The sequence below is a fragment of the Adiantum capillus-veneris genome, chromosome 15, assembly GCF_014529385.1.
Source record: "Adiantum capillus-veneris isolate H3 chromosome 15, ASM1452938v2, whole genome shotgun sequence".
NCBI lineage: Eukaryota > Viridiplantae > Streptophyta > Polypodiopsida > Polypodiales > Pteridaceae > Adiantum > Adiantum capillus-veneris.
In genome coordinates, this window is record NC_140945.1 from 7,910,385 (window position 1) to 7,982,473 (window position 72,089).

Sequence of the window (72,089 nt, forward strand, 5' to 3'; positions counted from 1 at the left end):
ACATAATCTAGAACTGCTATAGTAAATTAGTAGTATAGTTAATATGTTGATATTTGTATTATATTTAAGTATATGCTAAATATAATTTATGTTCAAAATTTCACTAATGAAAAATGTTCCCATTTAGCACTCCAGATGCAGGGTCTTAGGGCAATGCCACAATGAGGTGACAAGGCAGCGCTTCCACGTGAGGTTTCGGGGTAGCTCTCTTGATGGGGATGTGGAATATAGCGCTCTCGATGGCGGGGCTTGGGAGGCTGATTTTGGGATATTGTTCCGGGCGGGGTCTTGGGGAAGCGCCCCAGGCGGGGTCCGGGGCAGCGCCCAAAGATTTTTTTTAAAAAAAAAGTGAATTCATAGTATAGAGTTACGCATGTTTTGCATATTTTCAACCATGATTTCTTTAATTTTGGCTGTGTGAATTGGTTAATGTTTTATATTGCTTTTGTTTTTTTTAATCCTATGATAAAACATGGACTTGTAGCATACGTGGCATTCCAATAAACCCTATCAAGATTAGGCACAGAGAGAGCGCACGAGCAACGCACACAGAGAAAGCAGGCGAGCAGCAAACACACAGAAAGTGCACACGGATCAAACACAGTTGGAGTATACGCGCACGTAGAGGAGCAAGCTCGGCATCGTACACAACACACAGGTGGAGCGCATAGATTGAAAGTTCGCGCACAAGATAAAGAAACAGCAGCGTACGCAACGCTTTCCAGAAGGGCAGGATCGGGCATAGCTTCTTCTTAGGAGACATTGCACACCTCACGAATAGAGAAAAAACAGGTATTTCTCTCTCTCTCACTCTCTATCTTTGTTCATATAGAGAAGATGGTTCTCTGTAACTCTTCTTGCACACACACTCTCTCGTCAAAAGACAGAGATACGTAGTTTAAAAATATCCCCGCACACATACACATATTTCTACACATTGTCTTCCTCTCTTCCACATACATAACCACAGGGAAATCTGTTATCTTGTTGTCTCTCTCTTGAAAATACATGCACATATTCCCACACATTGCTTTCCTCACTTCCACATACATAACCACAGTGAAATCTGTTATCTTGTTGTCTCTCTCTTGAAAATACGTGCACATATTTCCATACATCGTCTTCCTCTCTTCCACATACATAAACACAGTGAAATCTGTTATCTTTCTCTCTCTCCTCTCTCTAAAAAACAGGTATTTCTCTCTCTCTCTCTCTCTATCTATCTATCTCTGTATCTTGCTATCTCTCTCTTGAAAATACATGCTCATGTATGTGTGCGTCTGTGTTATCTATGTGTATGTATGTATATTTGTGTTATTTCATTGTAATACTCATACATAATGCAGATACACAATTACACTTAATTACGATATGCACACATAGTATATATACATACATAAATATCACAAATAACTAATACATTGTAATACTAGTAAACTTGAATGGAAGACTTACTTGCGTGATCTGTTAAAGTCGATTCTTGTAGCGAGTTCTGGATGTATGCTGAGCTGATTTTCCTCTAATCCATTTGTAGATATGATTGTAACTTCTGTTTCTCAAAAATAGTAGTGTTGTTTAGTGATACACCTAATGGACATAAATGGTTGAAACTAGGACATGTAGACCAAAAATAAGTATATTTCTTTGGATGAATATATACACTTTTTGGTGACCCTTACCACAAGTGGTGGACCTTGAGACCAGTGGACTATAAGGACCTCCAAATAATACCTTGTACACTCAATCCTTCTTGGTATCTAGGTTGGACAAGTGGTGGACCTTGTTCAAATTCTCTAACCACTCTCTCTAACATGGTGACATAATTTAGGTGTGATAAATTCATATCTATGCAAACTAATATCGTTTAGGCTTGTTAATTTGAATTTGTTTGAATTTATGTACAATATAATGATTTGAGATTTGCATATTTGAATTTAGGTGGTATAATGATATCTTTTTGTGGTAAACTTGAATTTAAAATCAATTTCGCGTGGAATATTTTAAATTTAAGTGGTAAAATTTAAATTTTTATAAAAAAAGTTGAATTTTAAAATTTCGGCGGGATATTTTAAAATTTAGGCGGGATATTTAAAATTTGGGAGGGATATTTTAAATTTAGGCAATTAGATTTTGAATTTTAAATTTAGGCGGGAAGGTTTTGAATTTATAGCGAGATCTCCCTTACATAAGAGAGTATAGGTTGGACAAGTGGTGGACCTTAAAGCTACAACATCCATGCTACTGGACATGATAGGTAGGGAATCTAGTTGAATATTGTATGTATAATATATATGTAATAGATCTAGCTTGGACAAGTGGTGGACCTTGGAGCAAAACCCCATGTAAAACATATCATGCACATTCCAAGTGGTGAGAAAAAATATCATTTAAGATATAGCCTTATAGGTTGGACAAGTGGTGGACCTTAACACCAAGATATTCTTAATGTAATGACATAGAGTGGAAAATTGCATGGTGAATCTTGAGACCAAACCATGCTACTAGCGATAATAGCTTGGACAAGTGGTGGACCTTGAAAGTAATCCCCTCATCTACAAAATATCGTGGGTTTAAGGTATTTTGATGGAGTCTAGCATCTTGGAGACATGGTGCAGCTTGCTTCTCTTCATGTTTCAATGGAGCTTATCTTGAACAAATGGTGGAGCATCCTTCTCTCCATGTTTCAATGGAGCCTAGCTTGGACAAGTGGTGGACCTTTGCTTCTCTTTATGATTCAAGTGGTGGACCTTGGAACCAAACCCCCATGTAAAACCTATCATGATCACTCCAAGTGGTGAGAAAGAATAACCTTTAAGATATAGCCTTATAGGTTGGACAAGTGGTGGACCTTAACACCCAAATATTCTTAATATAATGACATAGAGTGATAAAGTGGTGAATCTTGAGACAAAACCACTCATGCTACTATCGATAATAGCTTGGACAACTAGTGGACCTTGAACGTAAACCCCCCATGTTTCAATAGACTTAGCTTCGACAAATGGTGGAGCATTGTTCTCTCCATGTTTCAATGGAGCCTAGCTTGGACAAGTGGTGGACGTTTGTTTCTCTCTATGTTTCAATAGAGTTAGCTTGGACAAGTGGTGGACCTTGGAACCAAAACCCCATGTAAAACCTATCATGGTCACTCCAAGTGGTGAGAAAGAATAACCTTAATGATATATCCTTATAGGTTGGACAAGTGGTGGACCTTAACACCCAGATATTCTTAATATAATGGCATAGAGTGGAAAAGTGGTGAATCTTGAGACCAAACCACTCAGGCTACTACCAATAATAGCTTGGACAAGTGTTGGACCTTGAATGTAAACCCCTCATCTACGACATATCGTGGGTTTAATGTTTTTCGATGGAGCCTAGCATCTTGGAGACATGGTGCAGCTTGCTTCTCGTCATGTTTCAATGGAGCCTATATTGGACAAATGGTGGAGCATTCTTCTCTCCATGTTTCAATGGAGCCTAGCTTGGACAAGTGGTGGACCTTTGCTTCTCTCTCTGTTTCAATAGAGTTAGCTTGGACAAGTGGTGGACCTTGGAACCAAATCCCCATGTAAAACCTATCATGGTCACTCCAAGTGGTAAGAGAGAATAACCTTTAAGATATAGACTTATAGGTTGGACAAGTGGTGTACCTTAACACCTACATATTCTTAATATAATGACATAGAGTGGAAAAGTGGTGAATCTTGAGACAAAACCACTCATGCTACTAGCGATAATAGCTTGGACAAGTGGTGGTACTTGAATGTAAACCCCCCATGTACAAAATATCGTGGGTTTAAGGTATTTCGATGAAACCTAGCATCTTGGAGACATGGTGCAGCTTGCTTCTCTTCATGTTTCAATGGAGTCTATCTTGGACAAATAGTGGAGCATCCTTCTCTCCATGTTTCAATGGACCCTAGCTTGGACAAGTGGTAGACCTTTGCTGATCTCTATGATTCAATAGAGTTAGCTTGGACAAGTGGTGGACCTTGGAACCAAACCCCCATGTAAAACCTATCATGGTCACTCCAAGTGGTGAGAAAGAATAACCTTTAAGATATAGCCTTATAGGTTGGACAAGTGGTGGACCTTAATACCCAAATATTCTTATTATAATGACATAGAGTGAAAAAGTGGTGAATCTTGAGATAAAACCACTCATGCTACTAGCGATAATAGCTTGGATAAGTGGTGGACCTTGAACGTAAACCCCCCATGTTTCAATAGACTTAGCTTCGACAAATGGTGGAGCATCGTTCTCTCCATGTTTCAATGGAGCCTAGCTTGGACAAGTGGTGGACCTTTGTTTCTCTCTATGTTTCAATAGAGTTAGCTTGGACAAGTGGTGAAACTTGGAACCAAACCCCCATGTAAAACCTATCATGGTCACTCCAAGTGGGAAGAAAGAATAACCTTTAAGATGTAGCCAATAGGTTGGAAAAGTGGTGGCCTTTAACACCCACATATTCTTAATAAAAGTGGTGAATCTTGAGACTAAACCACTCAGGCTACTAGCAATAATAGCTTAGACAAGTGGTGGACGTTGAATGTAAACCCCTCATCTATGAAATATCGTGGGTTTAATGTATTTCGATGGAGCGTAGCATCTTGGAGACATGGTGCAGCTTGCTTCGCGTCCTGTTTCAATGGAGCCTATCTTGGACAAATGGTGGAGCATCCTTCTCTCCATGTTTCAATGGACCCTAGCTTGGACAAGTGGTGGACCTTTGTTTCTCTATATGTTTCAATAGAGTTAGCTTGGACAAGTGGTGGACCTTGGAACCAAACCCCCATGTAAAACCTATCATGGTCACTCCAAGTGGTAAGAAAGAATAACGTTTAAGGTTAGCCTTATAGGTTGGACAAGTGGTGGACCTTAGCAACCACATATTCTTAATAAAAGTGGTGAATCTTGAGACCAAACCACTCAGGCTACTACCAATAATAGTTTGGAAAAGTTGTGGACCTTGAATGTAAACCCCTCATCTACGAAATATCGTGGGCTTAATGTATGTCGATGGAGCATAGCATCTTGGAGACATGGTGCAGCTTGCTTCTCATCATGTTTCAATGGAGCCTATCTTGAACAAATGGTGGACCATCCTTCTCTCCATGTTTGAATGGAGCCTAGCTTGGACAAGTGGTGGACCTTTGTTTCTCTCTATGTTTCAATAGAGTTAGCTTGGACAAGTGGTGGACCTTGGAACCAAACCCCCATGTAAAACCTATCATGGTCACTCCAAGTGGTAAGAAAGAATAACCTTTAAGATGTAGCCTTATAGGTTGGACAAGTGGTTGACCTTAACACCCACATATTTTTAATATAATGACATAGTGGAAAAGTGGTGAATCTTGAGACCAAACCACTCAGGCTACTACCAATAATAGCTTGGACAAGTGTTGGACCTTGAATGTAAACCACTCAACTATGACATATCGTGAGTTTAATGTTTTTCGATGGAGCCTAGCATCTTGGAGACATGGTGCAGCTTGCTTCTCGTCATGTTTCAATGGAGCCTATCTTGGACAAATGGTGGAGCATCCTTCTCTCCATGTTTCAATGGAGCCTAGCTTGGACAAGTGGTGGACCTTTGCTTCTCTCTCTCTTTCAATAGAGTTAGCTTGGACAAGTGGTGGACCTTGGAACCAAAACCCCATGTAAAACCTATCATGGTTACTCCAAGTGGTAAGAACGAATAACCTTTAAGATATAGACTTATAGGGTGGACAAGTGGTGGACCTTAACACCCACATATTCTTCATATAATGACATAAAGTGGAAAAGTGGTCAATCTTGAGACAAAACCACTCATGCTACTATCGATAATAGCTTGGACAAATATCGGCCCTTGAATGTAAATCGCCCATGTACAAAATATCCTGCGTTTAAGGTATTTTGATGAAGCTTAGCATCTTGGAGACATGGTGCAGCTTGCTTCTCTTCATTTTTCGATGGAGCCTATCTTGGACAAATGGTGGAGTATCTTTCTCTCCATGTTTCAATGGACCCTAGCTTGGACAAGTGGTGGACCTTTGCTTCTCTCTATGATTCAATAGAGTTTTCTTGGACAAGTGGTGGACCTTGGAACTCAAACCCCCATGTAAAACCTATCATGGTCACTGCAAGTGGTGAGAAAGAATAACCTTTAAAATATAGGGTTATAGGTTGGACAAGTGGTGGACCTTAATACCCAAATATTCTTAATATAATGACATAGAGTGAAAAAGTTGTGAATCTTGAGACAAAACCACTCATGCTACTAGCGATAATAGCTTGGACAAGTCGTGGAACTTGAACATAAACCCCCCATGTTTCAAGTCAATAGACTTAGCTTCGACAAATGGTGGAGCATCGTTCTCTCCATCTTTCAATGGAGCCTAGCTTGGACAAGTAGTGGACCTTTGTTTCTCTCTAGGTTTCAATAGAGTTAGCTTGGACAAGTCGTGGACCTTGGAACCAAACCCCCATGTAAAACCTATCATGTTCACTCCAAGTGGTGAGAAAGAATAACCTTTAAGATATAGACTTATAGGTTGGACAAGTTGTGGACCTTAACACCCACATATTCTTAATATAATGACATAGAGTGGAAAAGTGGTGAATCTTGAGACAAATCGACTCATGCTACTAGCGATAATAGCTTGGACAAGTATCGGCCCTTGAATGTAAATCGCCCATGTACAAAATATCCTGCGTTTAAGGTATTTCGATGAAGCCTAGCATCTTGGAGACATGGTGCAGCTTGCTTCTCTTCATTTTTCGATGGAGCCTATCTTGGACAAATGGTGGAGCATCCTTCTCTCCATGTTTCAATGGACCCTAGCTTGGACAAGTGGTGGACCTTTGCTTCTCTCTATGTTTCAATAGAGTTATCTTGGACAAGTGGTGGACCTTGGAACCAAACCCCCATGTAAAACCTATCATGGTCACTCCAAGTGGTGAGAAAGAATAACCTTAAGATATAGCCTTATAGGTTGGACAAGTGGTGGACCTTAACACCCAGATATTCTTAATATAATGACATTGAGTGAAAAAGTGGTGAATCTTGAGACCAAACCACTCATGCTACTAGCGTTAATAGGTTGGACAAGTGGTGGACCTTGAATGTAAACCCCCCATGTTTTCAATAGAGTTACTTTCGACAAATGAAGAGGCATCCTTCTCTCCATGTTTTCAATGGAGCCTAGCTGGACAAGTGGCGTTGACCTTTGTTTCCTCTCATGTTTCAATAGAGTTTAGCTTGGACAAGTGGTGGACCTTGAACCAACACCCCAATGTAAAACCTATCATGGTCACTCCAAGTCGTGAGAAAGAATAACCCTTTAGATATAGCCTTATAGGTTGGACAAGTGGGTGGACCTTAACACCCAGATATCCTTAATATAATGACATAGAGTGATAAAGTGGTGAATCTTGACACAAAACCACTCATGCTACTAGCGATAATAGCTTGGACAAGTGGTGGACCTTGAACGTAAACCCCCCATGTTTCAATAGAGTTAGCTTCGAGAAATGATGGAGCATACTTCTCTCCATGTTTCAATGGAGCCTAGCTTAGACAAGTGGTGGACCTTTGCTTCTCTCTATAAATCAATAGAGTTAGCTTGGACAAGTGGTGGAACTTGAAACCAAACCGCCATGTAAAACCTATCATGGTCACTCCAAGTGGTAAGAAAGAATAACCTTTAAGATGTAGCCTTATAGGTTGTACAAGTGGTGGACCTTAACACCCACATATTCTTAATATAATGTCATAGAGTGGAAAAGTGGTGAATCTTGAGACCAAACCACTCAGGCTACTACCAATAATAGCTTGGACAAGTGTTGAACCTTGAATGTCAACCCCTCATCTACGATATATCATGGGTTTAATGTTTTTAGATGGAGCCTAGCATGTTGGAGACATGGTGCAGCTTGCTTCTCGTCATGTTTCAATGGAGCCTATCTTGGACAAATGGTGGAGCATCCTTCTCTCCATCTTTCAATGGAGCCTAGCTTGGACAAGTGGTGGACCTTTGCTTCTCTCTCTGTTTCAATAGAGTTAGCTTGGACAAGTGATGCAGCTTGGAACAAAACCCCCATATAAAACCTATCATGGTCACTCCAAGTGGTAAGAAAGAATAACCTTTAAGATATAGACTTATAGGTTGGACAAGTGGTGGACCTTGAATGTAAACCCCCCATCTACGAAGTATGGTGGGTTTAAGGTATTTAGATGGAGCCTAGCATCTTGGAGACATGGTGCACATTGCTTCTCTTCATGTTTCAATGGAGCCTATCTTGGACAAATGGTGGAGCATCCTTCTCTCCATGTTTCAATGGACCCTAGCTTGGACAAGTGGTGGACCTTTGCTTCTCTCTCTGTTTCAATAGAGTTAGCTTGGACAAGTGGTGGACCTTGGAACCAAACCCCCATGTAAAACCTATCGCGGTTACTCCAAGTGGTAAGAAAGAATAACCTTTAAGATATAGACTTATAGGTTGGACAAGTGGTGGACCTTAGCACCCACATATTCTTAATATAATGACATAGAGTCGAAAAGTGGTGAATCTTGAGACAAAGCCACTCATGCTAATAGCGATAATAGCTTGGATAAGTATCGGTCCTTGACTGTAAACCCCCCATGTACAAAATATCCTGGATTTAAGGTATTTTGATAATGCTTAGCATCTTGGAGACATGGTGCAGCTTGCTTCTCTTCATTTTTCAATGGAGCCTATCTTGGACAAATGGTGGAGCATCCTTCTCTCCATGTTTCAATGGACCCTAGCTTGGACAAGTGGTGGACCTTTGCTTCTCTCTATGTTTCAATAGAGTTATCTTGGACAAGTGGTGGACCTTGGAACCAAACCCCCATGTAAAACCTATCATGGTCACTCCAAGTGGTGAGAAAGAATAACCCTTAAGATATAGCCTTATAGGTTGGACAAGTGGTGGACCTTAACACCCAGATATTCTTAATATAATGACATTGAGTGAAAAAGTGGTGAATCTTGAGACCAAACCACTCATGCTACTAGCGTTAATAGGTTGGACAAGTGGTGGACCTTGAATGTAAACCCCCCATGTTTCAATAGAGTTAGCTTCGACAAATGATAGAGCATCCTTCTCTCCATGTTTCAATGGAGCCTAGCTTGGACAAGTGGTGGACCTTTGTTTCTCTCTATGTTTCAATAGAGTTAGCTTGGACAAGTGGTGGACTTTGGAACCAAACCCCCATGTAAAACATATCATGGACATTTCAAGTGGTGAGAAATAATACCCTTTAAGATATACCCTTATAGGTTGGACAAGTGGGCGACCTTAACACACAGATCTTCTTAACGTAATGACATAGAGTGGAAAAGTGGTGAATCTTGAGACCAAACCACTCATGCTACTAGAGATAATAGGTTGGACAAGTGGTGGACCTTGAATGTAAACTCCCCATGTACAAAATATCGTGGGTGTAAGGTATTTCAATGGATCTTAACATCTTGGAGACATGGTGCAGCTTGCTTCTCTTCATGTTTCAATGGAGCCTATCTTGAACAAATGGTGGCTCATCCTTCTCTCCATGTTTCAATGGACCCTAGCTTGGACAAGTGGTGGACCTTTGCTTCTCTCTATGTTTCAATAGAGTTATTTTGGACAAGTGGTGGACCTTGAAACCAAACCCCCATGTAAAACCTATCATGGTCATTCCAAGTGGTCAGAAAGAATACCCTTTAAGATATAGCCTTATAGGTTGGACAAGTGGTGGACCTTAACACCCAGATCTTCTTAATATAATGACATAGAGTGAAAAAGTGGTGAATCTTGAGACCAAACCACTCGTGCTACTAGTGATAATAGGTTGGACAAGTGGTGGACCTTGAATGTAAACCCCCCATGTACGAAATATCATGGGTTTAAGATATTTCAATAGAGCCTAGCATTTTGGAGACATGGTGCAGCTTGCTTCTCTTCATGTTTCAATTGAACCTGGCTTGGACAAATGGTGGAGCATCCTTCTCTCCATGTTTCAATGGATCCTAGCTTGGACAAGTGGTGGACCTTGGAACCAGACCCCTATGTAAAACCTATCATGTGCATTCCAAGTGGTGGTAAATAATATCATTTTAGATATATCCTTATAGGTTGGACAAGTGGTGGACCTTAACACCCAGAGTGGAAAAGTGGTGAATCTTGAGACCAAACCACTCATGCTACTAGGGAGAATAGGTTGGACAAGTGGTGGACTTTGAATTTAAACCCCACATATACAAAATATCGTGGGTTTAAGGTATTTCAATGGAGCCTAGCATCTCGAAGACATGGTGCATATTGCTTCTCTTCATGTTTCAATGGAGCCTATTTTGGACAAATGGTGGAGCATCCTTCTCTCCATGTTTCAATGGACCCTAGATTGGACAAGTGGTGGACCTTTGCTTCTCTCTATGTTTCAATATAGTTAGCCTATATTAGACAATTAGTAGACCTCGAATCTCTCCATGTTGTCTAGAGCTGAGCTTGGACAAGTGGTGGACCTTACTTCTCCCTTCCCTTAGTTTACTAGCTTAAAAGATTACTATGTATACTTGCTTAGATCTAACTTGAACAAGTGGTGGACCTTGTATTCACACAAACTTAATTCATTACAAAAAAGTATATGCTAAAATAACATTTGGTTTTTTTTGTTTCAGGAAAGATGGCTCCAAAAAAATAGGTTGCAAGGGTTGCTATCTCAGTTGACTATACTTGCAATGATGTTAGGAAATGGTATTTGGACATACATGGTATAGAGGGTGCACAATTTCATAAGGTGCATCTATTTATTGCCAAAAAGGAGAATGACAGCTTGTTTGAAGATGTTGGACAAGTTGTGGAAGCATGTGTCTCTGTAGTTGATAGTCATCCGGAGGTGGAATGCATTGACATTCTAGTTCCAATGAATAGCTTGACATAGCTTGACAAAAGGTGGACCTTACATGGATCCTAATCTCAAGAGGTGTGGTAGACCTTCAAACCAAGATCATATAGCTTGGACATGTGGTGGACCTTGCATGGAGACTAGTTTAGACAAGTGTGGTACACCTTGTAACCAACACCCATCATTGTTATATTAGCTTGGACAAGTGGTGAACCTTGCTTTTATGTTTCAATGGAGCATATTTCGGACAAGTGGTAGACATTGTTTCTCTCCATGGTTCAATGGAACCCACCTTAGACAAGTGAAGTACCTTGAAACCAAACCCCCATAATACAACCTACTAAATAGGTTGGAAAATTGGTGGTATATGAAACCATCCATGATAGAGCATAGTATAGGTGAAAACGTAGTGGTCCTTATATCAATTACCCATGCATAGCTTGGACAAGTGGTGGACCTTGATTCTCTCTATGCTTCAATGGATCCTATCTTGGACTATAGATATATCTTACTTATTTCCATGCTTCAATGGATTGTAGCTTGGATAAGGAGTGGACCTTCAAACAAAACTCCATAGCATAGCATATATTAACAATTCATGGGTTTTATAGAGATTTTCTTGTCTATTTTGGAGAGTTGGTACACCTTTATTCTCCATTCTTCAATGGATCTGAGGCTGGACAAGCGGAGCTGGAGAAGTGGTCAACCTTAAAATGAAACCTCCCATGCTACAACCCATCATAGATCGTATATGTAGTGGACCTTGAAACTCTTTTATGTCCCTAGCTTAGAGAAGAATTGCACTCTTTATTATCTCCATACATGAAGGCAAGGTTGGACAAGTGGTGGACCTTCAAACCAGAATCTCTATGCAATAATAGGCAAGTGGTGGAGCTTGTTTTCTCCATGTTCCAATGGAGCCTAGATTAGACAAACAATGGAGCTTGCTTCTCTCCATGTTTCAATGGATCCTAGCTTAGAAAAGTGGTGAAGCTTTGATTCTCTCCATGTTCCAATGGACCATAGCTTAGACAAGTGGTAGACCGTGAAAAAACCCCCCGTATACAACATATTATGGGGTTTTCATGTTTCAATGGTACCTAGCTTGGAAAAATGGTAGAGCTTTCTCCTCTTTATGTTTCAATGGATCCAATCTTAGCCAAGTGGTGGACCTTCAAACAAGAATCCCCCCCCCCCCGCATGTACAACGTATTATGGGTTTTGAAAGCACTGGGAGAAAATAATAGCTTTGATAAGTGGTGGACCTTGCTTCTCTCCATGCTTCAATGGAGCCGAGGTTGGACACATGTTGGAGAGAAGATGGTTGCCCATGAAATAAGACCATGCATGCTATAATCAATCATATGTTGTACACATGGTGGACCTTGCAATTGTTATATATGCCTAACTTGGACAAGTGGAGGACCCTTGATTACCTCCAGATATCAACAACAAGCCAAGTTTGGACAAGTGTAGTACCACCAAACCAGAATCTCTATGCTACAATAAAGTATAGGTAGGACATGCAGTGAACCTTGATATCAAACCATCCATGCTACTAGAGATGATAGGTTTCACATGTGGTGGAACCTTGTATCAATGTTCTATGTGTAGTTTTTGACTAGTTATAGACCTTGAAACTAATCCCTCTAGGCTACAAGAAAAAAGAGATGGATGAGGAGGCTAGACTACTTTTGTTGCATCAATGCATCCCATGTTACCACGTATACTATAGGGTTCTTGGATAAGTGTTGGATCTTGTGTCAATGCTCCATGTCTAGCTTGGACAAGTGGTGGACCTTGGTTCTCTCTATGCTTCAAATGGGCAATAGATTGGAGACACAGTGGCCTTTTTTTTCCAATGATTTTATTTTTTGGAAACCTTGGAGGCACCATGTAAGAGGCACTCTAAGTCTTCCATACAATAGACCTATTGGACTATGAAATAATGATATCTTTCTTTGATATTGTCATTATTTTATGTATAATATTTTCTTCTTTTTGCAGACACAAAGGAGTTAAGTGATATAAAAACTAGATGTATTTCACACTATGATTGGCATGAAGATCCTTTTGGGACACCAACTTTTCCTATTCCCAAAGATGTAATTTTCCATATTAACGGTGTGGATTTTGAAGTGCGACTTTCATGTATTGAAGGAGCTGGTTATGGGCTATTTGTGCATACTACCCTGGAAAGTGGTTTGACTATTCTAAACTATGGAGGGCATAAGTATAGATTTCAAGACTGGAAAAAGATATGCAAAATTTTTCAAGAGCTTATAAATATTCTCTTCTAGAGGATCCAAACATAGAAGAAGAGGAAGATCAATCATACATTATTGGTTGTGTAGAAGAAGGAAACGTGTCGGGCTATATAAATAGTTCTCACAGTACAAATGTCTGTCCCAACGTACGCTATACATTTGATCCAAATTTTCCACCTTGGCATAAATGCACCTCTTCACACATCAAGTCAGAAGAATATGGCCATGTATGCATTGAGACTATTTGTCAAGTTGAAGCAGGAGAAGAGTTGTTTGCTGACTATAACTTTACTTGACATTGTAAAGTATTGTACATGGATGGAAATCTCAAGTACATGCATCATTTTTATTTTTCATGGATGAAATATCAAGTGAATATAACATTTGATTATTGTTTAGTTTATGCTCAACGAGAATCTAAAGTGCTCTTATGCTTTGTGTGTTGTCTAACTTATTTGACTACCTTGGCCATAGAATCTTGATTCTACTCTAGATTTGTGATAAATCTTACCAAAATTTAATCAATGTCTAGGTTGGACAAGTGGTGGGGCTTCAAACATTATTGTCTTAAACAAGTGGAGTTATCTTACTTGAATAAGTGGTGGCCTTTGAATCCAAATCTAAGCCAAATCTCTAATTGTTTGCTTGTAGTTTAGGTTGGACATTTGGTGGACCTTGTATCCATGTTTCCTCAACGAGGGTGGCTTTTAGTTTTCACTTTAAGTACTCATCTTTAATAAAGTGTAGGATGGAAAATGTTGAGTTAGTAGATTGTATTTTAGACAAGTAGTGTTTGGTGTACGAATGCTGAAAATGGTTGCAAGGATTCTAACAACGACTTTACCTTAAATAAATTTCTTACTAGGAGTTCTACATATAAATATGGTGAATAAAATTCTAGTGGTTTTGAGATACCATTTGTGTGTGTGTTTTCTTAGATTCACAAACTAGGATGGATAATGCTCCTATGGTTCAGTCAACAACTATAGAATCCATAGATTCTATGGTTTTTAAAGTGCCCAAGATGGATGATATTTCTATACTAGAGTCTAGTGTTGTGCAACTTGAGCAAGCTTCCAATAATGAGAACCAAGAAATCGATGCTCAAAAATGCAACATACATCAAAAGAGACTGAAAAGTCCACTCACGAGCTATTGCCAATTGGTACTACGTCATGTAGCGTAGATGTTGAGAAATCCATGCTTACAATTATATTGGATTTAAATGGTCTATTGTTGAAACGTTCCCCTCAACCATCCTCACACCACAACTCAGTGCAAATGGATTCAAAAAGATATATTATACTCAGGCCAGGTTGCATCCAATTCTTGAAGACTATTTTACAGAGGTTTAATGTTGCAATTTGGTCGACAGCTACTAGGAATAATGTGTATCAAATCCTTGTAGCACTAAACAACTTAGCTGAGGATACATTGCCTTTCTTTGCAATTTGGTCGCAAGATGTTTGCTACACCGCTCAAACTCAAAAATTATTTAGATCCAACAATCCAACCGTTGAGGCAATGTTCAAGCCTCTAGCCAAAATTGCCATGGGGTTTGAATGTGATCCACAAAGAACAGTGCTTATTGATGACTCTCCTTACAAGGGATGTATTTCACCAGAAAACAATTGCATTTTTCCACCACAATTTGATGCTGAGAAGATGGTTGACAATATGCTCTTGGAGGAGCTACTGCCATACTTGATTCAGCTTGATGAGAGAAGGGATGTGCGTGATTTAATTGCTTCTAATCGTTATGGACAACCTATAGTGACAAATGATAGTGAATACAAACAAATCATGGAGTATTGGAAGCATAAAAATGATGTTTGGTCAGCTAAGGTGTTCTTTACAAGAAGAATACCACCTGCAAAAGGTGACAGGGATGAAACTATCATTGAAAATGCAAGTGACACAAGCCACCGCAATGAAATGAGAAGAGCCCAAATACAAGAGATCTTAGCAAAGGAGCGTACACCCATTGAAAACATGAAGGCGTCACAATTGACCACTTTAGCTAGGCAATTGGGTTGTAACACAAAAGGAGTTTTGAAGGCAACCACAGCAAAGGCTTATATAAATAAGGTGAAAGCTAAGAACAATCTTCTAAGGCTGGATAGAAAGCAACCCTAAGGTACTAGTGACATGTCATATATTCTTGATACACATACTTGAACACTCATGTGCATGGTATCTAACAAATCTTTCTTTTTATTCCTTTTTGCAGGATCTTACAAAGGATACTACTAGATGGAGCTCAATCAATAGAGATTTTGATATGTTTGCTCAAAATAATGAAGCAGTCACCTACATTTTTGGTTTTTCAATTTCTTGAGAGACTTTCTTTTAGTTTGTAATCATCAAATGAAATGAAAAGTATCCTTCTTATAAGATTGCTGATCTTTTTCTCGTTCAAAACTTTCAATTGTGATTTATAGTTTTGTTAGCATGAGATTGTGCTTTTTTAGTTTGAAAAAAACTGTCAAAGATCCAAGTCTTTTTGGCTTTACTTAAGTTATTAATTGTGAAAGATCCAAGTCTTTTTGCTTTACTTAAGTTATTGATTATCTATGTAATAGTCCTTAAAACAATATCGGATGGCTTTCTTGCTCCCATGTCTTACATTGGTCTTTAGGTAAGACAAGTGGTGACCTTGAAAGTATGGTTTCATATCTCGATCAAGTGAAGAGACATGAAGCTTAAATATCACTACTATGTATCTAGTGTTAAACTCCATCAAGACAAAGATACTAGAGTGCCAAATTGCAGTCTAGTTTAAGTGAAAATCCATTTGAGCTAAGGTAAAACTTATAGTGCCTCATTTTTCTAGGATTCTACCCCATCAAGGAAGTTAGAATCTAGCACAAACCAATTAAGACTCTTTTGGAGCCTAGATAGGACAATTTGTGGAACTTAAGAGACTTATTAGTGAATTAGAGTTTAGTTTAGATAAGCAAAAGATCTTCAAACCAGCACTTGACTTTCTTACTATTCAATATTTAAAGTCCCTTGAGGCTAACAAATTACATACCTACTTGTAACCTAACTAATGAGTAATTATATAGATATAAGCAAGTATATATAATGAGTCTTCAAACTAATGAACCAAGGGAAGAGAGTAGCAAGGTCCACTACTTGTCCAAGCTCAGCTCTAGACAACATAGAAAGATGCTAGTTCTACTAATTGTCTAATTATAGGCATGGAGAAATGATAGAAGGTTGAACACTTGTCCAACCTATCATCTCTAGTAAGATGGAAGGTTTGGCCTTAAGATTCACCATGTAACCAACCTATACATCATTGTATTATGAAGAGTAGAAAAGCAAAGCTCCACCACTTGTCCAAGCTAGTTCTAAAATCCACATGGAGATAAGCAAGCTCCACCATTTGTCAAATCTCTCTTCCATTAAAACATGAAAAAACTCGGCTATGTTGTACAGGGGGGACTTTTTTCCAAGGTCCACCACTTGTCCAAGTTAGGATCTATTAAAACATAGAAATAAACAAAGCTCCACCACTCGTCCAACCTTTAGAGTTGCAAAGTGTATGGGTTGTCTAAACTAGGTATGGGAAAATAATTGAAGGTCCACCACTTGAAACATGGAGCGAAGCAAGCTCCACCATGTCTCCAATATGCTAGACTCCATTGAAACACCCTAAACCCATGATATTTTGTACATAGGGGATGTACATTCAAGATCCACCATTTGTCCAACCTAGTATCCCTAGTAGCTTGATAGCTTTGGTCTCAAGATTCACCACTTGTCCACTCTATGTCATTGTATTAAAAAGGATTGGGTGTTAAGGTCCACCACTTGTCCAACCTATTAGGTTATATTTTAAATGGTTTTTTTTCTCACAACTTGAACTATCCATGATATGTTTTACATGGGAGTTTTGTTTCAATGTCCACCACTTGTCCAAGCTAACTCTATTGAAACATAGAGAGAACCAAAGATCCACCACTTGTCCAAGCTAAGCTATATTGAAACATGGAGAGAAGGATGCTCCACCATTTCTCCAAGATAGACTTCATTGAAACATGGAGAGAAGAAAGCTCCACCATGTCTCCAAGCTAGGATCCATTTAAATGCCCTAAACCCATTTTCTTTTGTACATGGGGGGTTTTATTTCAAGGCCCACCACTTGTCTAACCTATTATCCCTAGTAGCACGAGTGGTTTGGTCTCAAGATACACCACTTGTACACTCTATGTCATTATATTAGGAAGAACTATGTATTAAGGTCCACCACTTGTCCAACCTATAAGGTTATATCTTAAATGGTATCCTTTCTCACCACTTGAAATGCCCATGATATGTTTTACATGGGGGTTTCATTCCAAGGTCCACCACTTGTCCAAGCTAACTCTATTCAAACATAGAGAGAAGCAAAGGTCCACCACTTGTCCAAGCTAACTCTATTCAAACATAGAGAGAAGCAAAGCTTCACCACTTGTCAAAGCTAGGCTCCATTGAAGCATGGAGAGAAGTAATCTCCATCATTTTTCCAAGATAGGTACCATTCAAACATGGAAAGAATCAAGATCTACCATGTCTCCAAGATTCTAAGCTCCATTGAAACACCCTAAAACCATGATATTTTGTACATGGGGTGTTTACATTCAAGGTCTACCACTTCTCTAACGTATTATACCTAGTAGCATGAGTGGTTTGGTCTTAAGATTCACCACTTATCCACTCTCTGTCATTATATTAAGAATAACTGGGTGTTAAGGTCCACCACTTGTCCAATCTATAAGGGTATATCTTAAATGGTATCCTTCACCACTTGTCAAGGTCTATCACCACTTTTCCAACCTGTAAGGTTATATCTTGAATGATATTTTTTCTTATCACTTGTAATTTCCATGCTATGTTTTACAAAGGGGTTTTGTTCCAACACCCACCACTTGTCCAAGCTAACTCTATTGAAACATAGAGAGAAGCAAAGGTCCACCACTTGTCCAAGGTAGGTTCCATTGAAACATGGAGAGAAGGATGATCCACCATTTCTCCAAGATAGGTTCCATTGAAACATTGAGAGAAGCAATCTCCACCATGTCTCCAAGCTAGGCTCCATTGAAATACTCTAAATCCATAATTTTGTACATGAGGGGTTTACATTAAAGGTCCACCACTTGTCCAACCTATTATCCCTAGTAGCACGAGTGGTTTGGTCTCAAGATTCACCACTTGTACACTCTATGTCATTATATTAAGAAGAACTATGTGTTAAGGTCCACCACTTGTCCAACCTATAAGGTTATATTTTAAATGGTATCCTTTCTCACCACTTGAAATGCCCATGATATGTTTTACATGGGGGTTTCATTCCAAGGTCCACCACTTGTCCAAGCTAACTCTATTAAAACATATAGAGAAAGAAAGGCCCACCACTTGTCCAAGCTAGGCTCATTGAAACATGGAGAGAAGGAACCTCCATTGTTTCTCCTAGATAGGCTCCATTGAAACATGGAGAGAAATAAGCTCCACCATGTCTCCAAGTTGCTAGGCTCCATTGAAATACCCAATACCCATAATATTTTGTACATGGGGGGTTTACATTCAAGGTTCACCACTTGTCCAACCTATTATCCCTAGTAGGTTTGGTCTCATGATTCACCACTTGTCCACTCTATGTCATTATATTAAGAGGAATTGGATGTTAAGGTCCACCACTTGTCCAACCTATAATGTTATAGCTTGAATGGTATTTTTTCTCACCACTTGTAATGCCCATGACATGATTTACATGGGGGTTTTGTTCCAAGGTCCACCACTTGTCCAAGCTAAATCTATTGAAACATAGAGAGAAACAAAGGTCCACCACTTTTCCAAGCTAGGCTGCATTGAAACATGGACCTTAATACCAAATTATTTCTAGTAGCATGAGTGATATTTTGTACATGGGGGGTTTACATTCAAAGTCCACCACTTGTCGAACCTATTTTCCCAGTAGGTTTGGTCCTAAGTTCACCACTTATCCACTCTATGTCATTATATTAAGAATAATTGGGTGTTAAGGTCCACCACTTGTCCAACCTATAAGGTTATATATTAAATGGTATTTTTTCTCACCATTTGTAATGCCCGTGATATGTTTTACATGAGGGTTTTGTTCCAAGGTCCACCACTTTTCCAAGATAACTCTATTCAAACATAGAGAGAAATAAAGGTCCACCACTTGTCCAAGCTAGGCTCCATTGAAACATGGAGAGAATGATGCTCCACCATTTATCCAAGATAGGCTGCATTGAAACATGGAGAGAAGCAAGCTTTACCATGTTTCTAAGCTAGGCTCCATTGAAACACTCTAGGGGGTTTTATTTCAAGGCCCACCACTTGTTTAACCTATTATCCCTAGTAGCATGAGTGGTTTGGTTTCAAGATTCACCACTTGTACACTCTATGTCATTATATTGTGTTAAGGTCCACCACTTGTCCAACCTATAAGGTTATATCTTAAATGGTATCCTTTCTCGCCACTTGAAATGCCCATGATATGTTTTACATGGGAGTTTCATTCCAAGATCCACCACTTGTCCAAGCTAACCATATTTAAACATAGAGAGAAACAAAGGTCCACGACTTGTCCAAGCTAGGCTCCATTGAAACATGGAGAGAAGGAACCTCCACCATTTCTCTTAGATAGGCTCCATTAAAACATGGACATAAGTAAGTTCCACCATGTCTCCTAGATGCTAGGCTCCATTGAAATACGCAAAACCCATGATATTTTGTACATGGGTGATTTACATTCAAGGTCAACCATTTGTCCACCCTATTATCCCTAGTAGGTTTGGTCTCACAATTCACCACTTTTCCACTCTATGTCATTATAATAAGAGGAATTGGGTGCTAAGGTCCACCACTTGTCCAGCCTATAAGGTTATACCTTGAATGGTATTTTTTCTCACCACTTGTAATGCCCATGACATGCTTTACATGGGGGTTTTGTTCCAAGGTTCACCACTTGTCCAAGCTAATTCTATTGAAACATAGAGAGAAACAAAGGTCCACCACTTTTCCAAGCTACGCTTCATTGAAACATAGACCTAAATACCAAATTATTCCTAGTAGCATGAGTGATATTTTGTACATGGGGGGTTTGCATTCAAGGTCCACCACTTGTCCAACCTACTTTTCCTAGTAGGTTTGGTCGCAAGATTCACCACTTGTCCACTCTATGTCATTATATTAATAATAATTGGGTGTTAAGGTCCACCACTTGTCCAACCTATAAGGTTATATATTGAATGGTATTTTTTCTCACCACTTATAATGTCCATGATATGTTTTACATGGGGATTTTGTTCCAAGGTCCACCACTTGTCCAAGCTAAATCTATTCAAACATAGAGAGAAACAAACGTCCACCACTTGTCCAAGCTAGGCTCCATTGAAACATGAAGAGAATGATGCTCCACCATTTATCCAAGATAGACTCCATTGAAACATGGAGAGAAGTAAGCTCCACCATGTTTCGAAGATGCTAGAGTCAATTGAAATACCCAAAACCCCTGATACTTTGTACATGGGGGGTTTACATTCAAGGTCCACCACTTGTCCAACCTATTATCCCTAGTAGCATGAGTGGTTTGGTCTCAGGATTCACCACTTGTCCACTCTATATCATTATATTAAGAAAATTTGGGTTTCCATATCTAAATGGATCTTTGCTTGGATAAGTGGTAGACCTTGAGACCTAAATACCCATTCTACACTAGAGCATTGGTTAAGCCTTATGCACTTCAAGCATACCTTTAACAACAAGTAGTAGTTATTAGTTGACTTAAGTCTAGTTGACTTCCATGGTATTGAGACTAAGAGAGAGTGTAGCATAAAAAAGAGTTAAGATTTTAATTTGACTTTCTTTCTATTAATGAGTAGATCATAGATGGATTTTGGTATCTAATAAAACCTTAGGGTAGACAATGTAAAACTCATGTCTATTGTTGTGTTTGCATTAAGTGTTCTTGTTCTTTAATTTCAGAACCATTACAGAAAAATGGATTGGCTATATGCTGGCATAAATTGAAGTAAACTATTGAATTACCCATATCCAACCTCCTCCAAGGAATGAATCACCTCCTTATCACCTACCACTTGCTTTCAAGGACATCAAAAGAGTACTTATCTTGGATCTAGAGGGGTTACTTCTCAAGACAATTGAAATGAAACATGGAGATTCTATGCCATCTTGGGCTCAACACATGCGACTTGTGGAGGATAAAGATGAAGTTTATCATGTGGTGCGACCAGACGCACAAAGTTTTTTGGATTTTTGTGCTGAATACTTTGAGCTATGGATATGGAGTTGCTATAACTTAACAAGGGTGCAACGCATCACACAAAAATGTTTTCCTGAGCAGTATACCAAGTTCAAGGTGTTTATGAGTAACAAAAATTGCCAAAATCCAAATATTATGTTAGGATTTACAAGGGTTTATCACAAAAATTTGAGTGATATTTGGAAGATATTTGGAAGATATTTGAAGATTTTGATGCAAACAATACCTTAATTTTTGATGACACTCCATATAGGGTGATGTGGAACATGCCAGGGACATATCTTATATTTCCAAAGATGTGGAGGCAAACTTCCGAGCAACTTCAAAACTTCTTGCAGAGAACCATTATTATTGTTGGTAGGATGGTTGCATGCAAGAGATAAGAGAGTCTATACATACAACACAATTGTAAATCAGTATAGTGATTCTGAGACAAATTATGTCCTTGGTGTGTACTTGTCAACACGAAAGAATTGAATAAATATGGCCATAAGATGCTTTTTTTATTCTAGTGTGTATCTTTCAACATTTGTATAATTTCATATAGTCTTTTTTATAAAACAACAAAGGTGTGTCAATTTTATGAACACTTGAATGGAGTGCTCCCTACTCTAAGGGGACTTCAATGTACTATTGGAGTGCATCCTATTGTAAGGGGACTCTGATGTATTGCTAGAGTGCACCCAAATTTTTGGAGACTCATTTTTTATTTGATTGGGGCCTATGTTGGGTCATATAGTAAAAGAAATTCATTTTTTGTCAATTCATATCGAGGTTGCATTTATTTGTAACTATGAGAGAATTGATGTTTGATGTCAAAATAAAACTTGTAAGTATGGATCAGAGAATTCATGGACTTTAAAGATGTGAGAGGGATCTTTTTCTTGGGCACAAATGTTTGCTTCAAGAATTTTGTCATTACATACTTTACGTGAAAGAGTTTTAGAACCTAAAAGACTTTAAAAACAAAACTATGGAATCTAAGTGCAACCTTCTATTATTTCTCCATGACTATATTGGACAATTAGTAGACCTAACATCTCTCTATGTTGTCTAGAGATAAGCTTGGACAAGTGATGGACCCTGCTTCTCTTTTCCCTTGGTTTACTAGTTTGAAGACTCAGTATATATATACTTTCTTAGATCTAGCTTGAACAAGTGGTGGACCTTGTATCCACAATCTTAATTCATTACAAAAAAGTATATGAAAAAATAACATAGGAATCTTGGTTTGAAGGTCAAGCAATTAGGTTCCAAATGCACATAATAATATATTTTCCACCCATAATAAAAGAAAGTTAAATATGTTATTACCAAATTGACAAAGGTAACGTCCAAGAATTCTAGCTTTGCATCTTGTCATATCTAAATCTTCATCAAGGCGACATGTATGTATACATCAACTTTCAAGCCATTCAAGAATACATGTCCAACCTATCATCTCTAGTAAAATGAGAGGTTTGGCCTTAAGATTCACCATGTAACCAACCTATACTTCATTGTATTATGAAGAGTAGAAAAGCAAAGCTCCTCCACTTGTCTAAGGTAGTTCCAAAATCAACATGGAGAGAAGCAAGCTTCACCATTTGTCCAAGATAGGTTCCATTAAAACATGGAAAACCTCATATATGTTGTACATGGAAGCTTTTTTCCAAGGTCCACCACTTGTCCAAGCTAGGATCCATTAAAACATGGATAGAAACAAGGCTCCACAACTCGTCCAACCTTTATAGCTGCAAAGTGTACCGGTAGTCTAAACTAGGCATAGGAAAATAATAGAAGGTCCACCACTTATCCAATATATTATCTCTAATAGCATGGGAGGTTTGGTCTCAAGATTTAGGAATTGGCTAACCTGTATTTCATTGTATTATGATGAATTTGGTTTTAAAGTCAACTACTTATCCAAGCTATAAGTTTATATCTTGAATGGTATTCCTTCCCATCACTTAGAAAACCAATGATATGTTGTACATGGGGGGGTTTGTTACAAGGTCCACCACTTGTCCAAGCTAGTTTCATTGAAACATGGATGAAGAAAAGCTCCACCATTTGTTAAATCTAGACTCCATTGAAATCTAGAATATCCATTCTATGTTGTACATGGGGTTTTTGTTTTAAGGTCCAACACTTGTCCAAGCTAAGATCCATTGAAACATGGAGTAGAGAAACACTCCACCACTTGTCCAAGCTAGGAAACATTGATAGTAGTTGGCTTAGTTTGAAGATCCACCGCGTGTCTAAGCTAACTCTATTGAAACATAGAGAGAAGCAAAGGTCCACCAACTGTTCAAGCTAGGCTCCATCGAAACATGGACAAAAGCAAGCTCCACCATTTCTCCAAGATAGGCTCCATTGAAACATGGAGAGAATCAAAGGTCCACCATTTCTCCAAGACAAGCTCCATGTCCAACCTATAAGGTTATATCTTAAATGGTAATCTTTCTAATCACTTGGAATACCCATGATATGTTTTACATGGGGGTTTTGTTCCAATATCACCACTTGTCCAAGCTAACTCTATTGAAACATAGAGAGAAGCAAAGGTCCACCACTTGTCCAAGCTAGTCTGCATTGAAACAAGGAGAGAAGCAAGCTCCATCATTTCTCCAACATAGGCTAGCATGGATAAGGGCACTTTGAAACCAACCTTCCTATGAGGCAATAGAGCATATGCTACATATTTTATGTATGCCCCATGCCTCAAATTAAGAAGTTATAGATTAGAAGTGGACCTTGCTTGAATGTCATATGCAATAAATTAAGGAAAAATAGCCAAGTGGATTGTATTCCTCAATGGATCCTTGCTTTCACAAGTTGTGAACCTTGAGTCACTTTTACATTAACTTGGACAAGTGGTGGACCTAGAAACCAAGCTCTCCATGTTGAGATAAGTTGTAGGTAGGACAGTAGAACATAGACAACGATAATGGATGCAATATACTCGTCTTCTAATAATCCAATTGATTGAAACCATGGTATTTTAGTTGTTTTCATTGTGTATTGTATGTGCATAAAGTGGAATGAGACCTTAAGAAAACTCAAAATTTTGACAAAATCTCTATATTTTGTACATGATATATTGAAAGTTGTCCAACCTGGGAATTGGGATTTTCCCACTTTATCTAATATGGTCTTCAAGGCAACCTTAAAGGAATTAAGTTACCTAACGAGAACTAGCAGTGCTTATCTCAATTTGCTGACAACACTAATGGCCTGCTGAATAACGACGACACCTCTCTGAAAGCATTCTGGGAATGCCTCAACACATTCTGCACTGCCTCAGGGTCTAGAGTCAAGCACACCAAAACAAGGATAAGAGCCTCAAATTCCCCATTCCCTAGGTGGGAGGAGGAGCAAGGATGTGCAATCATTCGGGATGGAGTGGTGTTCAGAATTCCAGGGATCCCCTTTGGGTTTGGGATATCAATGACTCAAAGGTGGCAGTGGGTAATGGACAAATTCCACAACAAGCTCAATAGATGGATTGGTCTACAAGCTAACCCGGTGGGTATAACTGTAGTGATAAAACATTACCTAGCAAGTTATGTGCTGTTCTTTCTATCCTGCTGGAGACCACCTGACTGTCAGTTAAAAGACCTAACCAGAATATGAAGAAACTTTCTTTGGTCTGGAGAACCCCATTAAAACGGGCTTGCCAAAGTTAGCTGGGAAGTCTGTTGTTTGCCTAAAGAACAAGGGGGACTAGCCTCACTAATTTCGAACTATGGGCAGACAAACTAGTTGTAAAACTACTCCTCAGAGCAATGGAGAACCCGGGTGAAGAATGGTCCTCTCTACTGTTTCGTGATATTGATAAATTCTATTTTAAAGGGAATAAGGGAATCACCAGCATTCCTTGGACTACAGTTTTTTTTGGACCCCTAGAAGTAGTAGCTAAGGGGTCAGAATTGCTCAAATCTTTGTGGGTGGCTTGGAACAGGTACAGAAGCCTTATTAGAATCAACTGGGAGTCTAAATATAGTAGACAACTAAGGGCTACTGAATCAATGTGGTGGTCCCTCCCCCCTATCCCCCAACTGAGACAAAGGCAGCACAGGTCAACTAAAAGACTCCATAGTAAAGGAATTATCACTTGGAAAGATGTGTGGAACACAACTGAGTTCAGGTGGCAGAATGAAAATGAACTTCTGGTGAGTCACCAACTGCAACCGTGGGAACTCACCCTTATCTAGGCCAGGATAGCTATTTTCCCAAAGGAGCAAGAGTGGACGCTTTCAGAGCTACCTAACCGTGCATCGAAGGCACTGTACTGGGCAGGAGGGGGGGCTCTCGCCAACCCTCCAAACCGACCTCCAGCCGTAAAAGAGTATATGCATGCCACCCTAAATAGAAAATGGAACATGGCCCTTGACAAAAGGTAGTGGCTCTTCAAATTCAAAACGCTCTAGCATCGGGATACCTCGGCCAAACACTCGGTATTGCTTTGGCTCGTCTTGCACAAAGCAGTGTGGACAGGACACAGAATGAGCCATGCAGGCATGGGGGATGGGCTCTGCAAAAGATGTAATGGGAATGAAGAAGATATTCCCCACCTCTTCATTAATTGTCCTGCCAACAAAGAAATTCTATCTGCTTTAGTAAGTGGGATAGGGTACACCCCTAACTGGAAACAGTTCCTCCTTAGAGACTCTATAGGGATCTTCTCTGTAGTATGGAATAGGATAAGAGGCGAATTCTTTTGGATCATCTGGAAAGAAAGTAATAGTTGTTTTTATGATGAGGCTTACCAGACTAAAAGTCTGAGAGTTGTTTTTTCTCACTTTTCTGTGCAGGTAAATCAGCTAAAGCTTGAACAGTGCAGAATATACCAAGCTAACTATAAAGTGCTCATGGATTATATGGGTTACTACAACAACGCAAACATTATCAAGCAGCAGGAGATCTTACTGGATGGTTCAAACTCCCACCTGCAGAAAATGATTGACGAGTGCAAGGCCGAAGGGGAATGGCTAAGGAGGCAGCTAAACAATGGAGTAAGGCTTATCAACCACTTGCTCCTTTCCTAGGGGACTCAGTCTGGGTGACACCCTGTGAATGTCGACAGCTTTGTAACTAAATTCGAATGTAGTAGGAAGATAACAACCCTGAGCCCACTTCAAGCCCGCCGGAGGGCCTTGTATTTTGTATATGATGTAACATTTTGTCTCTTCTTAATATAATTCTCACGCCTTTTATAGGAAAAAAAAAGGGTGCACTTTTTTAGAATTGTGTTTTAATTTTTTTTTGTTATTTAGATCATTGTTTTATTTGAATCAGCCTCACTTTATTTTTGTACATAAGAAAAGGGAGAGACGTGATAAAGAAAAGAAGAGAAGAGAGATTTAACATCACATGAATAATCCCAAGAGACCTCAAAGATCTATCCAATGAGTCTTGAACGTAAAGGACCTATTACTCTAAAATAAATATAGCTATAACTAACCTACCAACTACACACACGCACACTACCAGTGTTCAGGAAAAAACATTTTTCCAAACATACAAACTTCCTTTCCTTGAATTTGCCCAGAGGAAATTTTAAAAAATTAGGCCTTTTTTTGGGGTTTTACACTATTTTTCTCTATTTTGAGGTGGAATTTCTTCTTTTCCCCTTGCTCTCAATCGACATTTTCGAAATTGAAAACGGCACAATATTAAGTTGAGACACATTTTTCCCGAACACTGACGCACACACACACACACATAGAGAGAGAGAGAGAGAGAGAGAGAGAGAGAGAGAGAGAGAGAGAGAGCGCAAGTAGATATAAAGGAGTTGTGTGTGTGTGTGTGTGTGTGTGAGTGAGAGAGAGAGAGAGAGAGCAAGTAGATATAAAGAAGTGTGTGTGTGTGTGTGTGTGTGTGAGAGAGAGAGAGAGAGAGTAAGGGTGTATATAGGTGATAGTGGACGTGTGTATGCCTTAGCACAAGAATAGAAGCTGACCATTTGTGTAATTAGACACATGAAATTCTAGAAAAATTGTCTAAGAGTTATCCCAATTTGGCATTGCATTGTATGTGCAGGTCCAAAATGTCCGAAATTTAGAATCTAGTATTGAAATAATACATGCACATGTGATAGGCACAATTGTGCCCTCATGCAACACCATCAACTCTGCTCCTTAGGCTTGGTCCCCTTCATAGTCTTCACTACATAAAAATGGTATACCAATCCATCTTTTAGGACCTTTACCTTGACCATGATATTGAACCTACCCTTGCCAACATTGCATAAGCATGTATCCTAGTGCCAAGCCAAATGTACAAAACAATTCAAGAGAGAGGGGGGAAGGACATATCAGTGTATGTGTGAGAGAAAGATAGATACGTGCCAAAGATAGTGGCTCTTATCTTGATATAGAATATCATATCAAAGAAAGCTTCACCGAAAGGAGAGAGCTCAAAAAATAAGAGGTCCTTATAGTTATAGCTGATGAATATAGAACAAAAAAAGATCAATGATTTCTTTCAAGTAACCTTTTGATTGAGAGTACTGAGTATTAGTCACATTGTGCCCTTCAGGACTATAGAACACATGTCATTTAAGAGAGGGGGGAGGGGGGGGGGGGGTTAAGGGGATCAACGGATGGGAAGTTCATGCACAGTCGTCGAGGCAATCCCCCCTTGTTAAAACTAAACCCGGCCAAGAATTAAACCCGACCAGGGGCCCCGTCCGTGTTTAGTCCTAGACCAGTCCAGGTTTTGTCTTTATAACACTAGTTAAAATGGCAATGCATTCAAACGTGCACGGATGGGCGTAATGGTTAGCACATGCTTCCAAAAGCACTGGTGCGCCAGGTCGTGGGTTCCATTCCCCGCCCCTCACTTGTGCCCTCATTTTTTGGGCGCTCCCACCTGCCTCGAGATGCCCGTCGAAGTTCTTCGCCGTCGATCCCCTTACTCACCCTCCGTGTCACTTAGTGTCGAGGCATTGTGCCCATTCGACACTACAAGTGCAAGTAAGACATGTTGCACACATGATTGTTAGACGAGTGTGAAAGGGGGAGGTCATGCTATTCTCCCCTATTAAAATAAGCATGAAAAGATGTACCCTCCTTTTAGCATGAGGGACTCAAAGTGTTAGGAGTTGGGTTTGGGTCCTGGGATTTGAGTGTTGGAAGGGGATATGTCGGGAAAATATAGAAGCACTCATTTTTGCTTGATGTTTTTCCTAGTGATGACACACTAATAAAAGCAATTTCTTTTTGTGCAAACAATATATGAGAAGCTAAGATTTTAAAAATGCATTTTTTGGATACAAGATAAATAAAAGAAGAAAATTTTGGTATGATTGAAGTATTGAATCCAAAGCAATTCCCTAGAGTTGTGCAGTAAATAGCCTCTTCTACGCTGATGATGAGGATCTTCAAGGCTTATTAGAGGGTAGTCTATAGACGGCTCCTTTTGAGGAGTATGAGTGGGACCCTTTGCATCTATTAAAACAGCCTAGAGGTTCCTTGCCAGTGCTCGAAAGAAAACCTAGGTTTAGTGTAATCCCACCTACAAATTTTGAAATTTACCTCTAAATTTTATATTTGAAGGTGGGAAAACCTACAAAAGTTTGAAAAAATTAGTGTAAAACCTTCAAATTTTGTTCGCATACGCAGGTTTGCCAAGTTTTTCTCGAGCACTGCTTGCCACAACCAGTGTTCTGGAAAAGTGTGCCTCAGCTTAGCCTTGAGCCGGTTGCATCACCCATTTGCAGTTTGGAAGGCATGCCAAAAGGAAGGTGGTGGACGCTACATTTTTTGTCAAAAGGAAATTGGAGGTTATGAAACAAAAACATAAGGAATTGTTGAAGTCTAAAATAGTTACCAAAAGGAATTAAGCCGCCTCTTGCAAACATGAGAGGGAATTGTCTGTGTATGTGTATGTATATATTTATATATAGATATATATAATTTTATTTATTTGTTCTTATTTACTTATTGAAATATTTGAAAGGAATTTTGGGTATGTGGGGGGTCCTCGAAATTTGTTAAATAGCTAATCTTGAAAGTTGAAAGTTGAGCTTGGCAGGCTGGCAGCCTCTGGGAGTCTGGAGTCTGCGCCTAGGTCCTCTACCTCTCAATTTTTAAAAATTGAAAATGTGTAAACTTTTGGAATTTCAAGGTTGTGCTCAATTTCCAAATTCCAAAGGTTATTTAAAATTATTTAAAATGCCTAGTGCCCCTCTAGTGACCACTGACTCGTGAGTCGTTAGTAGAGTTAATAAAAGAAGAAGCTGCACTGTGCGCACTGCGGGCCAACATCAACGTTTCCATTGGAGCTTGCTGCTTCAGCCTTGGCCCTTCACGCTTCAACCCATTCAAGTTCCGTGTAGCTTGGTGCCCATCTCTTGCTCTCCATCTGCCCGAGAGCTTTGTGTTTTGGCCAAGTTCATCCGCCTCAGCTTCAGCGGCAAGCCTAGGCTGTACAGTGTATGCTCGTGAGCGGCGAGCTGCAAGCAATAAGCAGCGAGCGGCGACTTGCGAGTACTACAGTCTACTCCAGTCTCTTGCAACTTGCAAGGCTGCTGCAGCCTGCTGCAAATTTCTGTTGCCGCGGCACACCTACGTACACTGAGCACTCCTGAGTCCTGATCAATGACTCGTGAGTCCTTAACTCCTTGCCCAATGCCCAGTGCGCAGTCCCCAGTGCGCATTTTCTGTTGCAAATTTGTGTTGCCGAACACTGCATCAATTTCACAAGTTGCTTGGTTCTTGGTTCTTGGGCATTGATAGGAATGGTCATAGTAAGTGACAATTCCTTTGCTTTTTTAGTTTATCAGCTTAAGCCTTATGCTTAGCAAATTATTCTATGGAATTTTCTTTCTTTTAGTTTACTGGTTCAACTTCTCCTCCCCGGCTCTCCCTTGCTGCTTCTACCATCATATTGCAAACTTCACAAACTCACGGACCACAAGTTAATCTCGCTGATGAGCTGCTTGTGAGTCGTAGGTTGTAGAGCTGCCTACATACTACAATCATTCCATACTACGTAGTAACGTACACGGTACCTATAGGCTACTACATCGCGGCCCCGGCCAGGCGAATCACGCGTAATCTACAGGGTACTGTAGATTTCCAGCACTCAAGACGCCAAGAGTCCTTACATGCCCGTAGCTCAAGAGTCCTTACATGCTCACGAGTCACCTCTGTAAAAAACTGAGGTACGTTTTGAATTTGATTTTCTGGAAGTTTCAAATTTGAGTAATTTCAATTTGATTACATGCACACTAAATTGTATTGTGGTGTACTAAATTGTATTGTGGTGTAATGAAGTAGATCAAATTAGTGCAACGCTGCAATGTCTTTTGCCACTTCTAATTCAAACAACGAGAAGATTTCAAAGGTGAAACTTGCGCTCTTTGGTTGTCCATCCTTGAGGCTTGCTATCGCAACTTGTGCTACTTGTGTAATGTTGTAACTTGTGTTGTTTTTTTGTTCGGTCATTATGAGAGATGTGAAGCAAAGTACACTTTTCAAATTTGGGAGTGTCACACGAACACAAAAACGGCAACGTGCTACAGAGCATGCACATGACGTGCCATGCGAGGATAATGGGATGGACGAACAGGTAGAAGAAAATAAAGATACTGATTCTTCATCAAAAAAAGCTGAAAGAAGGGCACTTTGGCAAGATGAATGGTTGAATAAATTCAAGTGGCTCATATATGACAATGAGAAGGTGAGACTCTTTTGTAGTTTTTGTTTGGATTACCCACATTCTAAGAGTGCTTATGCCAAGCAAGGATCCAAAAACTTTAAAACTAGCAATCTCAAATCACATGCATGTACGCAATGCCATCGTGATGCACGTGATGCAAAGCTCTTTGTTAAGAGGGCATTGAAAGAAGGTATGAAAAAGATGCATGTCACACAAGAAGATGCATTGCCAAATTTGTTTAAAGTGGCCTTTTTCATTGGAAAGAACCATTTGTCTTTTTCCTTGTATCCATCCTTACTTGAGCTAATGAGAGACATGGGAGTACAATCCATGACCTCTCTTTACAATGATGATAAGGCATGTGCCGAAATCATCTATTCTATAGCGCAAGCCATATATAAGGGAGGAGACTTTAGCAAAAGTGAGAAAAAGTCCTTGGTTTGGCGTATTAGTAGATGAATCTACTGACATTTCTCTGCATCACCACATGATTGTATACTTTTCCTATTTAGCCCAAGGATGTGTGCCTTCACTACAAGAGGTTGTGTGCTCTTGTGACGCTGTTAGCGACGGAAATACACTGGGTTTTTATAACCCCCGGCGCGCTAAAACCGTCGCTACGAGCGTCGCTACGAGAGCGTCGCTATATGCGTCGCTATATAGAGACGCGCATAGCGACGGTTATAGCGACGTTTACATAGAAGACTATAGCGACGCTCATAGAGACGCTACAGAGCCATAAATAGCGACGGTTATAGCGACGCCCGAGAGAATTTTTTTATATGCCCTGCCACCCATCAACCATATCGTACTTGATTTACTTTTTAAAAGAAGTGCAAGGGTAGATAATAGACCCAAAATAGTCACCCACAAGACGCATTGTTTGCAAAATTGACAATTGTACACATCATAGGCAAAATGAATTGATTGGCAAATGTAATAATGACAATTGTACAACATCATAGGCATAAAGAATTGATTGGCAAAAGGAACTGCGGTGACAAATGTAATAATATACATGATTCAAAAAGACGTATAAAATCCGTCTCATGATACATAAGCTATGAGAAACCCTAAACTAATGCTATCTAGCTACGGCTAAACTGACGTCGTCTAGTCAAACGTCTCATCGCGTCCAAGCGGCGTATCTGTCGGATTCTGCAAAAAAAAGACAATAAGCCAGCTTTCAGTAAGTATAAATATATAACGACATTTATAAAACAACACAAAAAATAGAAAAGAGTAAACCCTAATACTAACCATGCCGCCGTGAGAACTGAGAATGTCCATCAGGGCGTTTAAGCCCTTCCTGCCTGCGTACTCGCGCTCGTACGGTGTGGGATCACGTCCTGTCATCGACCACTGTCAAAACATACAAAGATTTCATTATGTTAGAATTAAAAAACTCATAAACCCTAAACTATCAAACATAAAGAGCAATGCGAAAACACTTACAAAATCGGCCTCAAATGATGCCCATCCACCGCTCCCCAAGTGGTGCGAGCTCCCTGCCTCTACTCGCGCTCTGGCTGCATCCTTTTGTTGCTTCCACTTGTCGGGATTCCCGCGCGCTGCTTTCTTCGCATTCTTCCAATCTTCTTTGGCCAGCCAATCTGGCCTGTTCCACCCATTCTTGATTGCTTTTTGCACTTCGGAACGCTTGTGTTTGCAGTATTCGTGCATTCGAATCTTCATCAGGTCTTCATTGAAGCTCTGATCCCGTGTTGGAACGGGAAACTCATCATGAAGTATGCTGATGACTCTGTTTTTTAAATCACTTGGTACTTCACTCCATTTGTTTAGTATGTAGTGTCTAAACAGCTGAGAGCAAAGACCACGCATGCGCGAGATCACCTTCTTGCCGTCATCATCCATGATGATGCCGCCGCTGAAGTCGACGGAGTAAGACAAGCCCTCTGGCCGGTGACGCGTGAACCTGGGTGTCCTGGCAGGGGTCTCTAGCAGCGTGTCGATGGGGGTACGGACGTCAGGTGTCTCCACCGGCGTCTGGGCCCCGAAGCGAGGAGTGTCGAGTGGGGTGGCTCCTGGCGGAGTAGGTAGAGGTGTGTAGCTTCTAGGAACAGTTAGCTGTGCAAAACCTGGCGTAGATGGCAATGCTGTGGCTGGTGTGGGGGCGGGCAAAGAAGGGGAGGGTAAAGAGCCTCGTCGAACACGAGGCGGTGTGGAGGCATCAGTGGCGGAATCCCCACAACATCCGCCACCGCCACCACTAGAGCGCCGGTGTCTAGACGAGTGTGAAGCTCGTCTCGTCGATGCCGAAGCTTCGGAGCGCGCCGAATGCTCCGAAAGAGAGGGAGATGCGGATGGAGTAGGAACGCGCGATGATGCGCCAGAGCGATGATGCTCCACGTACCATTGTCTCTGCTGCGGTGACAAAGAAGAAAGAAACTCCTCATCATCCATACCTACATTAAACACACAAATATTTAAACTTAATATTGAATGAATAGAGTAGACAATGACGCAAAGACCATTAAATACAATGACGTAATGACGCATATAAATACAATGACGCAATCAATTGAGTGATAGAAGAGGCAAGTCGAAAACTCAGAATTTTCGATCAAAAGATGTGAGCGCGAGTAGAAAAGAGCGTTATACACCATGGAAGGTACTTAGAGAGCCAGAGCTTTTACAACACGGAGCAAAATTGTTCAAATACAATATTTGTGGCTTTAAGAGATCTCTCTCTCATCCTCGCATAACTCGGCATAACTTCCTATATCTATATAGAGCTCTCCGTTTAAACACATATCCTCTGTTTCATTTTGTAGCTCCTCTGCATGCACCCCATATAGAGTAGTAGCATCTTGATGCTCGTCTGGCACCACCGCAGCGGCTTCTGATTGAGCATCTTCTCTGATCTCCTCCATTGATGCCGTTGTGATTGGCACATGGTAGCCTTCATACGTCCTTGCACTACGAGGAGCTACCTCTATGACGTACCACCAGTTTGATGTAGACTTTGTAGGATGAAATATTACCTACCAGAGCCACATAACTTACATGAGAGCTTTCAAGCACATAACTTGTAAAAGGGGGATGTTAACTATTTACATACTTACTTGTTCACAATGCTCGGGTAGTACGAAAGTATCTCTTAGGTCAGTCCATTTCTTAGTAGAATCCACCTCAAGAAAACTAGACTCTCCTCTACGCACAGTAGCGTTGCAACCCTCCATGATTATCTTGAACCATTGCACGTCGAACAAGTCGACAAAAAATCCTCTGTAATCGATCCTCAAAATCTCTTGTAGCGTGCCGAAGTAAGTGAGTTCCGCCACCACAGGATCTGCATCAGAGGAACGTCGTCGACTAGACTGTTCAAATTTTGCCATGATTCCACAATCTTGAGTAAAACGCTTTTTGTCGATTCGTTCCACCCTAAAATGTCGACCTTTACACCATGCTGCTGTGTATGACTTATACTACAACAAACAAAGATTATGAGTGGCCGTTCAAACGTTTATAAATAAAGTCACTTGCTAGTCGTACATTGCAAACTTACCTTGGTCGCGCAACCCCGAGAGTACTCCCACTCTTCCTCAGTCACTTCGTCACCGCATTGTTGTGTGCTTTTCAATTGGTTGTGCAACCATCTTAAGCTCATGAAGGTTGGTAGGCTCTCCAGAACCGCTGGATAGTGCATCGGTGGTCGTCTTCCCCGTCTCCACTCGATTCATGCCCTTTTTCGCTCTTGCTTTGCATCCTCATATTGTGAAATCCACTTTTGCATCACTAGATTGTGAAGCATGCAAAATCGGTTGATTTTAGCCTCTAGATCTTCCGTCATCTTCTTCTCAACACCGAGATTGCACATGACAATCCCAGATATGCGCTCATCATCTATGGTTCGCCATAGCGTGTCTCGGGCTTTATCAAATCTGTCTAGCCACTCTCCAATGTACACTAGGGACTCTGATACCAACCAACCTTCTGCCATGCTACCCTCCGGACGTGCCTTTTGACGCACATATCCCTTAAGCATTTTCATGAAACGTTCTAAGAAGAACATCCATCTGGAATGAACTGTGCCAGCTATTTCCACCTCATCAACTATGTGAACAAGAAGATGCACCTGAATGGTTAGCATGGTAGTAGGAAAATGTTTCTCAAACATGCACACAAGATCCGCAACATTTAGTTTGGCAAATGGTATGGAGTCTACGTTGATCTCCTTTTGTGAGATCCATTGCACCAGCTTTGCAAGTTTGTAGATTGTGTTACAGATGTCGAGAGACAAACATCCCTCAATGGCAACCGGTAAAATAAACTGTAAAGTATGTGCAGCAATGATATTAAAGTCCACATTTTATGCAATGATATTAAAGTCCACTATGAACGTACCTGACACATTTTATGCCAATCGTGTGACTTCAAACCGGTAAGCTTTCCTTCTTTAGTAAAACACGTTCGGAGCGAGTGCATTACGCTAGTGGGGGTCCGCAAAGATCGAATGGTCTCTTTTACTTTGCGTTCTTGGGCTCCTGTGAAAATCCATGGTGCTTTAGGGAGTTTTATCGATCCATCAGACGCTGTTTGCGGCCAATATTGCTCCATACGATCCACATTTCTAAGGTCAACTCTGGCTCCCAAAGTATCTTTCTTGTCGGTCAGATGGTCCCATTCCCATAGTAGATTACCCACATTCTTGAATATGTGCATTGGATCGAGCAAGTGATTGATCATGAGTCGGGGCCAGTATGGTAACTCGTACCATAGAGATAGTCTCTTCATCCCTGGACGCAATCCGTCATCGCACATCTCCTTCTGCTCTAACCATGCTTGTGCAGACATCCTTGGTGGCTCTCTTCCCAAAAAGCCGTCGCGTAACACATGATTCTCTGGAAGATACGCGTGATGACCTTCGTAGATTTGCTTCTTCAGTGAGGGTGCCCTACGTGCATTCAGTCTAGGTCCACATGTGACACATGCTCTGTATCCGCTTATTTGAATCCCTGCATGTATACACATGATAATAGATCAACTATGGGAAAAAACAAGATTTACAGTGTCTGAGTGAGGAGTGTCAATAGATCACCTGAGCATTCTGTTAGCCTGGGATAGTCATGCATGGTCCACATTAGAATGCCTCTGATCAAAGCATTCCGTCGTCCTGTGTGTCGGCTCATATCCACCACCTCTATGCCAATCCACAATTGTTGTAGCTCTTCCAATAGTGGACGAAGATACACATCCATATTCCCCACTTTATATCGCCCTGGCACAATCAAGCTTAGCCATAGGTGCCCCTTCTTCGTAGTCAACCACGGGGGAATGTTGTAGTTGACGATGACAACGGGCCATACACTGTAAGATGTTGATCTTTGACCAAATGGATTTACGCCATCCATAGCCAGGCCTAAGCGCAAATTTCGAGCTTCCCTGGCAAAATCCGACCATGTTCCATCTATATGTTTCCAGGCTGCGCAATCTGCAGGAATTCGTAGCACACCATCCGAAGATTTATTCTCCTCATGCCATGATGCTAGGGTGGCCATGGACTTACATTCGAAGAAATGCTTGATGCGAAGAAGCAGAGGAAAATGTCGCAAAACCTTTTGTGGAATTTTTGTCACGTGGAGATCTACTCGATATCTTTCGGAATCACATTTCGGACACTTCTCCATGTCTATGTATTCCCCTCTGAAAAGAATGCAGTCATTAGGACAAGCGTGGATAGAATTGTAATCCATCCCCAAGTTTCGCAAAATCTTTCTTGCTTCATCTCGGGAATCTGGCATCACATTGTCGGCTGGTAGTATGTGCTCTTTCAGCAATCTACACAACATAAAAATACGATACAGTCGTGTAAAAATCTATCAGATCATTATACATTTAGAGTTTTATTAAAGTAAACTAATTGTAATAGATCACCTGAAAAGCGCTGTGACGCTAGTGTCACTCCATCCAAACTTTGCCTGCATGTTGAGAAGAACCAGGAGTGCTTTCAATCTAGACATACGTGCTCCATTATACAATGGCGTATCGGCTTCACTTTTCATATCATCATAGATAAGCCTTTCTGAATCCATGATCGTCTCGATCATTTCATCAATCTCGGGCTCAAACATTGCCTCGTTGGGAATGTGCTCTGCATGATCATCCCCCGAGCTGTCAGAGGCTACATCTTGTGGCCTCACATATGCTGCTTGACCAAAGCGCATGCGAACACGTCTATTGGGTTGCAAGATTGCTGCTTGTTGGCCAACGTCAGAGTCCGACGAGTTATAATTGGCAACAACTCGATCTATAATAGATGGATCGAACTCACCAAATTCGCGAACGTGCTGCAAAGAAACACGTCTTGTCCGTCGCACAGCATGCTTACATTGATTACAAGGACATAAGACCCTCGTTGAGAGATAGGTGTTTCGGTTGGACGGTCCCACATCCTCGTCACTACTCATAATGAGGATAAACATCTTATAACCCGGACAACAAATTTAATATTCTATTGGCATTCTTTGTCTTATCTCTCTCTCTCTCTCTCTCTCTCTCTCTCTCTCTCTCTCTCTCTCTCTCTCTCTCTCTCTCTCTCTCTCTCTCTCTCTCTCTCTACCTCACATTCTCTAGTCATGTCCAATCCCCGCACACCTCGGTCTAGAGGTGCACGGAGATCAGAACCACCGGGTTATAATCTCGTCTTTATTGGTCAATACCTATATTTGTGGGTACAAGAAATCTACAGACCCACGTCTACATGATACTACATGTAGTGGACAAAACCCCTTTGCCTCTTCTCTAGCTGTAGCACTTCACAGCATCTTAACATCTTTTCACAGTAGATCTTTTCACTGTTCGTCTAACTCTAAACCCTAAACCGTAAGTAATTCTTGCGTGGACTCGATCTAACGTAAATAAGTGTAAATCTAAATAAACGTAAATCTAACTAAAAATAAACCTAAATTTAATTTAACGTAAGTCTACATCTAACCTAATCTTTAACGTCTTTTGGGATAGTTTCCTACGACGTTAAAACTCTCTTCTTCTTGTGTGTGTGTGTGTGTGTGTGTGTGTGTGTGTGTGTGTGTGGGTAAACCTAAATAAACCTAAGTCTAATCCAATATAACATAAATCTAAATCTAACGTAAATTATGTTATATTAAAAACAAAGAACTAAACTAACAGGGATTATAAGAACCTTAAAACTGATTTAACACATAATTTTTCACATAACTCGGCAAGAGTTGGCATTCTCATCACTAAAGATGTGAGAGTTAACTTCCGGCGGTGACGCTGCCTCATCTCCATCCACATTTGACGACAGCAATTGGCCCTTTAGACCGTTCTTGCTCTTGTTACTAACTTTGAAGTTGCTGTTGAATGACTAGAGGTTGTCTAGATGGTCATTGTGTCGGGGATGTAGTGACTCTTGCCGCCCTGAAGATCCACCTTCTTCCCTATCTTCTGAAGACATTTCACCAGTACTTTTGGATCGACGGAGCCCACCATGAGTGAAGGCAGCAATACCCTATATTCCATTGAGGGCTTTCTTCACCCGCTTCATGCAGGCATCGCAGTCTATGGAGACCTAAATCTAATCTAATATAACGTAAATCTAAATCTAGCGTAAATAAACGTAAATCTAGTTAAAAATAAACCTAAATCTAATCTAATTTAACTTAAATAAACCTAAATTTAATTTAACGTAAGTCTACATCTAACCTAATCTTTAACGTCTTTTAAGATAGTTTCCTACGACGTTATAACTCTCTTCTTCTTGTGTGTGTGCGCGTGTGTGGATGTGTGTGCCAATAAAAAGAGATAAATGGTATAACCTTTCTATCACCCATGCCAAGTATGATAGATTGATTATGCCATTTCCCTCTTGAATAATAGGTCTTGAGTTCAACTCCTCGTCGGCTAGATCTTTAGGTCTTTTAATTTTAATTAGTTTCCTACGACGTTAAATTAGTTTCTCTCTCTTTCTCTCTCAATGTGTGTGCGTTTTTTTGGATCGTATGCATGTTTTCTCTCTCTTTTCCTCTCTCAATGTGTGCGTTTTTTGTTTATGCATTTTCTCTCTCTTTTCCTCTCTCAATGCGTGCATTTTTTGTTTATGCATGCTCTCTCTCTCTTTTCCTCTCTCAGTGTGTGTGTGCATTCTTTGTTTATGTATGTGTGTGTGCGTTTTTGTTTATGTTTGTACTCTCTCTCTCTCTCTCTCTCTCTCTCTCTCTCTCTCTCTCAAAAACACTATGTGTGTGTGTGTGTGTATGTGTGTGTGTGTGAGAGAGAGAGAGGGAGAGAGAAAGAGGGGAAGGGAACATGAGAATGAGGAGAGGGAAGGAGCATACCTGGTTCTCCTTCCTCTCCTCGTGTGTGTGTGTGTGTGTGTGTGTGTGTGTGTGTGGAGAAGAAAGAGAGAGAGAGAGAGAGAGAGAGAGAGGGAGAGCATTACCTGCTCCTTGCTTGAGGGCGCCGAAAAACTCAGATCTGAGATCTGAGTTTTTGGGCGCGCTCGGTTAATTTTTTAGCCCAGCCGGCGTCGCTATGAGCGTCGCAAATTTCTTTGTAAATTTGCGACGCTCATAGCGACGCCGGGAATTTTTTTTTTGAGTTGTGTGAGCGTCGCTAATATGAATAGCCTCTTGTAGTGCTTGTACTTCATTTTATGGAATGGTGCGCACATATGATAGCACTGCTAAAGGAATTTATGATGTTCTTATGCATGAGATGAAAAATGCCAAAATAGACACTAGTAGGTTAATTGCCTTCGGTTCAGATGGGTGTTCAACCATGGTAGGCCGCAAGAAAGGTGTAGCAACCCTCTTGAAGATTTTTAACCCTAGGTTGACTGCTATTCATTGTGTTGCGCACTGCATAAACCTAGCTACTTCACATACTTCAAAGAAACTCCTTTATGCTAAGCAAATTGACCAGTTAATAAATGGAATTGCCAATCACTTTGCAAGTAGTTCCAATAGAATGGAGAATTTGAAAGAAATTCAAGAGGAGCTTGACTGTGAGGAAGTGAAGATGCAACGGATTTTTGAGATCCGATGGTTGAGTAGACATGTGTGTGTGGCCAAGATATGCAGAGCTTTGGATGCTCTGCTTGTCATCCTATCACAAGAAAGGCAAGATTTGTATGGCATGCTAAGTAACTTTGAATGTATATATGCTTTTCATTTTCTTGCTGACATTCTAAGAAAGATTAGTGACTTGAGTAGACGTTTCCAAAAGGACTATGTTGATGTCACTGCAATACATGGAATTGTTCAAAGCACTATATTATGCATTAGAGATGAATATATAGAGGAACGAAATGTTGACGTCAATGCATCTCAAAGAGGTGTGGGAGATTATCCTATCATGCCAGACTATGGATCAGAAAATGGATTTTTGCATGCATTATGTTCTTCATTATGAGGTGATATGTTTTTCAGTCAAAAAATTGTTCATGATGTTGAGGGTGGTGATTTGGTGCGTGCATTGGAATTTCAATTTAAATATGCGCAAAAAATTGTGTGAATGCTTAGAGAAAAGATTTGTGGATAATTCTATCATGAGATGTATAAAAATCTTGGTTCCTGCACAACATCCAATGCATGAGAAGTTGCTAAAGGATTTTGGAGTTATGGAATCCTCTAAAATCGCATCTTTCTATAGTGAAGAGAAGAATGTAAATGGGAAGAGGTTTATTCCTCTTATTGATGGAAATGCGTTTAAAGATGAATGTAGAAAGTTTAAACGTCAAGCTGTAATTGATTTTGCCAAAATGGGCCTCTTTGAAGTTGCCTCTCTGCTTGCGAACAATGACAGTTGGAAAGATATGTACCCAAATGTGTTGAAGATTGCTCAAATTGCTTTGGTTCAATGTTGTAGTACTGCTATATGTGAGCGTGGCTTTAGTAGTCGAACAAAAATCAAGAGCAAGTGGCGCAATAGAATGGAAATAGAGAGTTTGGATGCTCTATTAACCATTTCTATTGAAGGTGATGATGTGACAGATTTCTCTCATGCAATGGAGTTGTGGAAAAATCTTGCAAATCACCATCTTTTTGCTCCCCATGGAATGGAAAAAATTGCTTGTGGATGGAGCTAGTTAATGCTTCCTTTTGCTTCTACCTTGCCACTACTTATGTATCCTCTTGCTCCATGTTTCTACCTTTACCTCTATAGCTTTGAGGCAGGTTTGTGCACATTGCAATATTTTTGTTCCCCATGGAATGGAAAAATTAGATGTATGAACTTGTGGATAGAGGTAGCCAATGCTCTCTTTTGCTTCTAGCTTGCCACTAGCACATTGCATCCTTGGCACATGACTTATGAGCCCTCTTGCTCCATGTTTCTTAGTATGATTTTATAGCTTTGAGGCATTTTTATGGCTTCATTGTTCAATGTTTCTCTGGGGCTCTTTTTGTGGCCATAATGATGTTTTACTTCACTTGAATAAAATTGTCTTTCTTCTAGTGGATCTTACATACCTCACCTCTAATGGATCATGATCTATATCTTGCTCTCATTGTATTTAGAGTGTTGGAGCCTTTAAATTTTTTCAATAAATTGTTCAAATATTTACTAGACGTATAGTCAGTGACTCGATACTGATTGGCCTTAATCTTGTAATACGCTTATGCTAAAAACAATCTTGTTGCATTGTTAAAGGGAAATATGCCAGGTCACAAAGAATATACAGGGAATAGTTCTACTCGTAATCAAGGTAAAAAGATAGTAGCCGGTTGAAATTTTTACATGCTGCATAGAAACTTTAGTAGTAGGAAAATGAGCCTTTTCCAATTGAGAAATTTTCCGAACACTGGCCACAACCACATTGGGCATATCTTGCAATCACTGTCCTTTAAGGGACCACATTCCAATGACAATGCCCATCAAGAAAACATTTTGTGCTTTTGTGGGGGCACACCAAGAGAGACATCATTTTCTCCAACAGCCCATGATTAGCACTATTATGATAAAGTCTCTCGCGAGTCGCTCATGTCAACGTCTTTAGTAAGGCCATAGTCAAGGTGCAAGCATAGGTGATTTCATATGGGGAGGGCTTCTCTTCACATCCATTGAAAATAAAATAAAGTTATCTCACCTCAATCATGTTGGGAAAATCATGCAATCAACGTGCTCCAAGAGATGGCATTTCACACATAACACTCATCCAAAACTTTTTGTGCTTTTGTGAGAGTACCACAGTTGGCATACATGTCGACCAAAGCATTGGCAAGCATCTGACTAGTAATCTCTTCATGAATTCCCCCTCCCATTCACATGGTCTTGCATAAGGCCACATGCTTTCAAGGTGCAAGCATAGGTGCTTGTATTTGGAGAAAGGAATTTTCTTTCTGTGTGGTCGCCATGGCCTGTTTTTGCAAATTCTTGCAAAATGAGCTAAAGGAGTCCGATTGAGAAAATTTTCGAGTCTAACGTAGATTTCACGGCCTAATAGGACTAACATAGGAATCTAGGGAAAAATAGTTTGGAGAGTCCGAATATAGATATCCAAGGTAACCCAAAGTCACCTCATTTTCACTAGTCACTCTTGCAAAAGAGAGCTCTCTACCTTCTTCACGCGCGATTTTTGGAGTCCACAGTCGCCCATTTTCATCGCCGTCTCACACGAGATATGAGGGGTAAGTTCTAAACTCATCAAAGAACGTTTCTATACAATCGGGTAGCAAGTCTAGGCCCATAAAAAAACCCTAGAATCTCAGCTGTGTACGGATTCCTACGACACAAAAATGACCATAGCGGCCTGTCAGCTCAACCGAATTGGACGAGACTTGAACTATAGCATGCCCCTAGATAGTAGAACACTTCCATATCATTAAATGACCATTTGACAAGGGTCGAGGGGGTCCCAAGTAAATAATCTAAGTTTTGGCCACATGCCAGAATTGGATTCTGACTCCACGAGCACCTTATAGACAAGGTCTATACACAATGTACCTAGATGGTTTCAAGGAAACAGTCAAGGCAAGGTCTCAAATAGTAGAAAACAACTCAAAGACTACAAAGTGTCAAATTCGACGTATGAAGTCAAACTGACTCCAAATGAGCCCAAACTGGATAAGGAGCATTAAGACTATGTAGCGGACAAGTCCATGGCTTTAAAAGTGGCCAAACAACTCTACACACCAAGTAGTAACAAAGATCGGTGATTTCAGAGTCGACAAGAGCACGAAGTGATACCGACGCGACCAAATCTTACCAAATTGATTTTAGGACTTGTTTTAGATGTAATGAAGATGTGTAGGTAGGTCATAAAATTATATTTTCAGACAAAAAATACACGTGTAGTTAATAATTGCAATTATTTACTTTTGTGCACAATTGGCTTAAAAATCATCATGTCACTTCACCTATCACTTGTACACATCTATCTCATGCCACATGTCACTTATGACCCCAAAAGATCAAGAAAATCTCAGATTTTATTAAAACAAAAACGCACTAAAGGCTCTTCTGTCCAAATTTTGAGTTAATTGTCACATTTTTTGATCCAAATATCATGTCTAGAACCAACTTGCAACAAAAAATGTCCAAATTGATGAAAAAGTTAATAATCGCGATTATTTACTTTTTCAAGAGAACGAGTTTAAATTTCAACTTTGACCTTATGGGACTAAAGTACATGATGTGACAAGCCCACCAATCAAGTTTGATCACATTTGGATCACAAAAACCAAAAATCCCTTCATATCTACTGTTTTAGACTCTGAAGCTTAAATTTGGCACCATTATTGGCGGATACGCCGCAACGGATGTTAGCACAGCGAGAACTCCCATAACAAGAATTGTCAACTAAGGATGAAGCTCAACCCGTAGGCACGTGGAAGCAAGCATAGGGTGTCAACCTACACTCGACCGACTATTGACTAGAGGTCTCTACCCAATGTCTAAGTTACCGCATACAAAAGTGCACAGGAGGAGATTTCCTACAACGCTTTCATGAGCCAAATACCCATCAAACGTTCTCGAAACGCTACGAAACTTGAGGGATATCCTATTAACACTAATAGGCAACTCTCCCTAAGGTTTGTGACCCAAAACCCTACCTAAAAACACCCAGTGCAGAATCACATAGGATGTCTGACAGGTTTTTGCAGGTCATCGTCTCTGAAAACTAAGGTGCCTAATGTGTAGCTCTACTCAATACAAACGCGTGGATATGCTGAAATGCGAAAACAGACACCGTTTGCTTACCGAATCACTAGAAATAGCTCACAGTTCAATCTTGTGAAGGTGGGCCGTACACCCGCAATGTAGGTGTCGGCGCGTAGCTCTCTCCAGGGGCAACACGCTGCACTTCTCTACACTCGATTCCAACCACCAGTGTGCACGTAGCGTTAAGATAAACTCACTCTCTCTCGTACATAGAACACGCTTCTCACAGACACTTCATAAAACTGAACAAAGGGTTTTTTCATTAAGGTCAAAATTTGGTTATATGCCTTCCAAATACAATACCTCATGTTCTAAAGTAAAGTCCTACTCAGTCTAATGGAAAAAATAATATACAAAATTGGAAACTTCTGCAAGCCCCAAGTATTTACAAATGAAATTACAGGTTTTCTTAATCAGAGGATGAATACATAGGATTTCTTTCTTTTCGCATTCCGCCAGTCTTCAGTTGAGTGTAGCCTCTAGTCTTCAGTTAACACTCCCCCCCTCCTAGTTCATGTCGTCCCCGACATGGCAGTAGAGCTGCTGCTTCAGTGGAGGCTGTCGCGCATCTTCAAAACAGTCTCATACCATGCATGCTGGGCCACCAATGTAGGGCCGAACATATCTGTGTTGATGGTAAAGAAGCCGGTATAGAAGGCTTCTTCAAAGGCCTGGAGGTGGTATGAGGGCAAGAACATTATTCTTTGGTAGAGGGCATGTATCACCTCATGGGAAGGTTGAGCAGACAGTTCATAAGCACATCTATAAGTATCTTGGAAGAAGAATATGTTGTCTGTGGCTTGTCCAGGTTTGAAGACCTCAAAGACTGCCAGAAGTGTTTTACATATCTTCCTGAGCATCATGCAAGAGAGGTCAGGCAAGCCAGTGAACAATTTAATGGTGCCCGTTAGGGTTTTCACCATGTATTGCTCGCTCATTCTCTCGCCTACCTTCAAGCCTGGCAGCTTCGGGTAGTTGAGCCACGTGGGGTGGCTTCTCTTTAGCAATTCATGCTCCTTCCATGTCCGCATCCTTGATAGAGGGCAAAAGCTGAGGTCGTCTCTGATCATTTTAGGTGCCTCTACCAGATGCACTAAATACTGTGGGTATTAAGTGAGCCATGCCTTCCTCCATCTTGGTTGAGAGTCTACAATGAGTTTAACCCCTTCTGGTTTTGTGACATCTCCATTGTACAGTGACACTATGGGCTCCTCTTTAATCCTCTTGTTGATTGTAGCAGCCTCGTATTTTAGAAGAGGATAGGGGAGAGAGGGTTGTAGCCATTCATGTTGAACGACATTTGCATCTAATTTCTGAATGGTCCTCTGCTCCCACTACATTGCTTCCTTTGCGGTGTCCTTTATGGATACTTCTATTGCTTTCTGTAGATTGTCTTCTTCTTCTTTTGTCAGATCCCGGGGCTCTTGTAATGATCCCTCAGGAATGTCCTCTTGTATTGTTGTGTCCACTGGATCTGACACATTCTCTATATCAATTCCTTCCATAGCAACCGGCCCATGACTTTGTTGATGTTCTTCACTTGTTTGGCTCTGAGGTACGTCCAGCTGCTTCTGTAAATTGTCTTTTTCTATCTGAGCTTGTTCTGTCATGGATACTAATAGGTCATTGAGTTCTTCATTGACTCTATCAGCTTCTTCTAGCTTATGTTTTACCTCATCCTTCTCTCATCTTCTAGTCTTTTCTGAGATGCTCTCAACCTCTGAATTGTTTTCTCTTTTACTTTGATTTGATCCCTGAGATCAATTACCTCATCTTGGCTAGCTTCATATGATATTTCAGCCTTGTCCTTAGCCTCTTTCAAGCTCTCCACCTATTTTGACTCTTTCGTCAATTGTAGGGTTAGCTCATCCCTTTCCTTCTCAGCTTCAGAAAGAGCATTGCTGACTTTCTCGTATTCTTCTTCAAAGTTTAGCAGCTTCTGATTGATTTCCCGGTTTTGACTTTCAAACTCTTGACATTTCTGCAGTGCTACTTCTAATTTAGCTTGCATCTGTTTTTGGCCATGCATCTACTCCTGGTTTTTCTTCTGAAGTGTTTCCACTTCAGTTTTCACCTTTTCTTCATTCAACCTCAGCCCTTCATACTCCATTTCTTTGGCCATTGATCTGGCTCTCAAACCTTGCAGTCTCTGTATAACTTCTTCCCAGTCTTCCGCTTGTGGTTGCAAATCCATGGTATCTGTGGCATTCTCCTTTAGCTCCACCAAATGAGGGCTCAACATGGATTTTTCTGGTTTAGGTGTTGATAATTGAAACGCCGTATAAACTGCCTCCTCTCGGGTGTATCCAGCAGCTAGCAGATCCAGGAATATTCCATAATTTCTCTCCTCCGGGTCTTGCTTCTCAGGCTTTGGTTCAAATTCGGCCTTCTTCCCTTTTCCTTTTTTCTCCTCTTTTTTGGAGTCTTGTTGCTTCTCAAATTTACTCAACTCCTCAGTTTGTCGAGGTTGAGGAGGGCTAGAGGAGGTGGTGATGGTGCAGACTTGACTCGCGGCTTGATGGCTTCTTTTTGAAGTCTCGGTCAGCTTTTGTTTTCCTTTCTCGCTCTTCACCTTCCTGCTCTTCTAGCAGCTGCCTCCATCATCAACCTCTTCTTCAGTAAAAGGTATGACTGGAATGTTCTCAGCCGCCGCATCTAGGATCACAAAATTCTTTATGTAATCTTCGAAGCGATCCCTATTCGTCCTCGAGAAGATCCAAACATGGCCTCAAGTGAGGGCTTCCATAATTCATTTAGATCTCCTTTAAGCATTCGTTGGGCTTTGAAACTCTCCATCAACCTCTCTAGCCGAGCAGCCTTCTGGGATTTGGTCTCTTGCTGGCATCTGAATAGTAGCTTTCTTTCCTGTCTTTGGCCAAGTTGGCTCTTCTTCCACTGTCTCTAGCCTTCTCTTCAGTCTGGTGGTTACCCTGGGAGCTATAGGTTGCTCCTCTTCCTTGTCCTCGGTCAGCTTCAACCAGTCATTTTGTGATGGAGGAAGAGGCCACTATCCCTTAGCATGTAGAGCTTCATATATCACCTTTGTAAGCATCTCCCTTGCTGCAATATATGTAGGATTTTGGGTTCCCATCCTCACAATGTTGTACTGTAGGTACGCTGCATAGTCTATCTCTCCTGGCCTGCTTGTCTTCATTGCCCATGTGAATGTTGTTCCAACTACTGCAGGTGGCACAGTGTACTTTTGAGGCCTCTTTGTGCAAATATGGAAATATTGGTTGTAAAGTTGGCACATGGTTGCCACCATTGGATCTACAATATCCTAAAAGGTGTAGTTCTTTTTAGTTTCTTTGTATACCTTCACCTGTTCTCGCCTCTTGCTAACACTGTCTTCTGCATTAGAGAGGTTCAAGGCATTTGCAACCACCTCTGGCGTGATTACAATCACTCTGTTCTTTCTTTGCAGATCTGTCACCTTGGCTATGCCAATCTCCTTGATTGTGGTGTGACGAATTCCCAGACTCTTTGAATGTCAATTCCTGCTGGCAAAGCCTCAAAATAATTATGTAAGTCCGGATTTTCCAAGATAGACACTATTTCTGGCTTTCTCGTGAGCTCATTGATTTTCTGTGGTATCATTGGCAGCTCTATGTTTGGGTCCTTGAACAGGCCTCGGTATATCTTGAGGTCGTTTTCTTCCAGTAAGTTGCTTTGTAACCAAGTGGTAGTGGGCTTTATGGTTCCTGCTGGTATTATAAATGGCTCCACCTCATCTAGGTAATCTTTGTTGGTCATTCTTTTCTTCTTTGCTGGCGACTTAGCGGCTGCCATGGATCCTGTTGCACTCAGTAGTCCAAAATTAGTGTTCTTTATAGATTAGCTGATAAACTGAGTTTTAACTATCCAATTGACTTGAAAATTCAAACATGATCTCAAGAGGGACTAAGGATGCCCTGCAAATGAAAACAATAGAAATTGTGCTTCTAAATAATCATGAAGACATCCTACGCGTAGGATGTCTTTTTCCTTAGAATGACTTGAAACTTGTCATGATGATAGCCTATGACCTGTGCATCACAACTATGTGCTTGGATTTTGATTTAGACACCAAAAAGTGAAATTTTGGACTATTTTAGGCTTTTGGTGTACAAATGAGTACGATGTCCTGTAATGATGAGCAAATGTTACCCAAATGACTTGAAAATTGGTATGTAGGCTTCTTGTAGCATGTTGATCCCATTTATGATGTCAAAATTTTCTCAACAGGTCAATATGGCTCTAGAGATATACTACACGTAGGATGTCTTTTTGTTCAGAATTGCATGAAACTTGTCAGTATGATAGGGCATAGCCTGTGGATCATCACCATGGTCTTAGATTTGAATTTGGATAAGTTTTGAGGGTAGGAAGACCATTTCTGGTGTTTGGGACTTTGAAAAGTACATCTATGGAGCTATGAGGCCAAAAAGTGATTTGTTTGGTTGGAAACTTGGTGGGTGAGCTTGTATGAATGTGATAAAGATGTATGAAGATCAAAAAATCCATCTGGAGGCCATTCCAAGCTTGGAGACATACTACGCGTAGGATGTCTTTTTCATGATTTCGAAGATGTGACCTCACAATTAGTTTTGACATTGTATGAAGAGTTTGTGGTTCAAGTTTCACTTGATTTGAATCATTTTTTATAGGTCTATGGCCATTTCTCACCTCTATGCTCTGACTTTGTGTTTTTGATGCATAAGAGATCAAACTTGGTCCAAATGGAGTGAAACTTGAGGGATTAGATGTAAATGACATGTAGAGCCTGTGTATATGGCTGAATGATGAGTTGGGTGCCCAAAAGTGGCCTTGAGACATCATACGCGTAGGATGTCTCCTGTGCATTTTTTTGTAGCAAGTCCTACTATCATGTGCATATGACCTCCCAAGTCCCTTTGTGCTTTATTTCAATTTAAAAAATCAAATGGTTAGTTAGAAACTCCCTTCTTGGCTTTCGGAGCCTCAGAGGTGATTTCTGACTCTTGGAGCTCTTTTCCGCGATCAAATTTATAGATGATGACCAGCATAGCTTCATAAACCCTTGGGGAACTTCGCCATGTGATTCTTGTTGGCTTTGGCTTCACTTGAGCTTCGTTTGGAGATTTGTCGCTCTGGAAGCGCCCATGATTGTGTTTGCATGACTTCCATGATTTGTAGTGGTCTACCATCATAGGACTTGGTTGTTGAATGCCTTGGTAAGCCGCTCGTGAAGTTTGGTGACAAACGGACGTCCCGCTTGGCTGTGAGAGCCAAGTGACGCTTTGCGTTTCCAATGTCGTTTCTGAAGCTTAGGCCTACTTTGCTAAAAGTCCTAGAGGCTTTTCCATGAACCCACCTGCCAGTTGTAATTTCATTTTGGTTGCTCTTAAAGCCGGTTTTCCCTATTTTTTCCAGATTTCTTTGGTGGCAATAGAGACTCCCACTCCACTGTCAAGAATAGCCTTGGATACTACCCCCTGGAATTCTACTGGTAGTGTGGTATTTCCATCTTCTCCCTCGCAATATTCTCCAACCTTGTTTAAAGGTACAGGCCTAGTGTTCAATTGAGGCTTGTCCAATTCTCTGATCCCTTCTTGAATCCTCGAGGTAGGGTCTTTTACTCCAAATTTTTCTAAGCATTTGCCTACGGTGGTCCACATGTTTGGTCGTAACCTCACGAGTTCGGCTAACGTGATTGTGCATGCCACAGGTGTGGACAATAGCTCAATCAACCCTTGTGAATCCATAATTTTGTTGGGAGAAAGTCTTTGAGATGGAATTGCTCTCACTTCAGACTTAGCTTCATACTCCCCTAGGTAAGAGGGTAGAGTTTTTAGCGAGTCTGGTTGGCTATGCCCCGAACTAATTGACCCCTGGTCCCCCCCTTGTGAATGCATATTAAAGTTCATTTGTGATCTTGCCTCAAATTCTTCAATGGGAGGTAAGATCTCATTTTTCTCCTTCCCATTACGATTTAGTTGGTAGTTTACCCCATTATCTTCATTTGCTTCCCAGAATTGCTTCCACAGGTCATCTAGACTGTCACACTCTTTACCCATCCCCACTGATGGATGTTTTGAGTTGGAATCCATCAATTGTCTCATTTGTTGTATTTGCCACTATGATAGGTTCTCTCCTAGACTATGAGGCAGTCGTGAGTCTCTCCTTTGTGTCTGCTTGTTTCTATAGAGTTGGTGTGATAGTGGTTGGTGTTGGCACCTCGTGCCAACTTTCCAAGTGGGTTTTCTATTAAAGATTGGGTTGTTTCAATCATCTTCCGACACATTTCCAACCTCTGTTTTTCTAGTTTTTCATATGGATAAGTCATCCATCTTTGCTCTTGACTTTGGTTGTTTTTGAGTTTAGCTTCGTATGCTTTTAAAAGTGCGTCAAGGTGCTCATTTACTTTTTCTACCAGTATTGATCCTCCTGATCCTGCACTTTTGGGTTTCACTATTTCCTTGGGCCCTATTGTTGGAGCAGTGTGTGAACTTAAACTAGTTAGATCCTCTAATCACTCCAATCTATCCTTTGTGTGTTTTAACTCCTCAGATAGAGCCGTTTGCTCTCGTTCCCTCTTGGCTTTCATACGAGCGTTTCTAGCTTTCCAAGTGCTTTTTTGATTTTTCATTTTTGCACTAGGGGCATCGATGTTTGGCTCTTCAACTATGGATTTGTTTGTCCTTATTTGAGCTTGTGCCCGTTGTTGGAATTAGGGTTGAAGAGAAACACACACAGCTTGGAGAAGACGAAGGAAGCTCAAGGCACACAATAGAGAGTGTATTCCTTAGTGTGCAATGGAAAGATAGATAGCCCTAGAGTGATGGGCGTATATACAATGCACGGGGGAAAAAACCTCCTAAAGAGGGAAAAAATGCCCCGGCGGTCCTAGTGTGTTCACACACATCACTACCACATGTATATGGTAACAAATCCCCCCTGGAGTGATGCGGTGAACGAGAGCTGGCACATGAGTAAAGGGAAGTTCCATTCCCTGAGGACAGGATTAGTCCACAAAGGGGAGTAAGCCCAAAGCTTTGCGGAAAGCTTCAAGCTTCTCACGAGACAATGCCTTTGTGAAAAGATCTGCAAGGTTGTCGTGTGTTGGCACATAAGCCAAGCTAATCTCTCCTGCTGAGAGCCTCTCCCTGACATAGTGGTAATGCACCTCAATGTGCTTTGTGCGAGCATGAAAAACTGGGTTCCTCGCAACTGCCAATGCGCTCTGACTGTCAGTGTAGATAGTGTTGGCAGTGTCCTGTCCAACACCCAAGTCAGCCATAAGGCGTCTGAGCCATACACACTCAACCATAGCTGTGAAGACTGCCCTGTACTCAGCCTCACAACTCGAAGTGGCCACAGTAGGTTGCTTCTTGCTCAACCATGATATACATGAACTGCCAAGCATGAAACAAAAACCACTTGTGGACACTCGCGTGTCAAAACAACCAGCCCAATCTGAGTCCGAAAAAGCATGTAAGTCTGGCGGCAATGATCCCCCCTTGGGATAAAACAAGCCAAGATGTAAAGTGCCACTAAGGTAGCGGAAAATCCTCTTGACAGCCTGCCAATGCTTAGACCCTGGGCTATGCATAAATCTGCTGACCTGCGAGACTGCAAACTGAATATCTGGCCTCGTGTTGCATACATAAATGAGGCAGCCAACAGCAGTTTGGTAAAGAGTGACATCAGCAGGATCGCCAGCATCATGTAGACTCAACTTCAAACCTGTTTCCATGGGAGTGGCAATAGGTTTGCAATCCTCAAGTCCAAACTTACATAGCAATGTCTCTATGTAACTTTTCTGACACAAGGCAATACCACCATCACACTGCTTAAACTGTATACCCAAGTAATGATGCAACAGCCCCAAATCTTTCATCTTGAAAGTAGCATTCAAATCAGCCTTAAATTCAGCAATATGTCTCTCATTTGGTCCAGTGATCAGCAAATCATCAACATAAAGAACCACAATGAGAAATACATCATCCTCACGCTTTACATACAATGTGCTTTCTGTTGGACTGTTACGAAAGCCTCGTTTAACCAAATGAGTGTCAGCTTTCTCATACCAAGCACGAGGAGATTGCTTCAACCCATACAAAGCCTTCTTACATTTGCACACTTTGTCCTCTTGTCCTTTTATGACAAAACCGCGAGGCTGCGTTACATAAACTTCCTCAAATATGTCACCATTCAAGAAAGCAGTAACAATGTCTGATTGATGTACATCCCAACCAAAATGAGCTGCCAATGCACATAGAAAACGCACGGTAGTCATACGACAAGTGGGAGCAAAAGTCTCTTTGCAACAAGTCGAGCCTTATGGCGATCGATCTCACCATCCGGCTTGCGTTTCAACTTGTAAACCCACTTCGTACCAATGGCCTTTTTGCTAGGAGGCAAATCACATAAAGTCCATGTGTCATTCTCTATAAGTGCATCATATTCTGATTTCATGGCAGCAATCCAATTTTCTGAATTCTGTGCTTCATCAAAAGACAGAGGCTCCTCAACATCATGTAAACTAGACACAGCCAAAGCATAACAATCTGATGCATAAGATGCATGGTGAGAGCCTGAACGAGTACGACTAGATAAAGGTGCATCCAATTTACTGTCACACAAAGTGTGCACCAGCCATTTTGGCATACCTCTAGCCTGCTCATTTTCAGCCCTTTCCTCATCAAGTACATCATGTACATCTGCATCAGTAATAGGCTGTTCTAAAACATTTTCAGAAACCCCCATAGGCTGTACATTTGCCTCATTGGAACTTACATTCGTATTTCCACCACTGAAAAGAGGCAACAAAGTGTCATAAATGTCCTGTGAGCTTACATTACTGTCTCTAGTACATGACAGCAAGGGTTGAACAGAATCTTCCACAAACACTACATCCCGTGAAACCAAAATACGTTTTGTTTGCGGATGATACAACCTGTAACCTTTGCTTTCAGCACTATAACCAACAAAAATACATTTGACAGCCTTATCATCCAATTTTCTGCGCTGCACTTGTGGCACCAAAGCATATGCCAAACAGCCAAAAACACGCATGTGCTCAATAGAAGGTTTTCTATCATGCCATGCTTCATATGGAGTAATAGACTGCAAAGCTTTCGTAGGACACCTGTTAAGTACATAAGTGGCACACATGATGGCCTCAAGCCAAAAAGAATGCGGCAAAGCTTGACTTTTGACCATACATCGTGCCATTTCCGTTAGTGACCTGTTTTTCCTCTCAGCAACACCATTTTGCTGAGGTGTATAAGGCACTGTACATTGGTGTTTTATCCCACGACTAGCCAGAAATGCATTAAATTCATGAGACATATACTCCCCCCCTCGATCGGAACGGAGGGTGCCCATAGTACATTTTGAGACATTTTCAGCCATAGCCAAAAATTGTTTGAAGCACATAAAAACTTCGAACTTCGCTTTAAGCGGAAATACCCACGCATGCCTGGAGTAATCATCAATGAAATTCACGAAGTACAGGTAATTGCCCAAGGACGGAGTTTGCATGGGCCCACAAACGTCACTATGCACAAGCTGCAACCTGCATGTGGCCCTAACTGAACCATCCTTTGGAAACTTAGAACGCTGCATTTTACCCAGAATACAGCCTTCACAAACATGTTTGATAGGTGCTTCAAGAGGCGGCAAAGAAGCAACCATATCAGATTTCTGCAAACGCAGCAAACTGGCAAAATTCAGATGACCAAAACGTGCATGCCAAAGTTTTGCATCTGAAATAGCCCTTAAATCTGCAACAGCATTTGCAAAATTTTGTCCACACTTGTCATACAAAGTGAGCTTATACAGCCCACGGCACAAAAGCCCAGATGCAACAATTTCATCACCAAAACTGAGATCATGAACTGTACATCTGTCATCCACAAATTTGACTACAAGTCCAAGTCTAGCAAGTGCGGATACAGACAAGAGATTCTTCTTGATCCCAGGTACATAAAGTGCATCAACAAGTGTGAAGGAACTGCCATTAGCAGCAATGAGCACAATCTTTCCAACTCCCTGAACTGGATAAGAGGCGTTGTTGGCACAAGTGACTGAATTCCCATGAGGGACAGACTCGAGAGAGGTAAACAATTCACGATGTGAGGTAATGTGCTTTGTAGCACCACTGTCGAAATACCACACATGTGAATCTGCAGCAACTGACAAGCATGCATCATGGACAGCAGGATTGTAAGTGCACTCTGCGCTAAAAGCCCATTCTGCATCAACATCAGCATCACAATCTCCTTTCACAGAAGACTCAACAATGACTGCATTTGTAGTGGAACCAGCATTTGCAGTGGAACCATCCTCTTTCTTCTTAGCCTCTTTGGCCTTCAACTTAGGACACGACTTGATCAAGTGATCATTGGCTTTACAATAATGGCAACGCATCTTCTTTTTGCCCTTATCACCAGAATTGCCAGACGAAGTGCTGCCAGCAGAAGCATTAGGAACAGAATTTTTGCCACTCGCAGCAGAACCATAAGAAGTGGCTGCATTACTGTTACCACCCTTTCTTTGAGAAGCAATAAAAGCCTGTTCAACTGCACGCTGCCTAGTCCTGTTTTTTCTAGAAAGTGACTCTTGCAACAGCAATGTGCATAATGCATCAAACTTGACAACTTCAGGATTTCCTTGGGTCATCAGTCTCCAAGTACTAGCAAAAGTCTGGTAGGAATCTGGTAAGGCATCAAGAACAGTCTGCACAAGGGAACTGTCAGAAATGACTTCACCTGCAGAAATGAGTTGCTCATTGATATCCTTGACACTAGCAAGGAAAGTGTCCATATCATCTTCCTCATGCATAATCTTCGACTCTAGCTCTTTACGCAGCAAAGCAATTTTAGCCTCATTGCGGCTTGCATAAAGACCTGCTAGAATATCCCAAGCCTGTTTTGCAGATTTTGCTGAACGGATGTGAGGAATAATGGTGCGCTTCACAGACAACGCAATTAATGCATGAGCCTGCGCATCCTTAACATCCCAACGAGCTTGTTATGCTGTAGGCAAAACAACTCTAACAGCTGCAATCCTTGCAGCAAGACCTGCAACATCCTCAATATCGCCTACATCTTCAGAACCAGGACGTACATCAATGCCCTGCACAATGTTCCAGACACCTTTTGACACAAGAACGTGTTGCATCATATAAGCCCACATAGGGTAGTTGTCCCCATCCAACCTGTCCTCAGCAGCAAACATCTTGAACACATCTGTGTTGTTGTTGTCAGCCATGGTAAATGCTGCACCTGATGTGAAAACTGCCCGAAAATAGGAGAAATGGAGCGGGAACAACTTGTGCTATATAGCACAAACCGTAGAAGACTATAAGGCACCTGTTATGCAGAAAACGGCACTGACAGAAAATCTGCACAAAATGACGAAATAACCTGTGTAGTACTGCCCGTAGTGGAAACGGAGGCCGAAATGAGCCCAAATCAAAATTGAGCAGACCGAGCTCTTCGAGCTCGCCCAAAATATTTGTCGACCTGTGAACGCTTGCCAAAGCTCACTGAAATCGGAGAAAGTGAGCAGGCGTGTGCTGGAGCAGCTGGCGACTAAGCCCGGGAGGACGTGACCTGCTCTGATACCAATTGTTGGAATTAGGGTTGAAGAGAAACACACACAGCTTGGAGAAGACGAAGGAAGCTCAAGGCACACAATAGAGAGTGTATTCCTTAGTGTGCAATGGAAAGATAGATAGCCCTAGAGTGATGGGCGTATATACAATGCACGGGGGAAAAAACCTCCTAAAGAGGGAAAAAATGCCCCGGCGGTCCTAGTGTGTTCACACACATCACTACCACATGTATATGGTAACACCCGTGTGACTGCCTGAATAGGTATTACTGTTTCATTTTCTAACCCCCCACTGGATGGCACTGCTTCCAGCATGTTCAAAGTATTTTTTGCTTCTTTTCTTGGGTTCTTAGGGAAATCAGGAATCAAGTGAGTAATTCCACACTCGGTGCAATACGTGTTGACTCTAATGATTTCATCGTGAGGACAGCCCCTTAGCCAATTATCTCCGCCACACTTGTAGCAGGGTCCCTTAGGCTGTTGAGGTGCTCCTTGAGCTCCTCTTTGTTGGTAAGCATGCCTGTGCCCGCCCATGCCTCCGTTGGCTATGAACAATAGTGTTCGTTCATCCAAGCTGTATCTTCCTTCTCCTTCAGCCTGTGCAGTTGTTGGTGGTCTTGTACTTCCAATCATGCTCCAAGGTTCTTGCATCTTAGGTTCTTCCGGTGGATAATAGACAGGATTTGCTGCATATCCATTGGGATCTTTGTAATATGCATGCATAGGTACCAAAGCCTTCTCTTCTGGTTCGTTTATCGTTGGTGCGTATCTTATGCCAACCGGTCGTACTCCTGGTAGGGGTGGTTGTTGCCCCAATACTGGTTGTGGTCTTTCAAATCCTACAGGTCCTGGTAGGTTACCTGCTTGATACCTAGGCATCGGTGGGATTTGAGGAGATGCTACCTGAGCTTATGGTCGCTCTCTCACATATCCCTTGTTATAATAACATTCCTCCGTCACATGGTTTGTCCATTTTTGTTCAATTGCACACCACTTCGGCTGCTTAGCCTGAGGCTTGGCATACATATTAAATTTTTTTAGCACTTCCTCCAAAAGCTGCTCCTGGCTTATAGCTACTTCTCCTTTCGGTGTTGTCTTAGCGGACTTGCTTCCACTTTGTTGTGAGGATGAATTGTCATCAAGATCTTTGAATTCACCCTCCTTGTAGACCGCACAATTGTCTACAAGGTAAAGAGCTTCCTTAGTTAACTCATTTAACGTTGTGCTCCTCTTCATATGTAAGTCCTTCTGGAGATCGGCGTTTCTCAGTCCTTGAATAAATATAAGCATAAGTCTGGACTGGGTTGGTAGTTCTTCCACAGGGCAGAACTTCACATATCTCTTTAGTCGTAGGGCTGCCTTTCGCACAAATTTCCCTTCTTTCTGTTTGAATTTATGGATTTGTGAGACTGTATTATGAGCTATCCCCCTTGTGAGAATTCCTCAATAAAATTTTCAAAAACCTCCTCCATAGACTCAAAATCTCTACGCTCCATAAAATCAAACCAAGTGGCGGCATCCTCTTCTAGGGTAAGTCCAAACCCTGCAAATTGAGTAGGGAAATCCAAAACTTCTTCAGCTCTAATTACACGCACGAAGGCTGCTACATTTGTTTCCCGTGTATTTCTTGTTTACCCATTTTTGCACCTGAGAAGGTCTAATTCTACGATGTTCTACAAATCTCATCATGGATTCTCCTTGTCCTACTCGATATACCTCCTCTGGCCTTCGGTAGTGGAAGGGTTCCTCTCCCAGAGGTGCTCCTAAGCCATAATTTTTTATGGTTCTTGCAAGAGGTGGTTCATCTCTCCGAACTCGTTCTCTTTGATCTTGTTCTATGGGTTGTTTTTCAGGCTCTGCTGACTCTTGAGTTTTTGGCTTACTCTCGCCTTGATACTATGAATGGAGTGGTGGTTCTTGTAAATCTCTTAGCCCCCGTGCGTCTGGATAACCTCCTTTTGTTTTGGTCTTGTTCGAGTGTCGCACCTTGTTGAAGCCATGCCTGCAATGATGGTTGGGTTGCCTGTTGGTTCTGATAGTTGAAAGTCTGTTGCCAGTTAGAATATGATGTTGCGTTGTACTTTCTGAAAATGGATTTGTTGACTTGCTAGGGGTATAGGTGGACCTTGGTACTTCTTCGGGGGCATATGTTGAATTTTCTGGAACTATTGCCTTATAATCTACCTCCTCTGGAAGAATTTGTTTGTATTCTCGCCCGTACCTATCAACAAAAATGATATCCTTCCCCATAGCAACTTCATAAGAGAACAAGTAAAGAACCTTGTCATCGCTTAATTCATTTGGTTAGGGTTCTTTGCATAAAAAATAAGAGACTACTCCATCACTCTCGTGCTTGTAAATTCCCACATTCTCATTATAGGTAGAGACTCTGGTTGTTTTTTTATCATACATAAAAAAAGCTTCAGGTCGATCAATTGTAGGAGGTGGCTCTTGAGTTTCTGAGACCATTTTTCCTTTTGCCACATTATCTCCATACCTGTTGTAATCCTCAGGGTTGCTAACTATCAGACAGTGGTTCCCCTTTTCATCTCGGAATCTATCTCCATCATCATAGACTTGAATTATCTCCAGTCTTTGAGACGGCCGTTCCTCTATACAACTACACTTGCGTCCTCGATAGTCATAATAAACTAGGGCTCCCCGAGAGTTTGTTCCTTCTAAGAAGATTATAGTGAACTTGGCCTTGTTCAAAGGGTTTTGGGAGGTGCTTCCTCCTAGAATTGGTCCTTTACCAGAGAAACCTCCTGGCTGTTGACTACTCATCATGAAGAAGGACTTGTCTGATGAAGTGTCAGTATCACTACCTTCCTCAATGATTGGGGCTAATGGATCTAGCCTTGCTTGAGTTACTCTCTCCTCAGTGGATACTAAGCTACCCTGATCACCTGTCACTTTTTGGTCGCTTGGAATGTGTCTTCCTGATCTTAAATTTATCAAACTTAGCAATGCTATTTATCACAAATCCAACCACTCACCTGGCAAGGGATCAGTTTTCGCACAACTTCTTGCCTTGCTGCTGAATATACCTGTACACAAGCGTTTAATTTTGGCAATCAAATCAAAGCATTTAACAACTAGAGGTGGTCTTAGTAATGATTCGTATAACTAGAGGGTTAATCCCAACCACTACTGTACTCTATACACTTCTGATGTTCTTGATTAGGTCCACTAATCTTGAATTGTCAAGTGTTTGTCAGTCTAGAGGTAAAGTCTTAATTCCGTCAAAAGGTCAAACAAAGTCCAATTTTAGTTTCGAAAGAAGTTCTGGAACCTTTAAGTCAATTATAACCTCCCGGTATGTCCACAATTTGATATTGTCCAAAAAATGACTCTGTAGACATCCTATGCGTAGGATGTCTTTTTGCTCTGTTTCAGCTAAAGTCTGCAATGTAGCCTTCCCTTGATGTGATGAGCTCACATATGTTCTTACTTTTTGGTTTGGACACCTATAAGCTGGTCAACTGATCAGAAATCAATTTCAGAAGCCTTATGTGCGTTCTGATGAATTCACCAGTCAAATTAACTCCAATTTGGACCAAACTTGACTAGGAGGTTTGTCTAAGGCTATATGAGATCCTGGTATGCCTCAAATACAATTTTGGCCTTTTAATCATGCATTAGACATCCTACGCATAGGATGTCTTTGGCATCAAAATTTAACCCAACTTGGACCACAAATTTTCCTTGATGTGCTGAGCTCACTAGTGTGTTTAGTTCTGTGTTTGAATGTCAAAAGACCCCAAACTTAGCTATTATAGCCTTTTTTCCATAAAAAATGCTAAAGTCTGCTTAAACTCTAATTTTCTCACCCAATTGAGATGAAACCTTTCTCATGCACTCAATAAATCATGTAGATCATGCACATGAAGACATCCTATGGTTTTGGTCTCACAATTACGCCTTGGCACAATTTGGGTAGGATGTCTGGCAATTCCTGTCTTTTGGCCACCATCTATCAAGATTTGGTCAATCTTCCACTTTTTAGGTGAAAATAGGGTAAAACCTACCTTCTAAACACTCTGGTCAACTCAGATTGTCTAAATTCCTGTCAGATCACCCTGTAGACATCCTACGCGTAGGATGTCTCCTGTCTTAGAACTTAATTTTTCTCAGCCAGTGGGCTTTCCTATGCTCTGTAGATCTCTTAGCAATAATCACATAAACTTTTGGACTTCAATTCAGCTTTCAAACACAATTTACCGTCTTTTACAACTCTTTGATGAGCCTAACAGCAAATATAACATGCATGAAGTGCTCCAGATCATAAATCATGATGTCCTACATATCCTACTCCTACTCATCACGTGAGATGGTGATTTTGGTGTCTCGGTTGCTTCATGGTCTCCCACGGACTCTCAAGCTATCTTCCTACCGCATCTACCACTCCAACTCCTACTCTCCACACCACAACCTCACTAATATTACCTAAGTCAAAGGATCTAGGCCAGACACACGCTCCCTAGACTCCTCCTAAGACCTAGAGAATCCACCACTCTCTGATCCTATCTAAATGTAAAATAAGACTCTGGCAAGCCAGAGAATCCCTATCCTCAAGGACTAGTCTCGATCACCTACCTAGGGTTTTCATCCCTAGCAGCGGCGCCAATGTTGGCGGATACACCACGACAGACGTCAGCACAACGAGAACTCACCTAACAAGAATTTTCAGGTAAGGACGAAGCTCGACCCGCAGGCACGTAGAAGAATGTAAGAGCAGGGGGAACTAGGGTCTGAGAGTCCACCACCCAACCACCCTTTTAATAGGCAAGCCCCTGGCCCTTTGCCCTAGTTGGACTCCCCGTTCCACACTGCCTAGCCTAGAACTACCCTTGTCTAGTCTGGCCTTGCCGATGTCCTGGCATTACTCCCCCTTTAAGAAGAGTTTTCGTCCTCGAAAACAAAAGTGAGATACTTCTTCTTAAGAACACTAATGTTTTCGCAAGTGGCATCCTTCATGGATCCAGCTGTTTGGTTGATCGGAACACGATTCCGTAGGAGGTTCAATGAAACCAAGAGTAACAGCTTGGTTTATGACATTGTTGTCCATTAGTAACCAGCTTGTGTTACCGATTTCTATCCCATCATTGTGTGTAGACTCCATTTAGAACACACATGAGTATTCAAAACGAGTTATCACACAAAGATGTACCCTAATGAGTACCTCTTTTCACTTTCCATGAAAGTAACTTCCGAACATACTCATCAGCCAAGTTTAAGTCCTTGACTTGGTTCCAATTTTCGTCATCAGTAAACAACCCCACCCTAACGAGTGTTCAAGGTTGAGAACCTAAGTTATACATGAAGAGACTACCTAGTCGCAACATGCGTTAACTGATAGTAAGTAAACTCCAAAAAGAGCAATAAATACTTATGAATTTGATTGCTTGGTGCTAATGTACGCACTTTGCATATCCTTTAGCCCAAGATTACATTTTGTAATCTGTCAATCCCCTTGGATACTGACAGTATTGAGGTGTGTTTCCCCCATGTTTTACAGATAGTCTTCCCAGACGACTGGTAAACGGGAAATCAAAATAGCGTATAACATTGTTGAGGAATCAACAATGTGCAAAATAACCATTGTGGTTAACTTTTAAAAAAATCCACAAACACTCAAACCGAGCCATGACCTCTGTTGGTGATTAGTAGACTCAAAAGTAATCTCATAGAGATAGTGCACATGGAGTGCAAAATGCTTCATAAGAAACAACCTGAGGAATATGCATGCTGTTCCAAATCAGCCGTTGCCAAACACTAGGGCCCATAACACGTAGTGTGCATGCATTTAGCAAAAACTAACCCGAACCTGTATATCCATAATGATCCTTGCCAATACTTATGGCAAATGTGATGCGCCTAGCACACATTAAAGAGGAATGTAAATAGTTCGGAAAGAAACTAAATACTTTCAGTTGAAATCTTTTTGCAAGCCTTGCGGTCTGAACCATAATAGAAGGTGAAACAGTGATCACTTCTAGGTACAAACAATGAAACTTTTTCATTAACAATTTAGAGCCTTGCTATATGTATGAACAACCATCTGTCATGTTGTTTAGCAGTACTTGTACCTTAACAAGTCATTCTAAGTATCTGACAATTTCTGGCCACGAAATTGCTTCTGATACGTCGTACTGAAAATAGTCTAGAAAACAGATGTGACCAGCACCTAGGGACTTTGTCGTGACACAGAATTGAAATAATGGCGCCAGTGTCAGTCTAGAGACTCATATTCTCCACATGTGGAATATGTCTCATGTAATGATGTGTAAAAAAGAACATCCTTCAAGTACAAGATGTACTTGTGTGTGGAGGTAACTACAAACACTCTGCGACGCGAGTGGAAGGGACCCTCTTTATCATGCTCCACACTGGCTAAACCGAACTCCTGGAGTTCCTAGACCATGTTGTATCCCATGTGACAACATATGCCAAATTGAACCCTACAAGTAGGTTAGTAACAACATAAGGCAGAAAAATAGATTGGACACTTGGCCCAAAATACTTTGTGCCGACATGTCCTTGGCATGGCTCTGTAACATTCAAGCGTACTTATACGTCTTGAAAAACCAAGCAAAGCATACTAAAAATGGAATAACACCAAATCAATAGATACGTACCTGGAGATTTGAACGTAATGTTCACTTACCCGTATTCAAACGGAGAGAAGCACGTCTCCTAAAAACAAACAGCATTGCACTGGGAACCATGGGTGTTGCCCTCGCAATCCCACCCCTTTGGTTAAAATCTACATAGTCAAACCCTTTGGTAAGACCCTTTGTAGAAACTGCTCAACTAGCAGGTAACAATAACCAACATAGTTAACCGTGTACGTAATGATTGAAATCAACTTGAAAAGTTGAATTTGTCCGCTACCGCGTGGTAGATTGCAAAATTATTTCCTTGAAAGTCTAAGTGGGAGAGATCAACTGTGATAGGCTCAATGCAGATCAACCTGTGATCCTAAATGTGTATGGGGTGATGTAACAATCACCCGCCGGGTCGTACCCCAAAAAAGTATGTCCATAGACACGCCGTAGTGCTATAGTGAGAGTAACGTGCAGATCCTCTCCTTGAAAAGTATAGTGAGATTTTGAAAGTATGCATTCCAGAGACAATGATCATATCAAAAGTGTTTGTGAGACTGAATATCTTGGTTGAGGGTGTGTGCCATCTATAGCATGTGCCTGTTGTAATTGTGCAAGCAAGCATATATGGTGACAATAAATTAGAAGATACAATGGTTAGCTTGCATGATGGATACATATCTTCACCAGTGACCAACAACTCCATCAAGGACAAAAGTCTTGTTAGAAGATGTTAGGACTAAAAGTTTAGATCAAGCATCTTTGAAAATGCTTACAAACAAAATGGGAGGTCCAAATTGTGTTGACATAAATATAGAAAAGAAGTTTCTCAATTCTGTGAATACTTGTAGAGATCTTGCAAGGTGACTACCTTGGAGTTTACTTACACATATTTGTATCATTACAACTTAACTTTGAGAACGTAACCAAAACCACTTCAAAGAAGCATTGAGGCTCAAACTTGAGGTAGAGGGTTGCAAACCTGTCCCATTTAAACTAGTGTTGAAAAACTCACAAGAGATCAAAGAGCTATCCCACAACTAGTATTGACAAGCTCACAAAGGGGCAAAGAAGTGACGAAATCTGTAGGGCCACACTACCACCCGGGAAGGAGAGAAAATGGAGAAAGGAGAAGTCCACACTCCATCAAAAAATTCCTTCAACTATTGTCATTGTCAGCTAAGAGTCTAGCATCAGATGCTCCACCTCCAAACTCCATCCAAGGAAGTCAGATGATCAAACAAGAAATGGCTTGAGAGATAGAACTATCCCTCTCTCCTTGTCAAAGCCAACTCTAACACATGGACTAGAACATGCAGGTGAACTTTGTTGAATATCAGATGAACAAGAGTCACTTGAGGTCAAAACTCGAACTTCCATCCTTAGAATTTGTACTTGATGTGCATCTTCAAAGTCTCACAGCATAATGCATACTCTATGTACATCTTCAAAGTATGGATCTAGAACCTCAAAGAAAGATTGAAGCTCGAACTTGAGGTCGAGCAAGATGAAGGCATTGCATTATGATCCAAAGCATTGCATCATTGCTCTTCTATGTGCTAGCAAAAAAAACGTGTGGTTGTGCTCATTGGGTGGTCTCATGAAAAGTGAGTGGTGTGCACCATTACTTAGTTCAAGACAAAATATCATGTGAACCTCATTAAGTGAATGCACTTTAATTTTAATTTTGAAATTCAAACTTCAAATCCATCAAATTGTGACGGTGGTTCTCCCCTGCCGTCTGCTGATGTCGTTCATTGCCGTTAAGTGCTGCATTGTATTTTGCTACCAATGTTGAGCTTCATGCCAGCCTACGTGCACGGTGGCAACGATACTTGCAGAGCGGTGATGGTTGTTGCTGCAGAGTTAGCAATGTAACGAAGTGTAGCCTTGACTGTCCCGTGTTTTGATATTAGAGAATTTTTTATGGGACAGTAGGGATGATAAGGGAATGGATACTCCCCACTCCTGGCTCAGCAAGCGCAAGTTTGAATTTTGTTCAGTAGTGTAGGTTTGTATTCTGTCAGCAAGCGCAGACTTTTATCTTGACAAAGCCTCGAGCAACGACTCCATGCCAATATAGTTCGTGAGGAAACATCCCTGCCATTGAAGATGGGCAAGCATGGTCGTCTGTGGTGCCCAGCTAATCACGTCATCTCTCTCTTTCTCTCTAGAAAGCCATCAAGTGACATCGACATGAGATCCACCTGCGCATTCTAGCCATCACTCTGCCCTGCAATATGGTGGTCGTCGAAGCTAGGCACCCACAAAAATAGTTGTTTGGATGCTCCCAAACCCAACGCCACCTCCTCCTTAGTGAAGTACACCATGCTCCTCAGCACCATATACACCACAGATGCAAGAGACTGCATGTTAAACCACTACAGAAACTCTGTTGTGGAATAGCCATATTGGCCAGTCCGGACATAGTGTAGCTTAAGTGGCCTGCTGCCTTGGGCGTGTCTACCTCCAGGCTAGACAATATAGAGCCCAAAATATACAGTCAAACCCACCATTGCAACCAAGCTCTACACTATCTCTAGCAGTTCCAGCTGATATATTGGTGACTAGTGTTGCGCAATCATCTCAAGCTTGCAACCACTTCTAACTGCATCTGTCTTGTCATTGGATTTCATAAAAGACCTCACAAAATCCAAACTTCACATCATGATTTGGCTGCATGCAGACAAGGCTTGTAGAACCCTGCATTCCATTCTCTTGTCATGATTTGGCCGCATGCAGCTGTCTTATAGTATTGGTGCACATTTTGTAGCCAACATGGAGATAGACTCTAGCCTCATGCTCTTTATTGACTTAGAACAACGTGGAGGCTTAAATATTTATGTACGTTACGTGCCTAGAGCAAGGTGGAGGCTCGAACTTAAGTTCGAGCCTCACGCACTTACCGACTTTGGACTGCAAGATGGAGGCTCGATTTTTTACCTATAAATTTGGAGCAAGAAAAAGGCTCCAACTTAAGTTCGAGCCTCATGTCCTTGTCATATTTGGAACAAGGTAATTTCTTGAACTCAAGTTCGAGCTTCATGCCCCTTGTATACCTAGAGCATCAGCAAGAACTCAAGCTTGAGCTTGAACTCAAGTTCAAGCTTCATGCCCCTTGTATACCTAGAGCATCAGCAAGAACTAAAATTTGGTCCTCATGTCTTTACCTACTATGGGTTTAATACAAGGTAGAGGCTCAAACACTTCATGTTCCTTACATACTTAGAGCATAGCCCCAAGAGTTTTAACTTCAACCTTTCCTTAAGTATTAAAGGGACATAATGCTCAAACTTAAGTTTGAGCCTCATTTCCAATACATATTGCCTAGAACATGGTGGAGGCTTGCCTTACCCCTTCACTATCTAGATGAAGACTCAAGATTTCGGAGTCCTATGCCCCTTATCTACCTAGACCAAGGCAAAGGAGTTTTAGCCTTGTGCTGCATATGTATCTAGAACAAGGTTGATCCTTGAGTCATGCTCCATACATACCTATAGCAAGATGGAAGCTCCTTACATACCTATAGCAAGGTCAAAGCTCAAATTATGAGTGTGCTGATCATCATGTCCTACTGGTACCTTGAACATGGTGGTACCTCGAGCCTCATGCCCCTAATGTACCCCCTTTCAATACCTAGCAAGAGGTGGAAGCTGACACTAAAGGGGCATAGAATGGGGGCACATAAGAGGCATGAGGTTCAAGAACAATGCCTAGCAAGAGGTAAAATGTTATAGTAAACATTGACCTTCTTGCCCTTTTCTATCAAAAAATGAATATCTTAGTTTGAGCCACATGCCCATTATATACCTAAACATTCTTCGTATCTATTAGTGAGTAGTAGCACCAAGTGAGAATTGAACTTAAGTTTGTGCCCCCTATTCATGTGCTAGTGCCTCATTTTTACCTGGTGCAAAGGCTCTTCACAAACAACCATGAGGTCAAACTTAATAAAAAATACTCCAATTTTTAATCTCAATTTAAAAAATGGGACTTGAATAATTCCCAGACTTAGCCTGTTTGGCTCATAGCCCTTATGCAAAATAGTGTTCAATCGACGAACCGATGAAGACTAGTTTGAGTAGCATCTTAGCCACGTGCTAGCTGTGAGTTAGAGCACCTTGGCCCAAGCTGACTCACGAGCAGAATATGTATCAAAAGCTTCTTAGAAGAGTTCCGTTATTCTTGAAAGAAATAAGAAGAAGAGAGAAAAGAAGAGCATGTTGGGCTGAGAAACGTTCCTTAAATTTGCAGAGTGTGTGCCCAAAATGTGTGCTCTTAGACATCTTATGCTTGAATTGCAGCTTATCCTATAAGCATTCCAAAAAGTGTCAGTATGACGCTCTCCTCGAGAGAGGCACCAGAAAACACAAGTCCAATCTTGACCATATACCGTGTATGGGTCGTGACTGTATGAAAATGACTTAGCATTGGCACGTTGCCTGTGAAATAAGTGTTGTTGTATGTTGACAGGAACCCAAACTGGTAGGGATTGTGTGAGCAGATATTCCCTAATTTTCTAGTTTCCCAAACTTGTGTGCCAATGCCCTGGACTCCAAGTCATTGGGTAGTACCTTGGCACAAGGGAGAAGCCTTGCTTCATGTAAAATTGCCAAAGCACTTTGCTTTGCACAATGACAGTCATTGCCAAGCAAAGTGTAAACATGGAAAAAAAAAGAAAAACTTAAACTTGGCTAACCTGGTAGTTGTTGCTGCAACCAGTTGTCATGAGATTCCAAATGGAAAGCTCGCGTAAAGATGGCTCATAGCCAAATCTTCCATGCGAGAGAAACTTGTCACATATGGATATACGCCCTCTTGTATGATATACATCCGTCGTATACAAAATGAAATAATCTGTAAACAGTTTGCTAAAGCCTTCCCAAGCTTGTATGCTCATAGCATATGCCAAACGTGGTGAGTCATTATGCAAGATGCATAAATAGAAGCCTTGCTTCACCTAAATCGGGTAGTGCTAATAGCCAACTGATGTGGCTGCCAATAGCATGACAAAAATAATCGACCTTGTCGAGCAATGTCAAGTGAAATTTACTAGTATTGTGTGGCAAGCATCCTATGTCAGCTTGTAGAAACAGTGAGACAAGGAGTCAGCCATGCCGAGCAACTTGCTGCCTCCTTCATCAAGATTAGCAACATGCCGTGCCGATCTCCATGAGATTCTCAAACACGACCATGCGTTGACCTTTGCCATGCTTGTGTGTGAGTTGATGTTGCTCCTCGTGTTTTTAAAAAAAAACAAAAAAAACATGCTTTTGGGAATTCTCATGAGCCTTGCTGATGCCGTCAGAGGAATAATCACAAGCCTTGCTTGTATGACGAGAGCATGTGATTTAAACAGTTGGCAACCACAATCGAAAGTTATTTCATACCTCATAATGTACGTGTATCAACGTGCCATCTGGATTGCTTGGCTCGAATGTTACTGAACCTCAAACCGAGTATCCACATCATTGGTGCCTCGCAGCCTTGCTCAAAACCGTGTCAAACACAATTGGTAAAATTCTCCATCGTGGAGCCCATATGGTAACCACAACTTAAGACCCATTAGCCCAACTAACAGCAGGCCTCACTGTTGTAGTAAAAAGTAACTTCCGAAAACCTATCCGTAGAATGCTGCAAAAAATCTTCATATATGGATTAAGAAAAACCTTTGGAATTCGGAAATGGCAAACCTGATGATCATGGCGTTTGTGCACGTGTTTCTCAAGCATATCTGCATATTGTTGATACCCTTGAGAAACATCTGGCATGCTTTATAACCTATTCGGCAAAGTTTCCATCATGAGCCGAAGCCAAGGTTCTTAGTATGGAGCTCGGCATAAATTACTTTTTTCATTTTGACTCATGTTGCAGAAATTCTGCAAGAGCGTTCCTTTTCGGTCGAGTGGAAGCATGAAAGAAGAGGATGGGGAGCCGAGCTTGGGCACCCCGCCTTGTTTATGGGTCTGCACCATGGGAACGGATTTGTGTCCAATAAAAATAAAATTAAAATTAAAAATTAAAAACCCTAAAGTCCTTGTGACTGCCTCCATCCATGGCAGCTTCATGCGTTGCGCAAAGCCGACGAGGAGGGATCCTCGCTCGCAGTGGAGTGGGTAATACCCTCCAGGCCTGTGTCGAGCTTGCATCCCTGGCCCAAGGCGAATACGCAGAACCCGGCTGTGCTTCAATCCTTGACTTCGGCCTGCACAAGATGCCGATTACCAAGCCCTACTTCACACGGCTTCTCGGCTTCCTCCTCCCGGCTTATGGAGAAGCCCTGCTTCCCACGAACCCCTTCTTTGGTCGACCTTCATACTTGTCGGCTTGTGTCTTCAGGGGCCATGCCCACGACCTGTATCTTCTCACAGCCTCCACGAGCTCCAAGCCCGTCAAGAGAGAGAGAAAAGAGAGAGAGAGAGAGAGTTGGGAAGAGAAAGAGAAACCATGCATGCTTCATGCAACCTTCCCCCCTCCTCCATGGCTCCTTCTCCCCTAGCTCTGATACCAGTGTAAGAGCAGGGGGAACTAGGGTCTGAGAGTCCACCACCCAACCACCCTTTTAATAGGCAAGCCCCTGGCCCTTTCCCCTAGTTGGACTCCCCGTTCCACACCGCCTAGCCCGGCCCTGCCCTTGTCTAGTCCGGCCTTGCCGGTGTCCTGACAAAGCAAGCATAGGGTGTCAACCTACACTCGACCGACTATTGACTACTTCCTACAAAGGTCTCTACCCAATGTCTAAGTTACCGCCTACAAAAGTGCACAGGAGGAGATTTCCTACAACGCTTTCATGAGCCAAATACCCATCAGACGTTCTCGAAACGCTACAAAACTTGAGGGATATCCTATTAACACTAATAGGCAACTCTCCCTAAGGTCTGTGACCCAAAACCCTACCCAAAAATACCCAGTGCAGAATCACATAGGATGTCTGATTGGTTTTTGCAGTTCGTCGTTTCTGAAAACTAAGGTGCCTAATGTGTAGCTCTACTCAATACGAACGCGTGGATATGCTGAAATGCAAAAATAGACACCGTTTGCTTACCGAATCACTAGAAATAGTTCACAGTTCAATCTTGCGAAGCCGGGCCGTACACCCGCAATGTAGGTGTCGGCGCGTAGCTCTCTCCGGGGGCAACACGCTGCACTTCTCCACACTCGATTCCGACCACCAGTGTGCACATAGCGTCAAGATAAACTCTCGCTCTCTCTCGTACACAGAACACGCTTCTCATAGACACTGCATAAAACTGAACAAAGGGTTTTTTTATTAAGGTCAAAATTTGGTATATGTACCTTCCAAATACAATACCTCATGTTCCAAACTAAAATCCCACTCAGTCTAATGTCAAAAATAATATACAAAATTGGAAACTTCTGCAAGCCCCAAGTATTTACAAATGAAATTACAGGTTTTCTTAATTAGAGAATGACTACATAGAATTTCTTTCTTTTCGCATTCCGCCTGTCTTCAGTTGAGTGTAGCCGCCAGTCTTCAGTTAACAACCATTTTCACCCAGTGTACCCAAATGAGCCCACACTTCACTCAGAGTATTTCTTTCTTTTCGCATTCCGCCTGTCTTCAGTTGAGTGTAGCCGCCAGTCTTCAGTTAACAACCATTTTCACCCAGTGTACCCAAATGAGCCCACACTTCACTCAGAGTATCTAAATCACATATTTTTCAATCCTATGATGTCAAAAGTCCAAAAATATTGAAAAATTTCCCTAGTGTAAATAATTGTGATTATTTACTTTGATTGCAAATTTTGCCTAGATTGAATGGTTTTGATCTTTACATGTTTTTATGCATCTATGCATGCTCCAAAATTGATTTGAAGCAAAATGGACATCATTTGCCAGCAATTCAGACACATGACATTTCAGAGTAGAATTCGTGGAATTTTCTAACTTTGACACTGTATTCTCCTAATAGGTTCAATGCAAATGACTTAGAAAGCAAAGAAGAGGATGACTCAGAAAGAAAACTTATAAGCATTGCCACCATACTAGTTGGAGCCGAGTTCAGTGAAAACGGTGAAAGTAACCTCCTATCAAAGGAACAACTTGAAGAACACAACACTAGTCTTCATCGGCAGATTCAAGAGTAAAGATGGAAATCAAATAGAGTTAGAGATGCTACCCAAAGAAATTTATGATGTATCCACAAAGCCAACCACAACAGAAGCGAATAGAAGGTTAGGAGTTCGGGAATTCTATGATCAAGAGCCATGAAGAGTAGATTTTTAGAGAGCTTATGAACTATTATCAACCATCAAAGAAGATGGATCTGCTCTGATCACAAGGGACAAAAATTTGAAGTTGTAATTAACAAGGAAATAGTGGCTGAAGCACTAAAGTTACCAACCGAAGTAATGACAATGAGGGCCAGAGATAGGAAAATAGCTAGTACATTCACCAAGGATATAGCTGTTGCCACCTTCTCTGACTGGGCCCTCAAGGTACACAATGGATTGACAATAGGAGATAGTTTAGCCTCCCATTGCCTAGCATGATATAGTTATGAGATCAATATAATACCTCTTGAATGCATGTGCTATAAGTATTATCGAAAAGTGTGTTGGGGTATAAAGCCCAATGTGGTCGCCCAGGTAAGTGGGCGGGCCACCAGGTATGTACACATATTCTTTTGTAAAAACCTAATAAGAACTCACTATGCTCTACACATTACAGTAGAGTGAGTTCACCATATCGTCGTGCTCTTCTTCTCGCACTCTCTCTCGCGTCGCACTTCCGCTCGTACTCCTTCAACTGGTATCAGAGCTCAGATCGAGGCTCGGGGCAGCATTTGCAGGTAGCCAGAGTCACCTGCTCAGATTGGAGTGAGATTCGACAGGCAAAGTCACGGCCCCAAATCCTGGGGATAAGCCCAAAGGGCTTGGTGTTCTCAGAATTTCATTCTGAGGTCATCTCGACCACCGTTCGGCTTCGACAAAGTTCTGCACAGGCCATTTCCGACTACGTGGTCTTGGCGGGTACAAATCGGACTCTACAAATTTGGGGTTTTTGGCCTACGACTGCAGGTGCTGAGGATATCGACACTCCCAGAGTGTTGATTTGTGGCTGTCTACACATCGAAGGACGGCTCACAGTTCTTGGAGGCGTGTCACATACGACACGGGCGCATCTACACACAGTCTGTAGGCGACATCCACTAGTTCATCAGGTAGCTTGTGTTTGCTGCTTGATATTCCAGATTTCATCCTGACATTGCAGGTACTTCCACATGGGATGTATTGTCAGAGATGATGTATATCTGTTGAGGGTTTGTTGGCTGTGAGTCACGCAGCAAACAACCGCCGCAGCGGTTACAGCATACAGTGGGAAATTTGTGGATGTATGACTTTGTGGGAAGTCTATGTACTGTCAGATTTACTGCAGCCTTTGTTGAGGGTCGAGTGAGGTTTTATTGAGCTGGGGGATTCTCGAATGTTGAGATCCTTTCGGTGATACAGGTCTTGGAGCGATCCCTCGAGCACCCTTAGATAGGCAGCTAGGATGTATTGACTGTGAGTTAGACAGTTGGGATTGCATCTTTGCTTTACTGCCGTTGAGGCATTGTCGCAGTCTATGCTTACAGGACGATGACAGGACAGTGAGAGACAGTACAGGTGCAGGACAGGTTTACC

General features: G+C 41.3%; 1 pseudogene; it reads left to right on the forward strand.

The window, feature by feature from the left end:
- The first annotated feature begins 40,062 nt into the window (after nucleotides 1–40,062).
- On the forward strand, nucleotides 40,063–41,036 carry LOC147440231 (uncharacterized; annotated as a pseudogene).
- Nucleotides 41,037–72,089: the final 31,053 nt, after the last annotated feature.